General features: G+C 42.2%; 1 pseudogene; it reads right to left on the bottom strand.

The window, feature by feature from the left end:
• Window positions 1-46,160: 46,160 nt before the first annotated feature.
• LOC739156 (ankyrin repeat domain-containing protein 18B-like) lies at window positions 46,161-64,259 on the bottom strand (annotated as a pseudogene).
• Window positions 64,260-72,089: the final 7,830 nt, after the last annotated feature.

The raw sequence follows: 72,089 nt of genomic DNA, 5'->3' as shown, positions 1-72,089 counted from the left end.
AATGTTTGCTGCATGAGGTCTAGCTACTGGCCTGTCTTGCTTACAACATGCCTTCCTCACTAAGGTTAATTATTTCTTCCTTTTGGTTTAAAGTGACAGACATGCAACTCTTCTTTCACTTGAACATATAGAGGCTATTGTAGGGTTATTAATTGGCCACATTTTAATATTAATAAAAAGAAGCCTGAGAAAAAGAGAGAGAAAGAGAAATGGCCCGTTGGTGGGGCAGTCAGAACAAACGCATTTGTCAATTGTTTGCTGTCTTATCCTGGTGTGATTTGTGGTTCCCAAAACAATGACAACAGTAGCATTAAAGATCACTGATTACAGATCACCATAACGATTCAATAATAAAATGCTTAAAATACTGTGAAAATGACCGAAATGTGACACAGAGACGTGAAGTGAGCACGTGCTGTAGGAACAATGGTGCCAGTGAGACCTGCTTATTGCAGCGTTGCGACAAACCTTCAATATGTAAAATACATGGTCACAAAATACAATAAAGCAAAGTGCAGTGAAACAAGATGTGTCTGTCTTTTGATAGACTCTGACAATCTCTATCTTTGAATTGGTACATTCATAGCATTAACATTCAAAGTGATTATTGATATCATTGGATTAATATCTACTACATTTGTTACTGTTTTCTATTCATTCTCCTCAGTCTTCATTCTTTTGTCTACCACTCTTTTTCTGCCTTTTGCAGTTTTCATTGATGATTTTAGATGACTACATTTTCCCTGTCTTTCTTAGCATGTACTTCTATTTTTAAAACTTTTTTTAACTAGTTGCCACAGAATTTGCAATATACATTTACAACCAATTCAAGTCCACTTTCAAATAACACTATCCCACTATCCCACAAATAAGACTACCTGCTTAACAAACAGAACAACTAATTCCTCAGTAACATTTACAACCAATTCAACTCCACTTTCAAATAACACTATCCCACTATCCCACGAATAAGACTACCTGCTTAACAAACAAAACACCTAATTCCTCAGTAACATTTACAACCAATCCAAGTCCACTTTCAAATAACACTATCCCGCTATCCCACAAATGAGGCTACCTGCTTAACAAAGAACTCATCTAATTCCTCAATATACATTTACAACCAATTCAAGTCCACTTTCAGATAACACTATCCCACTTCAAGGGTGACTACCTGCTTAACAAAGAAAACACCTGATTCCTCCCTCCCATCCTTCCATTCCATTCCTTGTATTATTGTTCCTTATTTCACTTGTGTAAAAGCATACACAATCTATCTGTGTGTATTTATTATTATCTACAAACTTATTGGTCAGATCAATTATGAATAAATACATGTTTTTATTGTACCACAATTCCTCCCTCCCATCCTTCTATTCCATTCCTTGTATTAGTGTTACTCATTTCACTTGTGTATAAGCATACATAATCTATCTGTGTGTATTTGTTATTGTCTATGAACTTCTTGGTCAGATCAATTAAGAATAAATACATAGGTTTTTATTGTACCACAATTCTTTCTTTAATGCTCTTTTTTAAAAAATGTTGATCCAGGTTTCAGTTATATATCTTTCGTTTCCCTCTAAAGAATTTCATTTAACATTTCTTGCAAGACAGGTCTCCTGGCAACAAGTTTCTTGAATTTTTATTTTTCTAAGGAAGGCCTTAATTCTCCTTCACTTTTGAAGGGTGTTTTCAGTGGGTACAGAAACTTAGGTTGGTGGGTTTTTTTCTGTCAATATTTGGAATTTTTCATTTCACTGTCTTCTTGCTTTCACAGTTTCTGCAATGTTGAATGCATTTCTTATCTTTGTGTCTCTGTAGGTAAGGTGTTTTCTGCCCCACCTCTGGTTTCTTTCAGAGTTTTCCATTATCTTTTATTTCATATAGTTTGAAAATTATATGTCCAAGTGTAGGTTGCTGGCATTTATTCTGCCTGGTGTTCTCGGAGCTTCCTGGATCTTTGGTTTGGTGTCTGACATTAATACTGGAAGTTCTCAGACATGGTTGTTGCAGAACTTTCTTCTATTTCTTCTCCTCCTGGTATTCTCATTACTCTCTTTCACCTTTTGTAGTTGTCCCACAGTCTTGGATATCATCTTCTGTTATTTTCAGTGTTTCTTTAGTTTTCAAAGTATCTGATGATAAATCCTCAAGGTCAGAGATTCTTTACTCAGCTGAGTCCAGTCTACTAATAAGCCATCAGAGGTATTCTTCAGTTATTTACCACATTTTTTATCACTACATTATGTTGAAGGTTCTTACGATGTCCGTCTTTCTGATTACATTACCCATCTACACTTGAATGCTGTCTACTTCATTCATTAGGCCCTTAGCATATTCTCCAGAGGTTTAAAAAAAATTCCAAAATCATATCTTTGTCTGCTTCTGAAGCTTGCTCTGTTGACACAAATTGTATTTTTTTCTTTTTTTGTATTTTAGTATGCCTTGCAATTTTTTCCGTTTATTCTCATGCATGAAGCACCCACTAAAAGTGACTGTTGTTAGTATAGCTTCAGTAATGCGGTGATGAGGTGACAGGGCACATGATGCTCTCTTAGTCTCTTTAGGCTAGTATAACAAAATACTTTAGACTGAGTAATTCATAAACAACAGAGATTATTGCTCACAGATCTGGAGGCTGGAAAGTCCAAGACTAAAGGGCCAGGATATTTGGTGTTTGGTGAAGGTCAAACATTCAGACACTCGCAACGACTATAGCGACAGCAGCAGTCTTCAGGAATCCTATGTGAGGGACAAACACTCAGAAGCCAGCTGGAGTGTTCTAGAATCCTATGTGAGGGACAAACATTCAGACCCCAGTAGTAGTGTTGTGGAATCCTATGTGAGGGACAAACTTTCAAACCCTTGTAGCAGTGTTCTGGAATCCTATGTGAGGGACAAAAATTCAGAACCTCGTAGCAGTGTTCTGGAATCCTATGTGAGGAACAATCAGACCACAGCAGGAATGTTCTGGAATCCTATGTTAGGGACAAACATTCAGAGCCCAGCAGCAGTGTTCTGGAATCCTATTTGAGGGACAAACATTCAGACCACAGCAGGAGTGCTCTGTAATCCTATGTGAGAGAAAAACATTTCAAAACCTCGTAGCAGTGTGCTGGAATGTTAGGTCAGGGACAGACATTTAGACCCTCGCAACAGTGTTCTGGAATCCCATCTGCGGGACAAACATTCAGACACTCGCAGCAGTGTTCTGGGATTCTATGTGAGGGACAGACATTCAAACCCCAACAGCAGTGTTCTGGAATCTGATGTGAGGGACAGACTTCAGACCCCAGCAGCAGTGTTCTGGAATCCTATGTGAGGGACAAACTTTCAGACCCTCGTAGCAGTGTTCTGAAATCCTATGTGAGGGATAAACATTCAGACCCCAGCAGCAGTGTTCTGGAATCCTATGTGACAGACAAACATTCCGATCACAGCAGGAGAGTTCTGGAATCCTATGTGCGGTACAAACTTTCAGACCACAGCAGGAGAGTTCTGGAATCCTATGTGAGGGACACACATTCAGACCCCAGGAGCAGTGTTCTGAAATCCTATGTTAAGGGCAAGCATTCACATCCCAGCGTGAATGTTCTGGAATCCTAGGTGAGGGACAAACATTCAGACCACAGCAGGAGTGTTCTCAAATCCTATATGAGGAACAAACATTTAGACCAAAGCAGGAGTGTTCTGGAATACTATGTGAGGGACAAACATTCAGACCCTCTTACCAGTGTTCTGGAGTCCTATGTGATGAACAAACTTTCAGACCACAACAGGAGTGTTCTCGAATCCTATGTGAGGAACAAACATTCAGACCACAGCAGGAGTGTTCTGGAATACTATGTGAGGGACAAATATTCAGACCCTCTTAGCAGTGTTCTGGAGTCCTATGTGATGAACAAAATTTCAGACCACAGCAGGAGTGATCTGGAATCCTATGTCAGGGTCAAACATTCAGACCCCAGCAGTAGTGTTCTGGAATCCTGTGTGAGGGCAAACATTCAGACCCACGTGGCAGTGTTCTGGAATCCTATGTGAGGGACAAATATTCAGACCACAGCAGGAGCGCTCTGGAATCCTATGTGAGGGACAAACATTCAGAACCTCATAGCAGTGTCTTGGAATCTTATGTGAGGGAGAGACATTTAGACCCTCGCAGCAGTGTTCTGGTATCCCATGTGAGGGACAAACATTCAGACCCTCCCAGCCATACATTCAGACCACGGCAGCAGTGTTCTGGAATGGTATGTGGAGGACAAACATTCAGACCCTTGTAGCAGTATTCCGGAATTCTATGGGACAAACATTCAGACCACAGCAGCAGTGTTCTGGAATCCTATATGACGGACCAACGTGCAGACCCTTGCAACAGTGTTCTGGAATACTAGGTGAGGGAGAAATATTCACACCCTCGTAGCAGTGTTCTGGAATTCTATGTGACTGACAAACATTCAGACTCCAGCAGCAGTGTTCTGTAATCCTATGTGAGCGACAAACATTCAGACCCCAAGAGCAGTGTTCTGAAATCCTATGTTAAGGGAAACATTGAGACCCCAGCATGAATGTTCTGGAATCCTATGTGAGAAACAAACATTCAGACCGCAGCAGGAGTGTTCTGGAATCCTATATGAGGGATAAGCATTCAGACCCTCGTAGCAGTGTTCTGGAATCCTATGTGAGGGAGAAGCATTCAGAGCACAGCAGGAGTGCTCTGGAATCCTATGTTAGGGACAAACATTCAGAACCTCGTAACATTGTGCTGGAAACCTATGTGAGGGACAGACATTTAGACCCTCTCAGCAGTGTTCTGGAATCCCATGTGAGGGTCAAACATTCAGATCCTCGCAGCAGTGTTCTGGAATTCTATGTGAGTGACAAACATTCAGACTCCAGCAGCAGTGTTCTGTATTCCTATGTAAAGGACAAACATTCAGAATCCAGGAGCAGTGTTTTGAAATCATATGTTAAGGGCAAACATACAGACCCTAACATCAATGTTCTAGAATCATATGTGAGGGACATACATTCAGACCCTCGCAGCAGTGTTCTGGAATCCTAGATGGGGGACAAACATTCAGACCCCAGCAGCAGGCTTCTGGAATCCTATGTGGGGGACAAACGTTCAGACAATGGCAGCAGTGTTCTGGAATCCTATGTGAGGGACAAACACTCAGAGCCTTGTAGCAGTGTTCTGGAATCCTATGTGAGTGAGAGTGCCTGGAGTCTACCCAACCTGACACCCCCAAAGCCCTCAAAGGATCTGACCTCCCAGCATGCACCTGCCTCTCCCTGAACCCCAGCTGCCCACCCTGCCTGTTCCCTGGCCTCCTCCATCCTGTGCAGCCCATAGACTGTGACCATATCTCCAGCCACTCTGGCCCTTCCTTTACCTTTGTCCTGTCAGAATCTCTGAGCAGGATCTCCCAGGTCCATCCAAACACGGGCTTTGTCCACTTTTGCCTAGGCCCTTGGGCATCACTGCCCTATCCCAGCTGTCCACAGGGCCTTCAATAATGCACATTGCACCTGGCTTATCCAAGCAGTGCTCAGCAGCCCACATTGACCAGGTCCCTGCTGACCAGACCCTGCACATCAGGTCCTCCCTGACGACACCCTCACTGATTAGACCCTCATGACCAGGCCCCACTAACAAGGCCCCCACTGCCAGGCACACAATGACAAGGACACCACTGACCAGGACCTTACTGACAAGGCCTCACGGACCAAGTCCTTACTGACAAGTCCTCACGGACTAGGTCATTATTGACAAGGCCTCACTGATCAGGTTCCACTGATCATGACCTCATTCCCTGGCCCCAAAGATGAGGCCCCACTGACCAGGCCTCCAGGGAACAGGTTGCCACTGATCAGACCCCTAATAACCAGGCCTAAGGTCACCAGATGCCCCTGACTGGGACCCTAGTGAGTAGACCCCACTGAACCGGCACCAAATGCTGAGATCCCCGCTGACCAGGTCACCCTGTAGACCAGTGCTACAAAAGTCACCACTGACCAAGTCCTCTCTGACCAGGACGCTATAGATTAGGTCCCACTGACAAGGCTGCCCTGACCAGTTCCCCACTGACAAGGGCCTCACTGATGAGGACACGCCCACCAGGGTCTGCTGACTAGGTCCCATGTGCCCAGTCCTCCACTGAATAGCACCCCTTGACCTGGTCACCAGTGCCGCAGCCCATGCTGACCAGGCCAGCACTAAGCCCCAGCTGACCAGGTCTCCACTGATCAAGCCCCACAACCCAGGTTTGCACTGACCAGACACGAAACAACTGGCAGCCAATAGGTCCCCACTCACCAAAACCCCCACTACTAGACCCCACTAATGAGACCCTCTCTAAACAGACCCCTGCTGACCACGATCCCACTAAATAGTCCTCACTGACCTAGGTCCACTGACCAGGCCCACATTGATCAGGCCCCTCCTAACCACACCGGAAATCCAAGCGGCAATGACATATTTCATATGGCAGAAGTTGGAACAAGACAGAGAGAGGAAAGAGGTTCCACAGCCTTTTAAACTACTAGATCTCATGAGAACTCACTCACTATCAGGAGGATGGCATTAAGGGCTTGGTGCTTTGCCATTTGTGAAGGATCTACTCCCACCCCTTTATGATTAAAGCTTTTTCCACCTAGGCCCCGACTCTAACATTAGGGAGTGTACTTTCACATGAGTTTTGGAAGGGGCAAAGAGAAAAAAACGTATTATTCTGTCCCTGACCCCACAAATCTCATATCCTTCTCACATTGCAAAATACAGTCATGCCTTGCCAGCAGTCTCCCAAAGTCTTAACTCATTTCAGCATTAACTCAAAGTTACAAAGTCCAAAGTCTCATCTGGGTCAAGGCTACATTCTTTTTTGCCTACGAGTCTCTGAAATAAAAAGCAAGTTCACTGCGTCTAAGGTACAATGATGGTACAGGCATTGTGTAAGCTTTCCATATCCAAAAGGGAGACATTTTCCAGAAAGCTTCTTATTTTTATCTGAGGCCCCCTCAGCCTGGCCTTCTCTGTCCATGTTTTTGTCAGCATTCTTGTCACAGCCATTTAACCAGTCTCTAAGATGGTCCAAAAATGTTCTCATCTGTCTGTCTTCTTTGGAGCCCTCCAAACTCTTCCAACCTCTACCCATTACCCAGTTCCGAAGTTGCTTCCACATTTTCAGGTATCTTTATAGCAATGCTCCAGTCCTCATTTGCCATTTTTGGTAAGATTTATTTTGAAAAAGAGGTTTAATTGGCTCATGGTTCTGCAGAGTGGACAGGAAGCTTAGTGCTTCTGCTTCTGGGGGGCCTCAGAAATCTTTCAATCATTGTGCAAGGTAATGAAAGAGTGAATTGTCTCACATGGCAAGAGGAAATCACGGAGAGTAGGGAGTGATATAGAGTTTTCAGTGGCCAGATCTCACGAGAATTCACTCATGATTGTGAGGACAGTACCAAGGGGATGGTGCTGAACCACTCATGAGAAATTTGCCTTCATGATCCAATCACCTTATACCAGGGTCCACCTCCAACATTAGGAAGCATAACTCAACATGAGATTTGGTGGGGTCACATATTCGAATTGCCTCATCAGTCTGAGTATAAAGACATCCATAGTAGGCTTTATCCAGCCAGCTTCTTTGGGATTCTTTATAGGGTTTCAGGTCTATAGCATATCCACTAAAATATTCCTACTTCAAAAGGCAATAAAGTAAGTGGTATTATCATTCTTCAAAAAGTTATAATGGTAGTTTAGGCATTCATAGTATATTTTAGTTCATTTCCTACTGTTTCTATTCTATCACCATATTAACACTTTCCTACACAATTCTATATTCGGCTGGGTTTCAGTTGAGCACAAAGTCATCCTTGTACTAACACCGATAGCTGGCACTAGCTCTTTGATACTGTTATCATTCTGCTGTAGAAAGTACCCGTGAATTGGAAAAAGTCCACAATCAAATAGCTAGTCATTCAACACTATCAAATTTTAGGTGACTTTTAGAAAAAATAGTATCTCTTGTTGCAAGAAATGCTCCACCTGTGATTTCAAGTCTCTCACTTGAGTGAATTGGATGGAAGTGGTGAATTTCAGCCAAAGTGGCCAAAGAAATCCTGTTCCTGTGATAGTGACGCCATCAGCCTCTGCACCTCTGTCTTCCCTTCTGCCACATGTTGCCTGTTCTCCGTGACTTTGGTAAGAACTTCCTTGTGTATGAGGATGATGTCCAGGATGTTGGTCTGGTGTCCCTGAGACAGCACTAACAGGTCCATGGCTGGGTCCAGATCCTTCCTGGACTGATTGGCAAGGAGGTCACTGATGTTCTTGAAGGCATCTCTGGTGAAGTGGATGGCCTAGTCAAGCTCCAAGGCCTGGCTTAGGCTGAAGAAAAACTGGCCACCTTTTGATGCTCTTTCTAAAAGCCTGTCACTGTCATCTACTTGCTTGTCAACTCATTGGCTGTGAGGTTGAGCTGAGTGGCCTGTGTCCATCTTCTTGGGGAAGCATTTGAAGCCATCAGTCTTGCTCTCCTACCCCTAAAGGTTGATGGTCACCACCTGGGGGTGTGCTGAGGGTCAGAAAGAAGCCGGCACTCACTATCTCATCCTTCTCAGCCTTCCTCTTGCACTCTCTCCAGGCTGTCTCTTCAGTGCTGGTGGGATACATCAGAAAGTGATGGAAGATGTGGCACTGTGCCCACACCCAGAAACTGGCCATGTGGTTGGCTCATCCACCAGAATGGATGCTCTGGGTGCTCTTTGAGCCAGCTTGGCCTTGCCTGGCATGCACAGGCCCCAGGTTCCGACATGTTGCTCCGAGTGAGCTTGTCCTGCCTTGGGCCAAATTCTGTCAGGCCAGGGCCACAAAAGGCTGAGTCCCATGGGTGGTAATCCTGGCTGCTTTCTGCACTTCCACATAAAGACCTCCTGAAGATGGCCTGTGGTCTACCTCTTTGCAACCAAGAAGCCCGCAGTGCCATATGAACCCTCAGGCATGGACTGGAGCCCCCGAGGAAGCACACACCCTGCTCCTGAGCCTGCTGCTCATTTTCTCTGTGTGGCTCCATTAGTGTCACAGTTGTTGCACAGACTTGCGCATGCCAGGCAAGGCCATGCTAGCTCAAAAAGCAACCGGCCATCTCTGCAAGGTTGTGCCAGGAGCCGGTGGACCGGCCACCAACCTGACTCGCTGCCAGTCAGGTTACATCAGTTCTTCTACCCTAGAGGTAGGGCCCCAGTGCCATATGCTTTTCCTCAGGCCTCTGCTCTATCAGTCATCAGGCGGCAACCACTCAGGCTGTGGGAACCTGGCCATCCCTCCTTCCTTGAGTAGCTGAGGTTGCTGGCTTGTCCGCTTGCTACAGGCACAGCCTTGCAGATGTGGCTGGTTGCTCTGAGCCAGCTTGGCCTTGCCTGACATGCATAGGCCCCAGGTACTGACACTCTGCTCCGAGTCAGCTTGTCCTGTCTTGGGTCAAATTCTAAGTCTGGCCAGGGCCACAGAAGGCCCAGTCCCCTGGGTGCTAATCTGGGCTGCTTTCTGCACTTGAACATAAAGTCCTCCTCAAGACAGCCTGTGGCCTGCCTCTTGGCGACCAAGAAGCCTACAGTGCCATACGAGCCCTGAGGCATGGACTGGAGCCACAAAGGCAGTGCACGCCCCGTTCCTGAGTCTGCTGATCATTTCCTCTATATGGCTCCATTTGTAGCACACTTGTTGCAGTGAGGCTTGTGCATGCCAGGCAAGGCCAAGCTGGCTCAAAGAGCAAGCAGCCACCTCTGCAAGGGTGTGCCAGGAGCAGATGGACCAGCCGCCAACCTCACTTACTGCCAGACGTAGTACATCAGTTCTTCTACCCTAAAGGTGGGGCCAAGAGGCAGACCACAGGCCATCTTGAGGAGGACTTTATGTTCAAGTGCAGAAAGCAGGCAGGATTACCACACTGGGGACTCGCCCTTCTGTGGCCCACAGTGCCATATGAGCCCTGAGGCATGGACTGGTGCCATCTCTTTAAACAAAAATTAACTTAAGATGGATTAAAGAGTTAAATATGCCACCTGCTTTTCCTCAGGCCTCTGCTCCATCAGCCATCAGGAGGCAGCCACTCAGGCTGTGGAAACCTGGCCATCCTGGCTTCCTTCAGTGGGTGAGGTTGGTGGCTGGTCCACCTGCTCCAGGCACACCCTTGCAGAGGTGGCTGCTTGCTCTTTGAGCCAGCTTGGCCTTGCCTCGCATGCACAGGCCCCACCTACTGACACAGTGCTCTGAGTGAGCTTGTCCTGCCTTGGGCCAAATTCTGTCATGCCAGGGCCACAGAAGTCCGAGTCCCCTGGGTGGTAATCCTGGCTGCTTTCTGCACTTGAACATAAAGTCTTCCTCAAGACGGCCTGTGGTCTGCCTCTTGGCAACGAAGAAGCCTGCAGTGCCATAGGAGCTCTGAGGCATGGACTGGAGCCCCAAAGGCAGTGCACACCCTGCTCCTGAGCCTCCTGCTCCTTTCCTATATATGGCTCCATTTGTAGCACGGTTGTTGCACCGAGGCTTGTGCATGCCAGGCAAGGCCAAGCTGGCTCAAAGAGCAACCAGCCACCTCTGCAAGGGTGTGCCAGGAACAGGTGGGCCAATCACCAACCTCACATGCTGCCAGTAATGGTACTTCAGTTCTTCTGCCCTAGAGTTAGGGCCCCAGTGCCATCTGCTTTTCCTCAGGACTCTGCTCCATCAGCCATCAGGTGGCAGCTACTCATGCTGTTGGAACCTGGCCATCTGGGCTTCCTTGAGTGGGTGAGGTTGCTGGCTTGTCCGCCTGCTACAGGCACAGCCTTGCAGAGGTGGCTGGTTGCTCTGAGCCAGCTTGGCCTTGCCTGACATGCATAGGCCTCAGGTACTGACACTCTGCTCCGAGTCAGCTTGTCCTGCCTTGGGCCAAATTCTAAGTCTGGAGAGGACCACAGAAGACAGAGTCCCCTGGATGGTAATCCTGACTACTTTCTGCACTTGAACATAAAGTCCTCCTCAAGACAGCCTGTGGTCTGCAGCTAGGTAACCAAGAAACCCGCAGTGCCATAGGAGCCCTGAGGCATCGACTGGAGCCCCAAAGGCAGGGCACACCCTGCTTCTGAGCCTGCTGCTCGTTTCGTCTATGTGGCTCCATTTGTTGCACAGTTATTACATTGAGGCTTGTGCATGCTGGGCAACTTCTAAGCCACTTAGAATTTGGTCCAAGGCAGAACAAGCTCACTGGGAGCAGCGTGTCTGTACCTGGGGCCTGTGCATGCCAGGCAAGGCCAAGCTGGCTTAAAAAGCAAACAGCCTCCTCTGCAAGGGTGTGCCAGGAGCCGATGGACCCATCACCAACCTCACTCGCTACCGGTCAGGGTACATCAGTTATTCTATCCTAGAGGTAGGGCCCAAGTGTCATCTGCTTTTCCTCAGGCCTCTGCTTGATCAGCCATCAGGCGGCGGCCACTCATGCTGTGGGAACCTGGCCATCCCTGCTTCCTTGTGTAGCTGAGGTTGCTGGCTGCTCCACCTCCTCCAGGAGCACCCTTGCAGTGGTGGCTGGTTGCTCTTTGAGCCAGCTTAGCCTTGCCTAGCATGTACAGGCCCCAGCTACTGACACACTACTCCAAGTGAGCTGGTCCTGCCTTGAGCCAAATTCTAAGTCTGGCCGGGGCCACAGAAGGCTGAGTCCCCTGGGTGGTAATCCTGGCTGCTTTCTGCCCTTGAACATAAAGTCCTCCTGAGCTGGTCTATGGTCTACCTCTTGGCAACCAAGAATCCTGCAGTCCCATACAAGCCCTGAGGCATGGACTGGAGCCCCAAAGGCAGTGCACACCCTGCTTCTGAGCTTGCTGCTCATTTCCTCTGTGTGGCTCCATTTTTAGCACAGTTGTTGCATTGAGGCTTGTGTATGCCGGGCAAGGCCAAGCTGGCTCAAAAAGCAACCAGCCACATTTGCAAGGGTGTGCTTGAAGTGGTTGGACTAGCAATCAACGTCGCCCACTCAAGGAAGCAGGAAATGCGTGTTTGTACCATGCATTTCACTACAGGTACATTTCCCCTGAGATTGGTGGCTTAGGTTTTCTTCTAGATTTTTTATGGTTTTAGGTCTTACTTCTAACTCTTTCATCCATCTTACTTAATTTTTGTTTAAGGTGTATGGGTGTGGCCAGTTTCAGTTTTCTGCATTCGGCTAGCCAGTTTTCCCAACACCATTTATTAAATAGGGTATCCTTTACCCATTGCTTGTTTTTGTCAGGTTTGTCAAAGATCAGATGCTTTTAGATGTGTGGTGTCATTTCTGAGGCCTCTGTTCTGTTCCATTGGTCTATAGATCTGATTTGGTACCAGCCCCATGCTGTTTTGGTTACTGTAGCCTTGTAGAATAATTTGAAGTCAGGTACTGTAATGCCTCTAGCTTTGTTGTTTTTGCTTAGGATTGTCTTGGCTATGTGGGCTCTTTTTTGGTTCCATATGAAATTTAAAGTAGTTTTTCTAATTCGGTGAAGAAAGTAACCATAGCTTGATGGGGATAGCAATGAGTCTATAAATTACTTTGGGTGGTATAGCACTCAGGCACAGAAATGTCCTTGTGTTAGGCAATACCATTCAGGACATAGCCATAGGCAGAGCCTTCATCACTAGAACACCAAAAGCAATGGTTACAAAAACCAAAATTTACAAATGGGATCTAACTAAACTTAAGAGTATCTGCAGCGCAAAAGACTATTATCAGAGTGAACAGGCAACCCACAGAATGGGAGAACATTGTTGCAATCTATCCATCTGACACAGGGCTAATATGCAGAATCTACAAAGAACAAATTTACAAGAAAAAAAAAACCCATCAAAAAGTGAGCAAAGGATATGAACAGACACTTACCAAAGAAGACATTTATACAGCCAACGAACATGTGAAGCAAAGCATATCATCAATGGTCATTAGAGAAATGGAAATCAAAACCACAATGAGATACAATCTCACACCACTTAGAATGGTCATCGTTAAAAAATCAGGAAAGAACAGATGCTAGAGAGGATGTGGAGAAACAGGAAAGCTTTTACACAGTTGGTGGGAATATAAATTATTTCAACCATTGTGGAAGACAGTGTGACAATTCCTCAAGGATCTACAACCAGAAATATCATTTGACCCAGCAATCCCATTACTGGGTATATACCCCCCAAATTATAAATCATTCTAATATAAAGACACATGCACCTGTCTGTTTATTGTGGCACTGTTCACAACAGCAAAGACTTGGAACCAACCCAAATGCCCACCAATGATAGACTGGATAAAGAAAATGTGGCATATATACACCATGGAATACTATGCAGCCATAAAAAAGGGATGAATTCACGTCATTTGCTGGGACATGAATGAAGCTGGAAACCATCATTTTCAGCAAACTAACAGAAGAACAGAAAACCAAACACCACATGTTCTCACTCATAACTGGGAGTTGAACAATGGGAACACATGGACACAGGAAGGGGAACATCACACACCAGGGCCTGTGAGGGTGGGGGGCTAGGAGAGGGATGGCATTAGGAGAAATAACTAATGTAGATCATGGGTTGATGGATGCAGCAAGCCACCATGGCATGTGTATACCTATGTAACAAACCTGCATGTTCTGCACATGTACCCCAGAACTTAAAGTATAATTAAAAAAAAAAGAAATGTGCTTTTAATTAAGCTTTTAATCATAGAACTTGTGAAGAAAATCCTTTTGAATCTTTTATTACCACATCATAGCTGGGACAAACTGCTGACACTTTAAAAGTAACACAAATATCAAACAGAAAGAACTAGACTTAGGAACCAAACTCAGGTTTCTGTAGTGAACAGGGCAGAATCTTCACGTTGGGACACCACCACTACTCCTTCAGTTTGGCCTTGGCTAGCAAAAGGATGACCTTTTTATGTAGATGAGACCACTTATGTAAAAAAAAAGGTTTAAAAAATAATTTCTGCTAACTGGAATGCTTTTTGTTGTTGTTTATTTGTTTGTTTTTTTGCAGCCATAGGAGTTTTAGCCAATTCAGAGGCCTTGCTCCCCACAATTTGGAACATTCCTTTGGATTTGACGAAGTCAGGAAGAGATGGGAGAAAAGTGAAACAACAACAATAAAGCCCCAAGCATAAACAAACAAAAAGAGTTAAGCAAAACAACAAATGCACAATTCATATGATTACTGAGTGTTCTAATGGTAAGGAGAAATTAAAAGCAGAAATTAAAAGCAGCTGGTGAGTAATCTTAAATTTTAGTCATTAAGGAAAAATTTTAAGACAAAACTCTAATTCAGCTACTTACCTGGAAATAAGGCTCAGGCTGGTGATCGTTCTCTGCCATCTTAGAAGCTGGAAAAAACTTACACTCACCTTCCCTGTCAGAAGCAAGCTGAAACTCAGGAAAGGAGGTGCCTGCTCTCCATCATCATGGAAACAGGAAAACTTGCCTTCTTTGTTGGAAATGAGTAAAACTTCAGAAAAGGAGTTGTACAGCAAAATCAACCTTAGATCTCAACCAGATTTTGGGAGATCAGGGAACCTCTGCAGGGGAGAAGCTCCACAACCTCAGCAAATTATCCTGTTGATTTGGGCAATAAAGATAGCCCAGGTTGGTATCAAGCAATAATGAGATTTATCAAAGGTCAGGACCACCTTTGTATGTCTTTCTCTGTCTTTTTTTATCTTTATTGGTATATACGTTTTGTCAAAACTAGGAGTGCAACACGTGCTTTTTTCTGTTTTCCGTTTGCTTGAAAGATTTTTCTCCATTCCTTTATTTTGAGCCTATGAATGGCACCGTATGTGAGATGGGTTTCTTGGAGATGGCATACTCAAATGGGTCTTGGTTCTTTATCCAGCTTGCCCCCCTGTGTCTTTCAATCAGAGCATTTAGCCCATTTCCATTTAAGGTTAGTAATGGTATGTGTGGATTGGATCCTGTCGTCATGCTGTCAGCTGGTTATTATTATTATTATTATTATTTTTTTTTTTTTTTTGAGACGGAGTCTCGCTCAGTCGCCCAGGCTGGAGTGCAGTGGCGCGATCTCGGCTCACTGCAAGCTCCGCCTCCCGGGTTCACGCCATTCTCCTGCCTCAGCCTCCCGAGTAGCTGGGACTACAGGCGCCCGCTACCACGCCCGGCTAATTTTTTGTATTTTTAGTAGAGACGGGGTTTCACCGTGTTAGCCAGGATGGTCTCGATCTCCTGACCGTCAGCTGGTTATTTTGCAGACTTGTGTATGTGGTCGGTTTTTAGCATCACTGGTCTGTGTACTTCGGTGCATTTTTGTAGTGGCTGGTGATGGTCTTTTCTTTCCATATTTAGTGCTTCATTCAGGAGCTCTTGTAAGGTAGATCTGGTGATAATGAATTCTCCCAGCATTTGCTTGTCTGAAAAGGATCTTGTTTCTCCTTCACTTATGATGCTTAATTTTGCTGGACATGAAATTCTGGGTTGAAATTTCTTTTCTTTTTTTTTAACCATTTAACTCTCTAGCTCTCATTTTAACCATTTTAACTCTCTAGCGGCCTTTAACACTGTTTCTTTCATTTTGACCTTGGAGAATCTGATGATTATATGTCTTGGGGATGATCTTCTCGTGGCATATCTTACTGAAGTCCTCTGGATTTCCTGAATTTGAATGTTGGCCTGTCTGGCTAGGTTTCGGACATTCTCATGAAGGATATTCTGAAGTATGTTTTCCAAGCTGGTTCCATTCTCCTCATCTCTTTCAGGTACATTAATCAGTCATAGATTTGGTCGTTTATATAATCCCATATTTCTCGGATGTTTTGTTCATTCCTTTTCCTCCATTTTTGTCTGCCTGTTGTATTTCAGAAAGCCAGTTTTCAACCTCTGGGATTCTTTCCTCTGTTTGGTCTATTCTGCTGGGTGGTCTTGCACACGAGATGGAGCTGGTCTGACCTCAGCCCTCCTTAGACTGCTTGCCTCTCCAAGGACCCCAGCCTGGCCACACCTGCCTACAGGACAATCTCTGGTGCCCATACACACTACAATAATTTTCATAATGCAATCACACATAATCACCATGTGACTCCATTATGAAAATTCTTGTAGTGTGCTTTTCAGCTCTGTTAGGTCGATTATGTCTTCTTTATACTTGCTATTTTGTCTGTTAGCTCCTGCAATGTTTTACAATGATTTTTAGCTCACTTGTATTGCATGACAACATACTTCTTTCACTCAGTGAACTTTGTTCCTACGCATATCCTGAACCCTGCTTGTATCATTCCAGACATCTCAGCCTCAGCCCAGTTTTGAACACTTGCTGGAGAGTTGATGCAGTCATTTGGAGGAAAGAAGGCATGCTGACTTTTTGAGTTTTCAGTGTTCTCACACAGATTCTTTCTCATCTTTATGGGCTTATCCACCTTCCATCTTTGAGGTTGCTGACCTTCGGACAGGGTATTTTTGTTTTATTGTATTTGATGATCTTGAGGGTTTCATTGTGGTATAAGGTGGAATCAACCAACTGGCTTTGTTTTTGGAGGATTTTGGGGGGGCCAATGTGCAGCTCCCAATTCCTGGACTGTGTGCTTTAACCCTAGGGAACTTGTCTTAGGCCCCAACTTTGTTCTCTGGCTCCTCGAGGTTTGGAGTCCACTGCACTGAGGGGACCGAAGTGTGGCAACTGTGGCGGAATGCTAGTGGATGCAAAATTCCCTGCCTCCCTGCGGGCGTTCACCCAGTGGTGGAGGCAAGACAGCTGGGGTGTGGGCCAGGGCTCCCCTGCTGTGTGTGTGTTGCACTGGAGGTAGTGTTGGTTCAGGGTGAGCTGCTGGCCAGTGCAGACCATGGTGCCTTCTCTGTGCCCCTCAAAGAAACAGTGGTCGCTCAGGGTATAAGAAGGTCCCTTTTTCTCTGCACAGGATTAGCTCAAGGGTGAGGTGCTGGCAGGGGTGGGGTTCTTGGTTCTGTGCCCACCAAGGCTCTGTCTTCAATAGCAGTTGGTGTGGGTTGGTGTGTGTGCTGCACTCCTGTGTGCTGTCAGGGCAAGTACAGCAAAACCCACCTGTGTAAACACACACAGCAAAGTGATGTAGGAAGTTTCCATATAAAGGGCTGCAGTATGGAGAGGTAATGTGCAGACTGGTGCGTGGCTGTTGGGGCCACCTTGCGGCAGCTCTCCACTGATCAGCTATGGTCCATTAGCACGGAAGCTATGCTGTGGGCATCCGAGAGTGCCCTGTAAGCAGGTGTGGCCAGGCTGGGGTCCTGGGAGAGGCAAGCAGACTAAGGAGTGCTGAGATCAGACCAGCCCCATCTCATGGGCAAGACTGCTCAGCAGAGATCAAGTCTCAGAGGAGAACTCTCTCAAAAGTGAACCCCCAGCACAGCATAGCTGCTTTACACAAACATGGCCAGGCTTCTTTTCTAAGCAAGTCCCCCTTTTTAAGAGCGGAACTCTCGGACCTGATCTCTGCTGGGCAATCTTGAACATGAGATGGGGCTGATCTGAGCTTAGCATTCCTAAAGTGCTGGGATAAAGTGTCTCACAAGGGCAAGTGGAGCCTAGAGAGATAGCTGTCCCTGCCCTCTGGGCTCCACATCACCTGACTTGCTGCTCCACCACTCTGCTTGTCTCCTGGGTGCTCCATCCCAGAGAGATGTGAGTTAGCAATCACTTAGCGTAATCAGCCCAGGATGGAGGGTCTGTGTTGTAAGCCCAAGCCAGGGTTCCCTCTCTGGTGATGAGCAGTGTGGGGTGTGTGGTACCCGTGGGAGATGGACTGGCTTGTTCGTTGGGTCAACTGCAGCTTATTGGAGGTGTCGATATGGCACTTAGGGTCTTTGCTCCCTTGATATTCTGAGGGTAGCAAGGGCAGTTCCACTGCAGAGACAGTGGCAGAGGGAATTTCATTTGCTCCTGGAAGCTCTGTCCAGGGAATTGCTGAGTTGCTACTGGCTTGATAGCTCCAATGGTGGACTGCCTGGAGACCCAGACCAGGAGGACTTGTCCATCAAGTAGACTGTCCGGCCACTTTTCTGTCAGGCTGCTGTGGTATGCTGGGGGTCCCTCCAGTCCCTATTTGCCTTGTATTTTCCAGGGAAGATGATAGCCTGCCCCTTCCTCTGGGAGCTCTGGGCCACTGAGGTACGAACTTGTTGCCGATATGAACACACCTATAAGATGTGACTGGAGGCAAGTTGAGAAGTCTTATCTAGTCAGGAGGAACAAGAACAGGGACTTGCTTAAAATAAAGTCTGGCCACGTTTTTCTAGAGCAGCTGTGCTATGCCGGGGTTCACTTCCACTCCTTGTCGCCTCAAACACTCTGAAGCCCTAAGGCTGAAATGGCTGAGTTGCCCCAACAGCAAAGATGACAGTCTGGTCCTCCCCCTGGGAGCTCTGACTCAGGGAGGCCTGAAACCTCTGTCGGCCAGAGAACAGCAGTGAAGGTAGCTGGAGACCCTGGTTGAAAGGCTTCACTCACTGATTAGAAATGTGTTCGGGGACTGACTTAAACAAGAGTCTGGCCACGTTTTTGTAGTGTGGCTGTGCTGTGCTGAGGTTCCTCTTCCACCCCTTGTCACCTTGGGCTTTCCAAAGCCCGCAGTCCAGAATGGCTAGTCACCCAAACAGCAAATGTGGTGGCCTGCCCCTCTCTCTGGGAGCTCTGTACCGGGAACACTTCAAATTTCCATTGGCCAAGGAATGCTGGTGGCCGTAGCTGGAGACCCCAGTTGGGAGGTCCTTTCCAGTGACATGCAACAGGGTCAGGGGCCTGCTTACAGAAGCAGTCTGGCCATGATTTGGTAAAGCAGCCATGCTGTGCTGTGGGATCTCTTCTGCCCCTGGTCGGTTTGTACTCTCCAAAGCCCTCAGGCTGGAATGACTTAGTTGCCTGAACAGGAAAGATGGCGGCCTGCCCCATCTATTCTCTCAGAGTTCATCTTGTTTGATGGAGTTTAATTTTTAGCCTGTTAATTTTACTGTCTACATTAGACTTGTTCTGAAAGAATCTGTTATCTTTTAGGTTAGATATATGAGAATTCATTGTTTTCTGTAAATAAATCTGTTCATGTCTTGTTCTCTGGAAAGAAATCTCTTTCAGCTCTCTGACTTTGGTCACAATCATGTAGAGCAGTAGCCAGTCTACAGTGACATAATTGAATTTCCATTTCCTGTGTTTCGTTTTTGTGTCTTACATTGTACAGTTCAGAACTGTGCACTTTATTCCCAATTGTCAAAATGCTAAGCTGTCCACTGTACTGAAATTCTGTTTTTGTTAATTCTTCGTCATTCAGTTTTTTTTAAGATGTGCACTTTTATCCAACTTTTCTCAAGGCAGAGTACAGGTAAGCCCTGGCTGCCTCGAGCCACTCTCAGGGAGACCAAAACCCTTCATACATTCCAAGTTTGGGTACAAAAAAGTGGGGCCATGAAGGCTAGTCATTCAAAATAAAACAAAATTTAAAAGTATTAAGGCAAAGATTTAAAAAATTTTACATTACATAATTTACACAAAAGCAATGCTATCGCCTACCATGTGTGAACTCGGGAGAGGACTGGGCCATTCTCCTTAGAGAGAAGTAGGGAGGCTTTTAGGAGGGAAAGGGGCTTCCTGAAACAATGCATCTCACAATATTTGGAATGACTATTGAAAAGAAAAACATTGTACAATCGAAGTCCTTGGCGACATTGTAGAACTAGCAGGTGCTGACCCCTGAGCCACAACCACAGTTCTGGGTTTGGGGTTTGGTAAAACCACCCCAAGGACAGAGTTCTGGGGCCGGGCTTTGGAGGAACCAAGGCGCCTCCCAGGGATGGTGTGTCACTCCTGCTTGCCATGAAATGTGCACACAGGCTGTCCCCCTGCCCATCCCATCCTGCTGGACAGGATGGAGGAAGTGAGGGAACAGGCAGGGTGGACAGCTGGAATTCAGGGAGAGGCAGGTGCATGCTGGGAGGTCAGGACCTGTGAGGGCTGTGGGGGCATCAGGTGGAGTGGGCTCCAGGTGCACCCTCAGTGCACAGGGCAGGTCTCAGGCCAGGCTCCCTGGACCCCGGCTGGGTGATGTGGTCACTCCGTGGTGACTGCTGTCAGACCCTTGCCACCCTCCCTTGGCAGCACCGTCCCATCCCAGAACTGGACTTTCTGAGTCCTAAAACAGGACAGTGCTGCCCAGGCCTGACAGACTGGGAGGACCTGTGAAGTCCTCCATCCCTAGACCAGCCTCCCAACAGCAGGGACAGTCTCCTACCTTTACCTTCAGGGCACTGACTGATACATCTCATTCTAAGGCAACCAAGGCAGAGCTGAGGACCTGTGCCAGGCTGGGAGCCAGTCCTCTCCCTAAATGGGCCTTAGGGAAGCCTCATCCCTGTCCCAGTGCACTGCAAGTTTCAGCCCAGGAGACACATAGGGAAGGGAGGACGGGGCCTCCCTACTGGCTGACCCTGGAAAAGCGGGACCTGGGAGAAGAGGGAGTGCAGGGCTGGCAGGGGATGCTCCAGGCCCATGGAGAGCTCAGGCTGCACCAAGGGGCTGCCCCTCCTGGGCTGGAGGCTGTGCCCTCTACAGTATCTGAGGAAGTCCAGTCCTGAGATGGGACAGTGCTACCCAGGGTGGGTGGCCAGCACCTGACAACAGTCTCCCAGCAAGTGACCACATCACCCGGCCAAGGTCCAGGGAGCCTGGGCCAAGACCTGCCCAGTGCGCTGAGGGTGCACCTGGAGCCCACACCACCTGACGCCCCCACAACCCTCATAGGGTCTGACCTCCCAGCATGCACCTGCCTCTCCCTGAAACCAAGCTGCCCACCCTGCCTGTTCCCTGGCCTCCTCCATCCTGTGCAGACCATAGACTGTGACTATCTCTCCGGCCACTCTGGCCCTTCCTTTACCTTTCTCCTGTCAGAATCTCTGAGCAAGATCTCCCAGGTCCATCCAAACACCTGCTTTGTCCACTTTTGACGGGCCATTGAACACCACTGGGCCACCCCAGCTGTCCACAGGCTCCTCGATAACATGCATTTCCCCTGACATCTCCCAGCAGTACTCAGCAGCCCCCACTGACCAGGTCCCTGGTGACCAGATCCAGCATATCACTTCCTCCCTGACCACACCCTCACTGATTAGAGCCCCATCACCAGGCCTCACTAACTAGATTCCCGCTGCCAGGCCCACAATGACCAGGACTCCACTGACGAGGACCTTACTGACAAGGCCTCACTGGCAAGGCCTCACTGACGAGGTCCTTACTGACAAGGCCTCACTGATCAGGTTCCACCGATCATGACCCCATTGTCTGGTCCCACAGACGAAGCCCCACTGACCAGGCCTGCAGGGAATAGGCAGCCAGTGACCAGGCCCCTGCTAACCAGGACTGAGGTGACAAGATGCCCCTGACTGGGACCCTAATGACTACGCCCCACTGAACAGGCACGCACTGCTCAGATCCCCGCTGACCAGGTCACCCTGTAGACCAGTGCTACAAAAGCCACCAATGATCAAGTCCTCTCTGACCAGGCCCCCGCTGATTAAGTTCCACGGACCAGCCTGCCCTGACCAGGGCCCCACTGACAAGCGTCTCTGCTGACTAGGTCCCAAGGTCTCCACTGACCAAGTCCCACAGCCCAGGTTGGCACTGACCAGACACCAAACATTTGTCTACCACTATCAACCCACTCACCAAGACATGCACTACTAGATCCCTCTAATGAGACCTGCTCTAAGCAGACCCCTGCTGACCACCCCCCACTAAATAGGCCTCACTGACAAGTCCCAACTGACTAGGTCCACTGAGCAGGCCCACACTGATCAGGCCGCTCCTAACCATATCAGAAGACCAAGAGGCAATGAGATGTTTCATATGGCAGGAGTAGGAGCAAGACAGAGAGGAGAAAGAGGTGTGACATCCTGTTAGACAACCAGATCACATGAGAACTCACTGTCAGGAGATCAGCATCAAGAAGACTAACCAATGGTGAAGGATTCTCCAACCACACCACTGCCCACTTCTTCCAGGCAGAAGCCTCCTGCAGAGGCAGAACCTCTTATGAAACTTCCACTATGGCAGTGCAGAAGGAAAATATAGGCTTTGAGCCCCCACACAGGAGGCCACCATCCTCCAGACTCCAGATTAATAAGCCCACCAACAGCTCACACTCTCAGTATGGAAAAGCTACAGGCACTCAACACCAACTCAGCCCATGAGAGCAGCCATGGGGGCTACACCCTGCAAAGCCACAGGTGCACTCTCCTAGTAGAGGTTTCCCATGAGCCTCTGCCTCTGGAGCAGGTTACTCCCACCCTGCCACCACTCTACTGACAACCTACTCCTCCCCACACTATCCCTCCTTTTCCTTCCACCCCAACCCCCTCCCATCCAAGATTAAGTCACCTCCCACCTGGCCCACCTCCAACATTAAGGATGACACGTGAGTTTTATACGGACACACAGCCAACCCATATTATTCTGACCCTGATTCCCCAGAACCTCATGTCCTTCTCACAGAGCAAAACACAATCATGCCTTTTCAAAAGTTTCCAAAAGTCTTAACTCATTCCGAATGTAAAAATTTCAAAATCTCATCTGTGACAAGGTTACAGTCCCTTCTGCCAATGAGTCCCTGAATTTAAAAGGGATTTCTTTTCCTTCAAGGTAGAACAGGCATTGGGTAAGGTTTCTCAATCCAAAGGGAAGAAGTTGCCCAGAAAAATACCACAAATGCAAGTCCAAAACCCAGCAGGACAGTATTCACTCAATCTCACAGCTCCAAAATCATCAAGAGAACTCACTGTCATGTGGACAGCATTAAGGAGATAATGTTTACTCATTTGTGAAGAATCTGACCCCACCCTCACCTTTCACTCCCACCCACAAAATAATCTCTCCCATTCTCCCCACAACCCTACCTCCAACACCCACTCTTCTCCATGATTAAATCACCTCCCACCAGGTCCCACCTTTAACATTCCCCACTACAATTCCACATGAGCATTGGTAGGGACACAGAATCAAATCATATTATTCTGGCTCTTGCTCCCCAAATCTTGTATCCTTGTCACACTGCAAAGTACACTGATGACTTCTCTACTGTCCCCCAATGACTTAACTCATTCCAGCATTTACTGAAATGTACAAGGACTTACAGACCCCATGCAAGTCAAAAACCCAGCAGGCCAGTCATTGAATCCTACAGCTCCAAATCATCTTTTCTGAATCTACATCTCACATCTAGAGCACAGGTGTGTGATGCCTGGGCTTCCAAGGCCTTGGGCAGCTCTGCACCTGTGGCTGTGCAGGGTCTGTACCCCACAGCTGCCCTCATGGGCTGGGCTGATGTTGAGTGCCTGTAGCATTTCCATACTAATGGTGCCAGCTGTTGGTGAGTCTATGAATCTGGAGTCTGGAGAATGGTGCCTCCATATTTAGGGACTCCAGCCCTAAATTCTCCTTCTGTACTGCCCTAGTAAAAGTTTCCCATGAGGCTCTGCCTCTTGGAAAAGATTCTGTGTGAACACCCAGGTTTTTCCGTACATACTCTGGAGTCTAGACAAAGGCTTGCAAGCGTCTAGTTTTGTGCTGTGTGCAGCTGCTGGCTTAACACTATGTGGAAGCCACCAAGCCTTGAAGCTTGCACCCCTGAAGCAGTGATGCAAGCTGTACCTGTGCATCTTTCAGCCAAGGCTGGAGCTGGAGCTTCAGGAATGCAGCCAACAGTGTCCTGAGGTTGGACATAGCAGCGGGGCCATGGGGCTGGAGAAGGAAACCATTCTTTTCTCTCAGGCCTCAGGGCCTGTGATAGCAAGGGCTGCTGCAAAAGTCTCTGAAATGCCTTCAAGTCCTTTTTAATATTGTATTGGCTATTAGCACTGAACTCCTTTTTATGCACATTTCTGAAGACTTTTTGAACTTTCCCACTGATAATCAGCTTTCCTTTTTGGCCACTTGGCCAGGCTTCAAATTATCCAAACTTTTAAGCTCTCCTTCTCATTTAAATACAAGTTTCACTTTGAGGTCATTTCTTTGGTCACATATAGGACCATAGGCTGTTCGACACAGACAGGAAACCTCTTAAGCTTTGCTGCCTAAAATTTCATTCCACCAAATACACTCTAAATTATCACCCTGATGTTCAAAATTTCACAGGTCTCCAGGTTAGGGGCATCGTGCAGCAACATTCTTTGCTAAGGAAAAAACAAAGGTGACCTTGACTCCTGTTCCCAGCAAGCTCCTCATTTTCATGTGAGACCTTCTAAGCCTGGTGATCACTGTCCATCCTTCTGTCACCTTTTTAATTATAACTATTTAACAAGTCTCTACACTGATCCAAACTTTTCCTCATCTTCCTGTCTTCTTCCAAGACCTCCAAACTCTCCAACCTCTGGCCATTACACACGTCTCAACCTGCTCCTACATTTTCAGCTACGTTTGTCACAGCCTGGCAATGTGGTAAAGGAAGAAAAGTCCATTTCAGGAGAAAAATTAATGCAGGCTTCAGACATTTGCCTGAAAAGAAGCTGAGTGCTGATTGCCAAGAGAATAGGAAAAAGGCCTTGAAGGCATTTCATAGTTCCACTTTATAGCATTATTTTTCTGCATAATCAGAAAGAAAAGAGGTTGAACTGGCTCATGGTTCTGCAAGCTTTAAATAAATCATAGAGGCTTCTGCTTCTGGGAGGACTCAGGAAGCCTCCCAATCATACCAGAAGACCAAGCAGCAATGGGATGTTTTATATGGCAGAAGTAGAAACAAAACAGAGAGAGGAAAAAGGTGCCACACGTTGTATAACCCTGTTATACAACCAGATTTCCTGAGAACTCACTATCACAAGGTCAGTATCAAGAAGATGTTGCTTAACCATTGGTGAAAGTTCTGCCCCCTACCACCCACACCCCTCGCTGTTTCCAGGCAGAAGCCTGAGGAAAAGGCAGACCCACTAGGAAAACCTCTAATAGGGCAGAGCAGAAAAAGTATATGGGCTTGGAGGCCCCACACAGGAGGTTACCATCCTCAGACCCCAGAATCATAGACTCACCAACAGCTTGCACTCTCAGTATGGAAAAGCTACAGGCACTCAACAACAACCCAGCCTGTGAGGGCAGCCATGGGGGCTACACCCTGCAAAGCCATAGGTGCACTGCCCTGGTGGAGGTTTTCCATGAGGCTTTGCCTCTGCAGCAGGCTACTCGCCCTTACTACTGCCCACGAACCTCTCACCACCCTACTGCCAGCCTACTCCTCCCCATCCTACCCATTTGTTTTTCCTTCCACCCCTACCAACCTCCCGTTTGTGATTAAATCACCTCCCACCAGGCCCAACCTACAACTGTCAGGAATACAATTCCCCATGAGTTTTTGTAGGGAAACACAGCCAAACCATATTATCCTGACCCTGACACCCCCACGTCTCATGTACTTCTCACACAGAAAAATACAAACATGCCTTTTCAAAAGTTTCAAATAGTCTTAACTCATTCCAGCAGTAACTAAAATGTAGCAAGTTCAAGTCTCATCCAAGACAAGGCTGCAACCCCTTCTGCCTATGAATCCCTGAATGTAAAAGACAATTCTTTTCTTTCAAGTTACAATGATGGCACAGGCACTGGGTAGGCTTTCTTAAACCAAAGGGAAGGTTTTCCCAGAAAAATAACACAAATGGGACACAGGCCCAATCCGACTCCAAAACCCAGCAGGACAGCATTCATTTATCACGAGAACTCACTATCACACAGACTGCATTAAGGAGATAGTATTTAACCATTTGTGAAGGATCTGCCACCCATCCCCATGTTTCACCCTCACCCACACCATGAACCTCCATTCTCCCACATCCCCCTTCCAACCCCCATTCTCTACCATGATTAAATCACCTTCTACCAAGCCCCACAGTTAACATTCCCCATTATAATTCCACATGAGTGTTGGTAGGGACACAGAGCCAAATCGTATTATTCTCCCTTTGGCCCCCCAATCTCACATCCTTCTCATACTGCAGAATACAATGATGCATTCTCTACAGTCCCCCAATGTCTGAACTCATTCCAGCATTTACTCAAATGTCCATTTGTGAAGGATCTACCCCCTACCCCTGCCTTTCACCCCCAACCCCACCACAATCGCCCCCAACCCTCCCCACCCCTTAATCCCCCCAACCCTCCCCACCCCCCAACCATCTAACCTCCACTCTTCACCATGATTAACTAACCTTCCACAAGCCCCCACCTTTAACATTTCCCATTAAAATTCTACATGAGTTTTGGTAGAGACACAGAGCCAAAACATATTATTCTGTCCCTGGTCCCCCAAAGTTCATGTCTTTCTTACATAGCAAAATGCAATGAGGCCTTCCCTAGAGTCCCCCAAATCTTAACTCATCCCAGCATTTACTCAAATGTCCAAAGGCCAAAGTCTCCTCTGAGACAAGGCTGCCATATCTTCTGCCCTGAGACTCTGAAATACAAAGCAATTTAACCACTTCCAAGTTACAATGGTTGTACAGGCATTGGGTAAGCATTCCAAGCCAAAAAGAAGAAATTTCCCAGAAAGAAGCACAAAACACAGATGGGACTTACAAACCCCCTGGAAGTCAAAAACCCAGCAGGCCAGGCATTCCATCATACAGCTCCAAATCATCTTTTTGGAATCTATGTCCACATCCAGAGCACAGGGTTTTGTGATGGCTGGGATCCCAAGGCCTTGGGCAGCTCTGCACATGTGGCATTGCAGAATCTTCCCCCTACAGCTGCCCTCATTGGCTAGGCTGGTGTTGAGTGCCTATAGCTTTTCAACACTAAGGGTGCAAGCAGCTGGTGGGTCTATGATACTGGGGTCTGGAAAATGGTGCCTCCCTGTATGGGGACTCCAACCCTATACTTTCCTTGTGTATTGCCCGAGTAGAGGTTTACCATGAGGCTCTGCCTCTTGGAAAAGCTTCTGGCTAGACACTCAGGATTTCTGATATATCCTCTGGAGTCCAGACCAAGGCTCTGAAGCTTCTAGTCCTGTGCTTTATGCACCTGCTGGCTTAACACTATGTGGAAGCCACCAAAGCATGGAGCTTGCTTCCTCTGAAGCAGTGACACAAGCTGTACCTGTGCATCTTTCATCCATGGCTGGAGCTGGAAAAGGAGCTGCAGGGATGCAGGCAGCAGTGTCCTGAGGCTGCACACAGCAGTGGAGCCATGGGGCTGGGCCAGGAAACTATTCTTTTCTCTTAAATCCCAGGGCCAGTGACAGCAAGGGCTGCTACAAAGGTCTCTGAAATGCCTTCAAGGCCTTTTTCCCATTGTCTTGAATTATTAGCACTGGGCTCCTTTTTATGCAAATATCCGAAGGCTTCTTGATTTTCCCCCTGAAAATCAGCTTTTCTTTTTGGCCATTTGTCCAGATTACAAATTTTCCAAATGTTGAAGCTCTGCTTCTCATTTAAATATAAGTTCCAACTTATGGTAATTTCTTTCATCACACATAGGAGCACAGGCTGTTCGACGTAGGCCGGACAACTCTTCAGCTTTGCTGCTTAGAATTTCATTCCACCAGATACACCCTAAATCATCACCCTAAAGTTCAGTTTCACAGATCTTCAGGGAATGGTCACTGTGTAGCCAATTACTTTGCTAAGGCAAAAGTAAAAAACCTTGGTTCCTTTTCCCAGTAAGTTCCTCATTTTCATCTGAGACCTTACAAGCCTGGCCTTCAGTGTCCATCCTTCTGTCTGCCTTTTAATCATAACTATTTAACAAGTCTCTGCAATGGTCCAAACTTTCCCTCATCTTGCTATCTTCTTCCAAGCTCTCCAAACTCTCTAACCTCTGGCCATTACCCGATTTGGAACCTGCTTCTACACTGTCAGCTATCTTTGTTGCAGCCTGGCAATATGGTAAAAGAAGAAAAGTCCATTATCAGGGGAAACATCAAGATGGCCTCCAATATTTGCATTGTAAAAAGCTCAGCGCTAATAGCCAAGAGAATGGGGGAAACGCCTAGAAGTCATTTCATAACTTCACTTCACAGCATTAATTTTCTGTATCTACATAAAGAAAAGAGGTCTAATTGACTCACAGTTCTTCAGGCTGTAAAGAAAGCATAGTGGTTTCTGCTTGTAGGAGGACTCAGAAAGCCTCCCAATTATACCAGAAGGCCAAGCGGCAATGAAATACTTCATATGGCAGGAGTAGAAGCAAGACAGAGAGAGGAAAGAGGTGAGACATCCTGTTATACAACTATATCTCATGAGAGCTCACTATCAGGAGATCAGCATCAAGAAGATTGTGGTTAACTGTTGGTGAAGGATCTGCCCACCTCCCCATATCCACCACCCACTGTTTCCAAGCAGAAGCCTGAGGCAGAGACAGAACCCCTTGGAAAACCTCTACTAGGGCAGTACAGAAGGAAAATATGGGCTTGGAGCCCCCACGCCACCATCCTCCAGACCCAAGAGTCATGCACCCACCAACAGCTCACACCCCCAGTGTGGAAAAGCTTCAGGTACTCAACACCAGCCCAGCCCATGAGAGCAGCAGCAGGTGCTAAACCCTGCAAAGCCACAGGTGCAAAACCACAGGTGCACTGCCTTAGTAGAGGTTTTCCATGAGCCTCTGCCTCTGTGGCAGGCTACTCCCTTCCTGCTACACACCACCCTACAGCCAGCCTACTCCTCCCCACATAACCCACCTGTTTTTACTTCCAACCCCACCCCTCTCCCATCCATGAATAAATCACCTCTCACCAGGCCCCACCTGCAACATTCGGGATTACAATTACATGTGAGTTTAGGTAGGGACACACAGCTAAACCATATTATTCTGACCCTGATCCCCCAAATATCATATCCTTCTCACAGAGTAAAATACAATCATGCCTTTTCAAAAGTTGCCAAAAGTCTTAAGTCATTTCAGCATTAACTGGAATGTAAAAAGTTCCACGTCTCACCTGAGAAAAGGCTACAGGCCCTTTTGCCTATAAGTCCCTGAATTTAAAAGGGAGTTCTTTTCTTTCAAGGTACAATGATGGTACAGGCATTGGGTAAGTTTTCTCAATCCAAAGGGTAGAGGTTTGCCAGGAAAATAACACAAATGGGATCACAGGGCCAATGCAAGTCCAAAACCCAGGAGACCAATATCCATTACATCTCACAGCTCCAAAACCATCACGAGAACTCACCATCATGAGGAAATGATTAAGGAGATGGTGTTTAACTATTTGTGAGGGATCATCCCCCCACCTCCACTTTTCACCCCTCACCCCCAGCATAATCCACCCATCCTCCCCAATCTCCACCTTCCAACACCCAGTGCCCTCCATGATTAAATCACCTTCCACCTGGCCCCAATTTTAACATTTCTGATTACAATTCCACATGAGTTTCCATAGCGACACACAGCCGAATCTTATTATTCTGTCCCTGCCTCCCTAAATCTCATGTCCTTCTCACTTTGCAAAATACAGTGATGCCTTACTTACAATTCCCCAAGCCACTATGCTTTTTTTTTTACAGCCTGCAGAACCATCAGCCGATTAAACCCCTTTTTGTTATGATCATACAGAAAATTAGTACTGTGAAGTGAAGCTATGAAACGCCTTCAATGACTTTTCCCCATCGTCTTGGCTAAGACCTCAAAGGTCTTAACTCATTCCAGCATTTACTTCAATGTCTGAAGCCCAAAGTCTCATCTGAGAGAAAGATGCAGTCCCTTCTGTTCCTGAGCCTCTGAAATACAAAGCAAGTTACCTATTTCCAAGGTATGATTGTCCAGGCATTGAGTAAGAATTCCCACCCTAAAGGAAGATTTTTGCCAGAGAGAACAACGAAACACAAACGGGACTTACAGGTCCCAGGAAAATCCAAAACCCAGCAGGCCAGTTACTCAAACTTACAGCTCCAAAGTCATCCTTTTTTAATCCTTGTCCCACATCCAGGGCACAAGGGCATGAGGGCTGGACTCCCAAGGCCTTGGGCAGGTCTGCACCTGTGGCTTTGCAGTTTTCAGTCCCCACAGCTGCCCTCATGGGCTGTGCTGGTGTTGAGTGCCTGTAGTTTTTACCCACAGAGTGTACAAAGCTCTTGGTGGGTCTATGAGTCTGGGGTCTGCATATGGTGGCCTCCAGTGTGGGGGCTCCAACCCCATATTTTCCTTCTGCACTGCCCTAGTAGAGGTTTCCCAGGAGGCTCTGCTTTTTTGGCAGCCTTCTGTCTGGACATCTAGGCATTTTCATACATCTTCCAAAATCTATATGAAGGCTCTGAAGCCTCTGGGCTAGTGCTCTATGGACTTGCTGGCTTAAGACTATGTGGAAGCCGTGAAGCCTTATAGCTTGTACCCTCTGAAGCAGTGATGCAATCTGTACCTGTGCATCTTTCAGCCAAGGTCGGAGCAGGAGCTGCGGCTGCTGGGATGCAGGCAGCAGTGTCCTGAGGCTGCACACAGCAGCAGGGCCATGGGGCTGGCCCCAGAAACCATTTTTCTCTCCTAGGCCCCAGGGTCTGTGACACCAAGGGCTGCTGCAACCATCTCTGAAATGCTTCCAAGGCTTTTTCCCCCATTGTCTTGGCTATTAGCACTGGCCTCCATTTTATGCAAATTTCTGGAGCCTTCATGAATTTTCCCCCTGAAAATCAGCTTTTCTTTTTGACCACTTGGCCAGGCTGCAAATGGTTCTAAACTTTTGAGCTCTGCTTGTCATTTAAATATAAGTTCCAACTTGAGGTCATTTCCTCAGTCACACATAACCTCGGTCACACAAGAACACGGGCTGTTTGATGCAGACAGGATCCCCCTTGTGCTATGCTGCCTAGAAGTTCATTCCACCAGATTTGCACTAAATCATCACCCTCAAGTTTAAAGTTTCACAGCTCTCGAGGGCAAGGTCGCCCTGCAGCCATGTTCTTTGCTACAGCAAAACAAAAGTAACCTCGGCTCCTGTTCCCAGTAATTTCCTCATTTTCATCTGAGACCTTGTAAGCCTGGCCTTCACTGTCCATCCTTCTGCCAGCCTTTTAATCACAACTATTCAACAAGTGCCTACGATGGTCCAAAATTTCTTTCATCTTCCTGTCTTCTTTCAAGCTCTCCAAACTCTCCAACCTCTGGCTGTTACCCACTTCTGAACCTGCTTTACATTTTCAGCTATCTTTGTTGCAGCCTGACAATGTAGAAGAAAATGAAGTCCATTTTCAGGGGGAAACTTCAAGAAGGCTTCAGATATATGCATTAAAAAGAAGTCCAGTGCTAACAGCCAAGACGATGGGGAAATGTCATTGAAGATATTTCATAGCTCCACTTCGCAGTACTTTATTTTCTGTATGATCATAATGAAAAGGGGTTTCATTGGCTCATGGTTCTGCAGGCTGTAAAGAAAGCACAGTGGCTTCTGCTTCTGGGAGGACTCAGGAAGACTCCCAATCATACCAATAGGAAAACAACAATGAAATATTTCATACGGCAGGAGTAGGAGCAAGGCTGAGAGAGGAAAGAGGTGCCACACCGTTAAATAACCAGATCTCATGATAACTCACTACCACTAGGTCAGCATCAAGAAGATGGTGCTTAACCATTGGTGAAGGAGCCGCCCCCCAACACAGCTCCACCTCCTAGTGTTCCAGACAGAAGCCTGCTGCAGAGGCAGAGGCTCTTGGGAATCCTGTACTATGGCAGTACAGAAGGAAAATAAGGGCTTTGACAGCCTATGCAGGAGGCCACCATCCTCGAGACCCCAGATTCATAGACCTACCAACAGTTCACACACTCAGTATGGAAAAGTGATAGGCACTCAACACCAGCCCAGCCCATGAGAGCAGCCATGGGGGCTAAAGCCTGCAAAGCCACAGGTGCACTGCCCTGGTAGAAGTTTTCCATGAGCCTCGGCCTCTGCAGCAGGCTACTCCCCCTTCCTACTATCCATCACCCTCCCACCGCCCTACAGCCAGCCTATTCTTCCCCACCCTACCCACCCCTTTTTTCTTCCACCCCTACCCCTCCCATCCATGATTAAATAATCTCCCACCAGGCCCCATCTCCAAAATTTGGGATTACAATTCCACATGAGTTTTTCCAGGGGCACACAGCCAAATCATATTATGCTGACCTTGACCCCCCAAATATCATATCCTTTTCACAGAATAAAATACAATCATGCCTTTTCAAAGGTTTCCAAAAGGCTTAACTCCTTCCTGCATTAACTCAAATGTAAAAAGTTCTAAGTCTCATCTGAGACAAGGCTACAGTCTCTTCTGCCTATGAGTCCCTGAAGTTAAAAGGGTGTTTGTTTCTTTCAAGGTACAATGATGGTACATGTACTGGGTAAACTTTCTCAATCCAAAGGGAAGAAATTTCCAAGAAAAATAACACAAATGGGACCACAGGCCCAATGGACATCCAAAATCCAGTACGTCAGTGTTCATTCAATCTCACAGCTCCAAAATCATGAAGAGAACTCACTATCAGAAGGACAGCATTAAGGAGATAGTGTTTAACCATTTGTGAAGGATCCACCCCCACCCCTGCCTTTCACCCCCAACCCCACCACAATCTCCTCCAACCCTCCCCACCCCCGAATCCCTCCAACCCTCTCCACCCCAGAATCCCCCCCACCCTCCCGGTGCCCCCAACCATCCAACCTCCACTCTCCACCATGATTAAATCACCTTCTACCAGCCCCCACCTTTAACATTTCGCATTAACATTCCACATGAGCTTTGGTAGAGACAGAGAGCCAAAACCTATTATTCTGTCTCTGGTCCCCCAAATTTCATGTCTTTCTCACATTGCAAAATGTAATGATGCCTTCCCTAGAGTCTCTCAAATCTTAACTCATTCCAGCATTTACTCAAATTCACAAAGCCCAGAGTCTTATCTGAGACAAGTCTACAGTCCCTCCTGCCCATGAGCCAGTGAATTTTAAAGCAAGTTTACTACTTCCAAGGTACAATGATTGTACAGGCAGTGGGTGACTCATAGAGATACATAAGTGTCCAAAACCCAGCAGGCCAGTCACTTAATGCTACAGCTCCAAAATCACCATTTTTGAATCCTTGTCCCATATCCATGGCACAGGGCTGTGAGGGCTGAGCTCCCAAGGCCTTTGGCAGATCTGCACTTGTGGCTTGGAAGCGTTCAGCCTCCGTGGCTGTCTCTCATGGACAGGGCTGTTGTTGAGTGCCCATAGCTTTTCCACACTGAGGGTGCAAGCTGTTTGTGGGTCTATGAATCTGGGGTTTAGAGAATTATGCCTCCCTGTGTGGGGGCTTCAACCCTCTAGGTCCCTTCTTTGCTCCTCTAGTACAGGTTCCCCATGAAGCTCTGCCTCTTGGAAAAGCTCCTTCCTGAACATCCAGGATTTTCTGTACATCTTCTGGAGTCTAGATGGGAGTTCCCAAGCCTCTAATCTCTTTCTCTGTGCACCTACTGGCTTAACACTATATGGAAACCATCAAGACTTTGAGCCACCTCTGAAGCAATGACCCAAGCTGTACCTGTGCATCTTTCAGCCATGGCTGGTGCTGGAGCTGCACGGATGCCGGCAGCAGTGTCCTGCGGTTAAGCACAGCAGCAGGGCCATGGGACTGGCCTAGGAAACCATTCTTTTCTCCTAGGCCCCAGGGCCTGTGACAGCAAGGGCTGCTGCAGACATCTCTAAAATGCTTTCAAGGCCGGTTTCCCACTGTCTTGGCTTTTTGCACTGGGTTCCTTTTTATACAAATACCCTAAGCCTTCTTGAATTTTCCCCCTCAAAATTGGCTTTTCTTTTTGACCACTTAGCAAGGCTCCAAATTTTCCAAACTTTAGATCTCCACTTGAAGTTCCAACTTGAAGTCACTTCTTAGGTCACCCATAAGAACACAGGCTGTTCAATGCAGGCAGGACACCTCCTGTGCTATGCTGCCTAGATGTTCATTTCACCAGATACATCCTAAATCATCACCCCCAAGTTCATAGTTTCACAGATCTCCAGGGCAGGGTCCCCATGCAGCCAGCTTCTTTGCTAAGGCCAATCAAATGTAATCTTGGCTCCTGTTCATAGGAAATTCCTCATTTTCTTCCGAGAACTTTTAGGTCTGGACTTCAGTGTTTACACTTTTGTCAGCCTTCCTATCACAAGTATTTAACAATTCTCTATAGTGGTCCAATATTTTCCTCATCTTGCTGTCTTCTAAGCTTTCCCAACTCTTCTGACCTCTGTCTTTTACCCACTTCTGAACCTGGTTCTACATTGTCAGCTATCTTTATCACAGCCTGGCAATGTGGTAAAACAGAAAAGTCCATTTTCAGGGGGAAAGTTCATGAAGGATTCAGATATTTGCATGAAAAGGAGCTGAGTGCTGGTTGCCAAGACAAAGGGGAAAGGGCCTTGAAGGCATTTCATGGCTCCACTTCATAGTATTAATTTTCTGTATGATCATAAAGAAAAGAGGTTTAATTGGCTCACGGTCCAGCAGGCTGTAAAGGAAGCACAGTGGCTTCTGCTTCTGGGAGGATCAGATCAGGAAGCCTTCCAATCATACCAGAAGGCCAAGGGGCAATGAGATGTTTCAAATGGCAGGAGTAGAAGAAAGACTGAGAGAGGAAAGAGGTGCCACCCCCTGTTATATAACCAGATCTCATGAGAACACACTATCATGAAGACAGCATCAAGAAGATGTTGCCTAACCATTGGTGAAGGATCTGCCTCCCACCCCCACCTCCCACTGTTTCCAGGCAGAAGCCTGCTGCAGATGAAGCGTTCTTGGGAAACCTCTACTAGGGCAGTGCAGAAGGAAAATATGGACTTGGAGCCCCCATGCAGGGGGCCACCACCCTCCAGACCCCAGATACATAGACCCACCAACAGCTTGCACCCTCCGTGTGGAAAAGCTACAGGCACTCAACACTAGTCCAGTCCATGAGAGCAGCCACTGGGGCTCAAATCTGCAAAGCCACAGGTGTGCCTCCCTAGTAGGGATTTTCCATGAGACTGCCTCTGCAGCAGGCTACTACCCCTTCCTACTACCCACCACCCTCCCACCACCGTACAGCCAGTCTACTCCCTCCCACCCTACCCACCCCTTTCTCCCTTCCACATCCACCCCCACCCATCCATGATTTAATAATCACTCCCTCCCACTCCCTGTCATAATCTAATCCCTCCAAACCCTTCCAATCTTTGTTTGCTACCCACTACTGAGCCTGCTTCTACTTTTTCAGAAATCTGTATAGCAGGTTGGCTATGTAGCAATAACAAAAATCCCATTTAAGGGGAAACATTCAAGAAGATTTCAGAAATTGGCATATAAAGAAGCCCTGTGCTAATAGCCAAAACAAAGGGAAAAAGGCCTTGAAGGCATTTCACAGCTCCTCTCTGCAGTTCTACTTTTCTGTATTATTGTAAATAAAAGAGGTGTAATTGACTCATGGTTCTGCAAGCTGTGAAGGAAGTATAGTGTCTTCTGTTTCTGGGAGGAATCAGGAAGCCTCCTCATTATATCAGAAAGCCAAGGGACAATGAGATGTCTCCTAAAGCAGGAACAGGAGGATGAGATCTGTTAAACAACCAGATCTCATGGGAACTCACTCATTATCAGGAGGATAGCATCAAGGTGATGGTTCTTTATCATTCGTGAAGTATCTACCTGCACCATTTTATGACTAAATCTTTTTCCACCTAGACCTTGCCTGTAACATTACAAAATATAATTCCACATGAGTTTTGGTAGGGACATAGACAAAAACCGTATTATTCTGTCCTTGACCCGATGAATCTCATGTCCTTCTCACATTGCAAAATACAAACATGCCTTGCCAGCAGTCTCCCAAAGTCTTAACTCATTTCAGGATTAACTCAAAGTTACAAAGTCCAAAGTCTCATCTGGGTCAAGGCTACAGTCTCTTTTGCCTATGAGTTTCTGAAATAAAAAGCAGACATTGTGTAAGCTTTCCATATCCAAAAGGAAGACATTTTCCAGAAAGCTTCTTATTTCTCTCTGAGACCTCCTCAGCCTGGCCTTCACTGTCCATGTTTCTGTCAGGATTTTTGTCACAACCATTGAACCAGACTCTAAGATGGTCCAAAAGTTTTCTCATCTGTCTTCTTTTGAGCCCCCCAAACTCTTCCAACCTCCGTCCATTACCTGGTTCCAAAGATGCTTCCACATTTCCAGGTATCTTTATAGCAACGCTCCAGTCCTCATTTGCCATTTTCTGTATGATTTATTTTGAAAAAGAGGTTTAATTGGCTCATGGTTCTAAGCACAGTGCTTCTGCTTCTAGGCCTCAGAAATCTTTCAATAATCATGGAAGGCAAAGAAAGAATCAGTTGTCTCACATGGCAAGGGGAAAACACGGAGAGTGGGGAGGTGATATAGAGATTTCAGTGACTACATCTCATGAGAAGTCACTCATTATTGTGAGGATGGTACAAGGGGATGGTGCTGAACCATTCATGAGAAATTTGCCTTCATAATTCAATCACCTTATACCAGGATCCACCTTCCACATTAGGAAATATAATTCAACATGAGATTCGGTGGGGACACATATTCAAATTGCATCATCAATCTTTGAATATAAAGACAACCACAGCAGGCTTTATCCAGCCAACTTCTTTGAGACTCTTTATAGAGTTTGAAGTCTAGAGCATATACACTAAAATATTCGTACTTTGAAAAGCAATAAAGTGGTATTATCATTTTTCCAAAAGTTACAGCAGTAGTTTAGGCATTCATAGTATGATTTAGTTCACGATTGCTACTGTTTCTATTCTATCACCATATTAACTGTTTCCTATACAATTCTGTATTCAGCTGGATTTCAGTTGAGCACAAAACCATCCTTGTACTAGCTCTTTGCTAGTGTTATTATTCTGCTGTAGAAAGTATCCTTGAACTGGAAACCGTCCACGATCGAGTATGGAGTCATTCAACACTATCAATTCCTGGGTGACTTTTTGAAAAAGTAGTATCTCTTGTTGCAAGAAATGCTGCATCTGTGAGTCCATGTCTCTCACTGGAATTGGATGGAAGTGGTGAATTTCAGCCAAAGTGGCCAAAGAAATCCTGTTCCTGTGATTCTGACGTCATCAGCCTCTGCACCTCTGTCTTCCCTTCTGCCACATGTTGCCTGCTCTCCATGACTTTGGTAAGAGCTTCCTTGTGTATGTGGATGATGTCCAGGATGTTGGTCTGGTGTCCCTGAGACAGCACTAACAGGTCCATGGCTGGGTCCAGGTCCTTCCTGGACTGACTGGCAAAGAGCTCACTGACAGAGTGGAAGGCATCTATACTGAAGTGGATGGCCTGGTCCAGCTCCAAGGCCTGGCTGAGGCTGAAGAAGAACTGTCAGGCTTCTGATGCTCTTTCTCAAAGCCTGCCACCACTCATTGGCTGTGAAGTTGAGCTGAGTGCCCTGTTGTCCATCTTCTTGGTGAAGCACTTGAAGCCGTCAATCTTGCTCTCCCACTCCTAAAAGTTGAGTGTCATACTGGGGGTGGGCTCAGGGCCAGGAAGAATCTGGCACTCACCATCTCATTCTTCTCAGCCTTCCTCTTGCCCTGTCTCCAGGCTGTCTCTTCAGTGCTGGTGGGGCACATCAGGAAGTCACAAAAAATGTGGCACTGCACCTGCATCCAGAAGCTGGCTGTGTGGTTCATCTACAAGATTGGGCCCTTTCTGCACTTGAACATAGATCCACTTCACCATAGATGCCTTTCACACTGTCAGTGAGCTCTTTGCCCATCAGCCCAGGCAGGACCTGGACCCAGTCATGGACCTGTTAGTGCTGTCTCAGGGACACCAGGCCAACATTCTGGACATCATCCACATACACAAGGAAGCTCTTACCAGAGTCCTCCTCAAGATGGCCTGTGGTCTGCCTCTTGGCACCCGAGAAGCCCACAGTGCTGTAGAAGCCCCAATGCTTGGACTGGAGCCCCAAAGGCGGCACACACCCCAGTTCTGAGCCTGCTGCTCATTTCCTCTATGTGGCTCCATTTGCAGCACATTTGTTGCACTGAGGCCTGTGCATGCCAGGCAAAGCCATGCTGGCTCAAAGAGCACCCACCCACCTCTGCAAGGGTTTGCCAGGAGCCAGTGGACCAGCCACCAACGTCACTCCCTGCCAGTCAGGGTAAATCAGTTATTCTGCCCTGGAGGTGGATCCCCAGTGCCATCTGCTTTTCCTCAGGCCTCCACTCCATCAGCTGTCACGTGGTGGTCACTCAGACTGTGGGAAACTGGCCATCCCTGTTTCCTTGAGTGGGTGAGGTTGGTGACTGCTCCACCTGCTCCTGGCACACCCTTGCAGAGGTGGCTGGTTGCTCTTTGAGCCAGCTTGGCCTTGCCTGGCATGCACAGGCCCCAGGTACTGAGAAGGTGCTCCGAGTAAGTTTGTCTTGGGCCAAATTCTAAGTCTGGCCAGGGCCACAGAAGGCCGAGTCCCCTGGGTGGTAATCCTGGCTGCTGCAGGGGGGCCCATGGTGCCCCTCCCCTCCCAGGGCTCAGGATGAGGTCCGACTGGGACAGGATGCTTTAGGTATGGGACTTGTGCCCCAGGAGGGGACCTCTGTCACACATGTTGGGTGAGAATATGTATGGCATGCTGCTGGCTGCCAGGGCTGTTGGGATGCACGTTCACCCTTCCCTTCAGGGACCTCAAAGTGACCAGCTTCCCCTTTATGAATGACTTCCCAAGGCCCAGGAGCCATTTGGGGCTGCAGAGCAGCTGGCTGCATGCTGCCCTGGCTTCTTCCATGTTGTGCTGGTAACTACCTACCAAGGGGGGTCAGATGCAGGCACAATGTAGGACGATTGTCTCTGGACCTGTGTCTTGGTTATCATGGAGCTAGACTGGGCCTGGTGACAGGGCCCTGATGGGGTTGTCCTGTGTGGTCACGGAGGTGATCAGAAAAGATGCAGAATGGAATTGCTGCGAGGATGAATGAGATGACTGTCAGCACATAACAGGCAGCTGGTGAGTGTTCAGGGATTACCCTCAGTAGCTGCCCAGAGGCCAAAACCACCCACCTGATAGTGACTTTTCCCAAGCCAGGAGGAAGAGAAAAGAGCAGGTCCCACTCACTTGAATCTGATCAGTGAGCTGTGTTGAGATGTGCCTCTCATCTAGAAAATAGTCCTTCACGCAGAGCTACTCACAGACACTGATGTGTGTCTCTAACTGCTCCACAACACAGAGGCGATGGGGACTCAGTAACAGTGACCTTGTGGGGTCACACAACCCACCACCATGGGAGTCTGCTTGGGTCAACAGGGCCCAGAGTCAGTGTCCTCTATCCCCTGAACTGACATGTGTGTATGCAATGTATTTGTGTATGCATGTGTGCCTGTGTGTGTGTGTGTGTGTGTGTGTGTGTGTGTGTGTGTTTGTCTTGCTTCTCTGGACAGGCCTAGCTTCTCCACTCATGGGTGCACCCAGGTCCTCATCACTGTCACCTTAGAGCATTAGAGCCTCTATAGGTGCTCCCCAATCTCTGCCCTCCCCACCCATGATGGTCCTGGGGATGCAGACAGAGGAGGGGCACTGCATAATGCTGAGAGGGCTGGCACCCTCTCTAGGTGGAACACAGGTCATTTGTAAAGTTGTAGGTCTGCCAAGCAGTATTGGATTCAACACATCTTCTCACCTTCTCTTTCCAGCCACCCTCCAGGGTGCCCTGACTCACTTTCCCTGCAGATGGAGGCAAGGAGGCTCCACAGACAACCCCCCTGCCTGAGGTCACATAGTGGCCAGCAGGCCGGGTACTGACCAACTGCCCCTGACCAGGTTCCCAGTGATGAGTGATGAGGCCCCTAATGACCACTTCTCCATTGACCAGGTCCCACTGACCATGTCTTCCTAACCAGGCCCACACTTAATAGACCTCATGGGCCAGACCCCACTGACCAATTTTCCACTGACCTGGTCCCCATTGACAAGACCGGGTTCCCACTGACAAGACCACAATTTACCAGGTTGCTGCCCACCCGACCCCCCACTGAACAATTCTCCATGAACGAGTACCCAGCTGACCGAGTCCCCTCTGACCAGGCCCTCACTGACCAGGCTCCAAGCCACTAAGGCCCCACACTGACCAGGCCCGTGATATATTGTGTATGCCCCGCCAACCAGTTTTTCATTGTTTATGTTCCAACAGATCAGGCCCCACTAATAAAGCCACCACTGACTAGGTCCCCCCACTGATCAGGCTTCCAATGACTAGGTCACCATGTCCCCACTGATGAGGCCTTTACTGAGGAGGCCTCCACTAACCAGGCCCCTGCTGATCAGGTCCCAAATGACTAGGTCCTGATGACCAGGTCATCTCTGACCATGGTCCACTGACCAAGCCCCGGAGCAACGGGGTTCAAAGTCTCATTACAGTGTCCCCTTCAGCTCATAGACCCTCCCTCCCTGCATGTGTGCCCAGAGGTCAGGCCCTGGGGGTTTTTTGGGGACATGGCCTTTCCTCCAAGACGCAGGGAGAGACAATTGGCCTCAGGCTCCAGGTTCCCAGCTCCACACTCACCCCAAAGGCCCTCTGGGCCCATCTCAAAGGAGAAAGTGAGGTGGCCTGACACTGCCTGGACACACCATCTACCCTCTTCCTAAGTGACAGAGTGTGAGGAAGGGAGGGACATTTGGCAGATAAGGCACGCTGTGCTGTTGGGTCTCTCAGGGCCCTTCCCACAGAGCCCCGATCTAAAGACACAACACAGAGGCTACAGGAAGACTAATCCAGAATCTCTGAGACAGCCAGGGACCACATGAGGACTCTCCCCAGACAGCCAGAAGGCCCTTTGCTAGTTTCTTGGTACCTCAGTGGATGTGGCAGTGGTTCTTCTGTTGGGGACCAGTGAGTACACACTGGGGAGGGCTCACCTGTGCTTCCTCAGTGGCTCCACCTCTGCTTCTAAAAAAAATTACTCATTCCAGAGCTGGCGCAGAGAAAATACAAGCTGAGCTTAGAACATCTTCTGCCAGAAAGTAAAAAAAGTGCTGACAGAGTAATGGAGACAAATCAAAGAGATATAAAGTCAGCTTGGAATGTCTACTACTGGCCTAATCTTGGGGAATTGGAGCATCAGAATCATGAGCTTTCCTACTCCCTTATTTATTGGTTTTATTTCTCCATGTAGAACAAAGAAGAGAATAAGAAAATAATCATCTGGTAACCATCATAGTAATAATTGTTCAAACACAAGTCATCCATGAAATGCTAAATCTAGTGGGTTCTCAGGAGTAACCAGATATTTACAGAGCCTCAAAGTATCTCCATACAAAATACGGTTGAACTACAAAAAGAAAATTGTAACATTAGCATGGACAAACCTGGCAGGTACTCCTTAACTCTACTAAGTAATAAAAACTGTAAAATGCAAATAAGCCTTCGATGACCTTTACTAACCTTTACTAAAGTATCAATGATGACTCGGTTGTTTAAACAGCTGACATTTGGGCAATTTGAGTATGTCAAACTCTATAATAGTGGTTTTCATTTGCAAGATCCACTTAAAACTTAAGGAGGCCAAAAAACATCATTTAAAATACCCTATAAATTATAATCATACATTTGATACAAAAATATCCTACTTCAGTAAATATTGGAATGTTATATATTTTATGAGAAACAATTAAAATGTGTAAATAGCCCAGTAATAAAGTTTTATAATCTTTTAAATCATCATACAATTTTTCCTTAAGACTTTATGGTTAAATATTCTCTTCATTAGATGTGGCTTACCCGTGGATTCTAGAGAAGAAAGTAGATGGGAGCAAGTGTACAATACAGCAACAGCTGGAAAGAAAAATAAAGAATTTTGTTCTTTACCTAAAACACTTCAGTTAACTAAGTGTGAGTTTAAAAACTAAAGACTTGAGAACTTTATCAGAGTTAATAAGAATGAGAAATATGTATGTACATTTACAATACAAAATTACTATTTAATAATTTACACATGGCATTAATTCTAATTGTGTTTAAATATAAGAGCTTTTTCAGTCTTCATTCATGTAATCAACAGCCACATGCTAAGGTACTAGAACCAGCACTGGAATTACAAGATGAAGATGGCATGGTCCACCTCTCAACAGTCATAAGCTATAACCTAAAAAACAGACAGGCAGGCAATGTCCATATAGAGTCATAGATACCATGACAGGTATACAGCAGGGCACTACTGGAACACAGAGAAGGGACATCTACCCACTTTTATGTCAATATCATGGGCTTTCTGGTGGAGGAGATAACATAGGTTGATACCTGAAGGACAAGGAAAAGCTTCCCAGATAGAGGAAAGAGGCAAAGGCAAAGAGCCAGAGGTGAGGAAGAGCCCTGCAGAGTTCCACTCCATCCAGTTTGGTGCTAGAGCAAAGGGCAGAGTGCAGTAAGTGGTGAGAAACAAGGCTGAGTAACTTGACAAGAATTACATTGACATGGGTGTTTTTATTTCATGGTGAAAAATTTGGAACTTTTCCTGAGAACAAGTGTAAGCCAATGACACAGTAAATTAGAGGAGATTTAAAATGTCACCTGTCAAGTGACTGCTTATGAAGGGTTATTGCTCAGCTAAGTATTTCTGAATGAGTCTTAGGTCTGTTGGCCTTCAATCTCTACCAAAACCCTGAGAACTTGATGATGCCTTTGTTTTCTGAGAATCGTTTCAGTGTGCTGGCTGACAGTTCCATGAGGATGGCAAAACTTAAGAAAGTGTAGAGCCAGTGAAAAAGAGATGCACAGACTTCTTGGGAACTATTTAAGCTTTGGAACATGATGAATTTATGGTGCATAAGTACAGTCTTCTCTGTGAAAGTTTCTGTTTTCACATCTTTCATTAGATGTGTGTAAGAAAAAAAATATTGATGTAGTATCTACTAACCCAAGAATGAAAAGGAATGCCATTTGCTATTTACACTTTATTTCTAAAATAAACCTAAATTTAATTAATAAATTTTGTCAACGTACTTCTCTTTGTTTCTCTAATTATTTATTCTACACAGTCCGGCCCCATCTAAAATAAGTAAAAATAATAATAATGTCTAAATTAAACAAGAAACATTATCATGAAAATCATGTATCACTTACAAAATGTGGCCTTTAGTATTTTTAGTGACTAGACATAATTTGCAGTTTGCTTAAATAGAAAAATAATCACATAAATAAAATAAAATTTCTACTTATTTTAAGTTTAGATAACAGAGGATGTATATATGTAATGCTGTTTAGAGTAATCTGACAAAAATGCAGTTAATATTGATTTATTGCATATACATGATTTTAGAAAGGTAGTATTTTATTAGTACAAAGGTTAAACAATGGCCAGGCATGGTGGCTCATACCTGTAATCCCAGCACTTGGGGAGGCCAAAGCAAGCAGATCACAAGGTCAGGAGATCGTGACCATCCTGGCCAACATGGGGAAACCCCGTCTCTACTAAAAATACAAAAATTAGCTGGGCGTGGTGATGCGCACCTGTAGTCCCAGCTACTTGGGATACTAAGGCAGGAGAATTGCTTGAAGCCAGGAGGTGGAGGTTGCAGTGAGCCAAGACTGCACCACTGCACTCCAGCCTGGTGACAGAGTGAGACACTGTCTCACACACACAAAAAAAGATTAAGTAATTAAAGCCATCTTTTGCAATGAATGCATTGCTTTGAAATTCTTAGAAAACTCTGCCCTTTATAAAAGTTTAATCCATTTTTTACTTCAATAAATTTTATCTTAAAAAGAAATTTCTGTTCTCTACTTATAGTAAACTTTTCTTTTTTTTTTTTTCTAGTTTGTATTCTAAATTAACGTGGTACCTCTGTAAGTTTCTTCCAAAGGCATATTGAGGGATACCGAGGTTTGCAGTACAATTGAACTCATCACACAGGTTGTGAGCATAGGACCCATGAAGTAGTTTTTCAACCCTGGCCCACTCTGTCCCTCCCCGTTCTTATTTCCCATTGTCTATTATTCCCATCTTTATGACAATGTGCACCCAATATGTAGCTCCCACATGAGTGAAAACATGAGATATTTGGTTTCTGTTTCTGCGTTGGTTTGCTTAGGAGAGTGGATTCCAGCTGTATTCATGTTGCTGCAAATGACATGATTTTGTTCTTTTCATGGCTGCATAGTATTCCATGGTATATATGGAATTTTCCAATCTACCTTGGATTTTCAATCTACCTTGGATGTACCTGGATTGACTCCACGTCTTTGCTATTGTAAATAGTGCTGCAATGAACATACATGTGTATACATCTTTTTGTTACAATGATTTATTGTCCTTTTGGTATACCCCTAGTATAGTAATGGGGTTGCTGCATCCAACAGTTATTCTTAATTCTTAATTTCCAAACTGCTGTCCATAGTAGCTGAATTAATTTACATTGCCACAAACGGTTTGTGTTCCCTTTTCTCCACAGCCTCCCCAACATCCTTTTTTAAGTTTCTATTTATTATTTGTTTTTAACAAAAGTCATTGTGACTGGTGTGAAATGGTATCTTATTGATGTTTTGTTTGGCATTTTTCTGATGATTAGCAATGGTAAGCATTTGTTAATGTTTGTTGGCCACTTACGTGTGTTATTTTGAGAACTGTCTGTTCATGTCCTTTGCCCATTTTTAATGGTCTTATTTATTTTTTGCTTGTTGATTTGTTTAGGTCTCTATGGATTCTGGATAATAGGCGTTTGCTATATCCATACTTTGTGAATATTTTCTTCCATTCTTTTAGGCTGTCTGTTTAATCCCGTGATAGTTTCTCATGCTGTGCAGAAGCTATTTAGCTAAATTAGATCACACTTGTCAATTTTTGTTATTCTTGCAATTGCTTTTGAGGACTTAGCCATAAATTAATTGACAAATATGATATCCAGAAGAGTGTTTCCTAGGTTTTCTTCCAGGATTTTTATAGTCAGATGATGTACTCTTATGTAAGGAAATCACAAACCTTTTTTTTTTGTTTTGTTTTCAGACAGAGTCTCCATCACCAGGGCTATAGTGCAGTGGTATGATCTTGGCTTACTGCAACCTCTGTCTCCTGGGTTCAAGTGATTCTCCTGCCTCAGCCTCCTTAGTATCTGAGATTACACATGCCTGCCAACATGCCTTGCTAATTTTTGTATTTTTACTAGAGACAAGTTTCATCATGTTGGCCAGGCTGGTCTCAAACTCCTGACCTCAGGTGATGCACCTGCCTCGGCCTCCCCAAATTTTGGGGTTACAAGTGTGAGCCACCATGCCTGGCCAAGCACAAAGCTTTTAACATAAAAATGGAAATGAACATTTTAGTGTTTTGTTTAATTCATAAAATGCAATTATTTTGGATTCTACTAAATAATAAACATCCACATGTGGCAAAGTGTTTGGATGCCAATCATTCAGTTGTGATTATGGGTGGGAAGAATTGAGATGGTGCAAATAAACTTTTTTAAATTTTTTTTTATTTTCAAGATGGAGTCTTGCCCTGTCACCCAGGCTGGAGTGCAGTGGTGCAATCTCAGCTCCTGCAACCTCCGTCTCCCAGGTTCAAGCAATTCTCTGCCTCAGCCTTCCTAGTAGCTGGGATTACAGGTGCCCACCAAAACACCAGGCTAATTTTTTTTTCGTACTTTTAGTAGAGATGGGGTTTCACCATCTTGGCCGGGCTGGTCTTGAACTCCTGACCTCGTGATACACCTGCCTCGGCCTCCCAAAGTGCTGGGATTACAGGCATGAGCCACCACACCTGGCTGGTGCAAAGAAACTTTAAAAGTGGCATAGGCTGGGTGCGGTGGCTCATGCCTGTAATCCCAGCACTTTGAGAGGCTCAGGCAGGCAGATCACAAGGTCAGGAGTTCAAGAAGAGCCTGGCCAATATGGTGAAACCCTGTCTCTACTAAAAATGCAAACATTAGCTGGGTGTAATGGTGGGTGCTTGTAGTCTCAGCTACTCAGGAGGCTGAGGCAGGAGAATCACTTGAACCCGGGAGGTGGAGGTTGCAGTGAGTGGAGATTGCACCAAGACACTCCAGCCTGTGTGACAGAGTGAGACACTGCCTCAAAAAATAGAAAAAAAATGTGGTATGAACCACAGCTAAACTACAATCAATTAGAGAGTAAGCCAAAGCATCTCAAAGTATATCATCAGTTATCAGACAATAACATGCAATTTCTAAAACCTAACTTAAATGCAGCTTTTAAAGACATTTCAAATGTGTCAGTTTAGTCACATTTATTGAATAAAGTTAGCAAATGGATATCTCTTGAAAATGAGAGCTCCAGGGAATTAAAAAATGTAAAGTTCCCATTTCCTTTCTGTGTTAACACAGCTAATTATGATCTTTACTTCACATGCAAAAGTCAACAGAACAACTCAGTATTTCACCAAATTATAAACAAGAATTACGCTAGAGAAATTAAACCCTAAAGAGAAACGGTCATATAACTAACCTCAGTCAAGTAGTTCTGGCAGTTATTTGAAGTCTGAGGTTTGAAGTAGGAATTCTTATGGACATTTGGGGAATATATTTTCTGTTGAGTCCTATACTAGTAAGATTTTCAACAAAAGGTGACTCTCGACCTCGCCTTGTGGGAAGAGTGCTGAGAAAATATTTCACCTGCTCTTTCTCCATAAAGAGCTGATACTGATCATTGCTATTTTCTTATTCGATCTGTAAAGATAGCAAAGACAAATGCTTAATATTTCATTTTTCCTTAAATGATTCTTAATGACTTGCAGTTTTTAAAACCTTACCCTGAGAGTAAACCAAATTACCCACTAAATAGTGTTTTCACACAGAAGATGTGTAAGAGCATACCTGTTGTAAGGAATTATAATTTTAAAATCGTTCTAAAGAAGCACCATTGTTTCTAAGGTGATTTCTACTGAACAAGCAGTTCAAACAAAGTAGACAGGGAAGAGAAATGGCTATCAGTGATGTATGGCTCAACAGGTAAAACTTCCTGCCTTCTAAAATGGCTCTACTTGTAAGATTCTGAAGATTCCATTAGAAATACTTGTATTTAAAGGGTAATAATGTGGGAAAATGAATATGTTGATTTGCTTGATTATAAGAACCACTTCACTAGAAATAATTATATCAAAACATCATGTTGTACTCCTTAATGTAGGTTAAGAAAACTAAAATGAACGAAAAAAAATCTAGGAATACTTGTGTTTAGTAAACCAGTTTTAGATTTCACTCTTGTACATTTCACCCATTATCTAGGACCAATTAAACATTTGGCACTGAGGAATAATTCAGAGCAACAACTCCTAGGGGAGAACTAGATTGTCTGGTTGGTGATCAAAAAGAACTAAAGCATCTCTGAAGGCAATTAGCCCCCAACACTGTGACCAAGGCCCTGGAGGTGGGGCATGTTCTTTCTGCCTTCCACACACCGCTTCAGGCTGAACAAGGTGTTATTTTTTAACCGCTTTATGAATTACACTTCTTTAAATTCCTGTGATAATTATTCCCTATTTCACAAGGGTGCCTTTCTGTAACATCTTGAATATGTTACACAAATAGTCTTTCTTGAGGCACCCTTTGGTGATAATACTAAAGATCACAATCAAAAACAATTGTGCCCAGAGTAGCAGTACCACTTTGCATTTAGGTTGTGATCCACTGAAAAGTAAATTAAACACATTAATATTTCTATTTAGGGAAATTCTGACAAGTAATTTTATAACAAGATCACTTCATTAATTATAAAGCTTCAAAAATACTTAGTGAAAAAAACTAACAGATCAGGTTAATTACATGAGACTTTTCAGGAAAAAAAGCCATACAAAAGCAAAAAAAAAAAATGAGAGGAGAGACAAAAACTATCTTTGACTAACATTTTAAAGGTAAAATTATTTACTAACATTATTTTTCAAAATTACATTGTCAAATTAGCATTCACTTCCTTCTAATATCCTGAAGCCATCTCACTAAAAATTATGCTTTTGAAACAAATTAATGAGCTTAATTCATTTTCTATGAGTGTATGTTTTGACTTACTTAGTTAATTTTTTTGACATGGAACTGTTAGCTTTCAATGCTGCTGCAAAGGCTTCCTTATATTCTTCTAACTCAGTTGTAACCTCTTCATAAGCAGTTTTCATTTTGTAGAATTTACATTCCACATCTTTAAGTGTGAGTTCCTTCTTATTTAGTAAAGCTGTATTATATCCTTGTTTAACTGCTCTAATTGTTTTTTATATTGTGCTTGTTCCTAAAACAGAGGAAAAGAATACACTTTTAAAACAATTATAACCTAATTATTATGTTTGTTGGCTTTCATTTTGAGTCAGTGATTCAAAGAGTATTTTTGAATATGTTAAAAAAGAGGATGAAGTTTAAAATATTTCAGCAGTATCAAAACTAATAACTGAATTCAGAATTAAGTCTGATTTGTAAAAATTTGAAATCATAATTATGCTAGTATTAATGTAATCTGGTCATATAAAAAGTAATAGAATCTATTCATAATTTTAAAAAGGAATCAATGAACACTGTAGCTTAAGACCAATTCATAATAATCACATAATTTCTAAATCACAATTTTTTCCTATGCCAACTGGTCTTAATCATCAAATGACTCCATAATGAGAATCATTACTCTGAAAGATTGATTTTGTTATAATAATAATGGAAATTTAAATATTTAAAAGAAAAAACAGATACCATTTTTTTCTAGAACTCTACAAAGCAGATTGCTACAAGAGAGGCAGAGGAAACATATATATATATATATATATATATATATATATATATATAATCTCCAAAATATAATTTGCAGTGAAATAAATGAAAGCACATTAAAAGTAAACTTACCTGATTTAAACAACTCACCTGTAAATGGATTTCTTCTAATTTTTCTACTGCCTGCATTGCCCTTTCATCTAGCTCTGATTTATATTCTTGTAGTTTACTAAGTTCTACCATACTGTTTTCCATATGTGTCTTAGGATTTAATATTTCTTCTTCTAACATCTTTTGATCCTCCTCAAGTTTTTCACATTCCTGTTGTACTTTTTTCATAGATAATAACTCCTGTTGAAAAACTTGATTCTCTTTAGCCAAATTGACACATTTTGAAGATACAGCTTCCTTCTCCGCCATAAGATCATCAAGCTGCATGAATAAAATAGTATAGCTTGATAATGAAGTAGGCTGAGAATAATCTAATACAAAACCAATAGCAAATTTTGAAATGCATTTACTTGCAATAAAATGTTATCTGTAATGCAGCAGATTCTTCAAATGTGAACCCTTAAATTACTCAGAATTTTAAGAACAAAGTTAAAGCTACCATGAGTCATAAAAATATATTCTTTACTATCATCATCTTTGCCACAGAATTTTTGTACTTCATTTTACTTTTATTTTTCTGATAATTCATTTTTGTTCCCCCTTAAATGGCACAAAGTTATCTCCTAGTAAAAAGTGTCTAACCCCCTTCCTTCATTATCATTCCCCACAATATGTCAAAAAAAGTTTCAGAGATATCATATTGAGTTATTTAGGCCAAAGTCAATAAATAGGTCTAGGAATAAGACTTTGAAAATGATATTACACTCTATATTAGGCATGGTGGCTCATGCCTGTAATCCTAGCACTTTAAAAAGCTGTGGCAGAAAGATCACTTGAGGCCAGGAATTTGAGATCAGCCAGAGCAACATAGTGAGACCCCCATCTCTACAAAAAAAAATTTTTCTAAATTACCCGGGCATGGTGGCTCATGCCTGTAGACCCAGCTAGTTGGGATACTGAGGCAAAAGGATGGCTTGTATCCAGAGTTCAGGGCTGCAGTGAATTATTATCACTGCACTTCTGCCTGGATGACAGACAAAGACCCTATCTCAAAAAAAAAAACAAAATAATGAAATCTATGATTAAGGATTCTGATGCTATAAGCCTTTCCTTAAACTGCAAATGTTTCATGCTAATTTGAATTGCATTTTAAGAAGTAATGATTCTTGGGGTAAAGACCATAGAATACAGCACCTAGAAATAAATCCACATATTTCCAGCCAACTGATTTTGGACGAACATGCCAAGAACATACGCTGGGGAAAGGACAGCCTCTTCAAATGAATGACACTGGGAAAACTAAATATCCATATGGAGAAGAATGATATTAGCTTCCTATGTAACACCATATAACAACATAAACTCAGAATCAATTGAAGACTGAAATATAAGGCCCAAAATTATCAAACTACTCTAAGTAAATATAGGGAAAATGCTTGAGGACATTAGTCTGCACAAAGATTTTTATGGGTAAGACATCAGAAGCATAGGCAAACAACAAATCGTAGACAAAAGACACTACATTAAGCTAAAGAGCTTCTGTCCAGCAAACAACTGAGCGAAGAGAAAACCTGTAGAATAGGAGAAAATATTGTCAAGCTATTCACCTAATAAGGGACTAATATACAAAATATACAAAAAAACTCAAACAACTTCACAGTAAAAAAAAATCTGAGTTTAAAATTGGGTAAAATATCTAACTATACTTTTTTTTAGAAAAAGAAATACAAATATCCAATAAATAAATTTTAAAATGCTCAGTATCACTAATCCTCAGGGAAATACAAATCAAATCTACAATGTGATGTAATCTTGCTTCAATTTGAATAAATTGCTGTCATTGAAAAGACAAAAAAAAAAAAAAAAACAAATGCTGTTGAGGCTCCAGAGAACAGTAAACTCTTACATGCTGTTGGTGGGAAGGTAAATTAGTGCAGCCACAATAGAGAAAAACAGGAGGTTTTCTCAAAAAAACTAATAATGGGACTGCCGAGGGATCCAGCAACCCCACTACCGGATATTCAGGCAATAGAAAAGAAAAAAATAGATCAAAAGGATATCTGTCCTCATATGTTTACTGTAGCTCTATCCACAACAGCTTGTGTATGGAATCAACCAACATGTCCATCACCAAATGAATGGACGAAAAACTGTGGCACACAAACACAGTGGAATACTATTCACCGTATAAAGGAATTAAATCCTGTTATTCGTGGCCACATGGATCAGTCTGACGGATGTTATGTTAAGTGCAGACACAGAAAGATAAATACTGCACATTCTTACTCATGTAAGGGAGCTAAAGGAAAATTGAAGGCTGGGCAATATGGCTGATGCCTGTAATTTCCTAGCTCTTTGTAAGACCAAGGCAAGAGAATCATTTGAGGCCAAAAGTTCCAGAGCTCCCTGGGCAACATAGGGAGATATCTCTACAAAGTCAAAAATCAGACATGTGCAATGGTGCATGCCCATAATGCCAGCTGCTTAGGAGGCTGAGGTGTGAGGATCAGATGGGCCCAAGAGTTTGAAGCTGCAGTGAACTATGATCAAACCACTGTCTCCAGTCTGGGTGACTACAGTTGCCCAGAGCCCAGACTACACTAGCAAGACCCTGTCTCTTAACAAAAAAAAAGCTCACAGAAGTAGGGGAGGGGAGGCTGGTTAATGGATACAGAATTACAGTTAGATAAGAGGAGTGAGTTCTGGTGTTCTGTGGCATTTTAGGGTGAATATGGTTAACTATGACTTATTGTATATTTTTAAAAAGCCAGAAAATTTTGAATGTTCACAATTCAAAGAAATGAAAAATGGTTGAAGTAGTAAATGTGCTAGTTAGCTTGATCATTGCACACTATAAACGTGTATAAAAATATCACTCTATAGCCCATAATTATGTATATATGTGTCAATTAAAACAAAAGAGAAGCTACATTCATCCCATTTAAAAAACAGAATATGGGCCAGCCTTACTGACTTCCTTCTAATGAGTAGAATGTAGTGAAAGGGATACCATGTGTCTTCCCTATCTCAGACTGTTTTCCCTTGGAACCCAGCCCCAATTGTGAGAGCCATCAGGCCACAAAGAGAGCCTGAAAGTGCCTGTGTCAGTGTTCATGCTGCCTGTCCCAACCAAGTTTACAGCCGATGGCCAGCGTCAACCATCAAACAAGTGGGTGACCAAAGCTTCAGAGGATTCCATTTCCCCAACTGATCAGCTGTTCCTAGGGAAGCTGAAGGGAGCAGAGACAAGCTGTCCTGGCCAAGTTTTTCCCAAACCACAGGTTCATGAGCAAAATAAATGTTTTTCTTTCAAGCCACAAGACTCTGGGTAATTGTTAGGAAAATAAGTTTTAAAAAGAGACAACAGGAAACATAACTTATGCAGCAGAAAAGAGTCTCCTTTAAAGCAGGATCTAATAAATGTTGATATTTATTTATTGATGTCAAACATTATTGAGAAGCAGTAGATAACCAGGAGAGAGACATAAGCTGCTGAGGAGGAATTTTCCTAAAACTCCTTCAATTATGAACTCTGATAACAAGGCAAGGGTGTCTTCTTACAATTTCCCCTCAAGTTAGGAAGTAAGACTAGGAAGCAAGAAGATGTATGATTTGAAAAACACCTAGAAATACTGGGTGACATAGGCAAAATCAGACATTTACCTGATTTCAATTAACTAAAATTCTAAAAGAAGAAGTTTTGAGTATTTATTAATCTACCTAGTATTCAATTTTCATTTTCTTTTCTAAATGAGGAAATAAGGAGAATATTATGGAATGATTTTTATTCTTCACAGAAGTAAAATAAGCATAGTGTGTTTTTGAGTGTTAAGACACAAATGCAATTTCTCCTTTACCTTACTCCAAGCTTGTTTGTATGGAGAAGTTAAGACCATCCCATCTCTATGCTATGCCACAATGCTTCTCTATAGCACACAATTTGGCTCTGAAATTTTGAAAGTCAAAATACTAATCTACTATGTGTCTCTGATAAATTGCCTGAACGTTATCTGATTTTGAAGTGCTGCACTCCTAAGACTTTTTCTTGGAATGAGTTAAACGTTTTATTCCAAGAATCCTCTACTGAGCTAGAAAGCAGAGCTGTGCATCTCTGTTTCAGTAAAGGGAGGTCAATACAGGGAACTGTGGTTTCTGAGAATGCAAGATCTGCACTAAGAAAAGGATTAGCCACAGTGCTACCCAAGAGAACCAGCTACCAGGAGGAAAGAGGGTCTGTAAACTGCAAGATGATGACTTCACTTGATTTCCACTGAGAAAAGCTGGTGGCTCAGACTTAAACTTCTCCTTCCTAGATGGTAAACATCTATGGAAGGTTCTATGAATTATAATGAGTTAGTAAAACATAATGCACTGAATATTAGACTATGTCAGCAGATCCTATAACCAAAACTTACTGAAAATATAACTATACTGGGAGGCAATGGAAAAGAGACTAAAGGCTTGAATGGAGAAAAAAAGAAATTAAGTGTGTCTTGTAAGCCTGGCGTCTGATCATGTCTTAGAGGAAGTAAGGTATAAGCTGGCCAGAGACTCCTTTGTGACACAAAAGGTGAAGTTACAGACATTCCACTAAATTTAATTTTTATTATGACATAAGACAACTGGTAATATGCAACATGATTGAAAAAAACTTCTCATTCAATTCGATTGGGCCTTGACATAAGAATAGACATAAACAAGCTAAGAATTGACAATCTAAAAATAAGCCTGCACTTTTACAGTCAATTGATTTTATACAAGCTTAACAAAAGAACAAAATGGGAAAAGAATAGTCTTTTCAACAAATGGTGCTGGGACAACTGGGTATCCATAAGCAAAAAATAAATAAAGTTCGACCAAATATCTTATTTAATAATTAACTCAAAATAAAATATTTAACTGTAAAAGCTAAAACTATAAAACCCTCAGAAGAAAACACTGGCATAAATCTTCGTGACTGCATTTGCCAGTGTTTTCTTAGCTATGACTCCAAAGGAAAAATGGATTCAATGGACTTCAAAATTGAAAACTGCTGTGCCTCAGAAGACAGTATGAAGGAGTGAAAAGGTACGACGCCAAGTAGAAGAAAGTATTTGAAAAGCGTGTATCTGATAAGGGACTTACATATATAGGAAATATAAATAACTCTTGCAATTAATAAATAACAAGATAAGCCAATTTTAAAAAATGCGAAAAGATTTTGAATAGATATATCTGCAAAGAAGATATAAAGATGGATAAGCACATTAATAGATGCTTAATGTAATTAGTCATTAGGAAAATGTAAATCAAAACCACATGTGGTATCACTTCACACCACAGGATAAAATCTTTGTTCAAGAGAAAAGAGTGTTAGGAAAAATGTAAAGAAATTAAAACCCTTATCTAATGCTGCTGGGAATGTAAAGTGATGCAGCCACTTTGGAAAACAAACTGGCAGCTCCTTAAAGGGTTAAACATGAAGTTACCATATGACACAGAAATTCCAGTCATAAGTATATGTTCCAGAAAAGTAAAAACATACGCATGCACAAAAACTCATACATAAACGTTTACAGCAGCATTATTAATAGGAGTCAAAAAGTGGAAAGAACCAGAACGTCTGTCACCTTTGGGTGGGAGAGAACCCAAAGGTCCATCACCTGGTGAATGGATAAATGAAATGTTTGATGTATACATACAGTGGAATATTACTCAGCAATAAGAAGAAATTAAGTACAGATACCGTATTAGGAGGAGACAGCAAAATGCCTAGGCAGATACGGAAGGGTCCCCGGAGAATCTCCAACCAGCCCCACAAGTGTTTACACCAGATATTATGTGCAGATAAGGGAACCTGGACTTGTCTTGCCTGGACATGCCCACAGCAGACCGGAGGCCCACATGCAGTGGGGGGATGGGGTGGAGTCACCAGGAATTCACGCCTTATGCAGAGGAGGAGCCTGGCCGCTTCAGCTCATGTGATCCTGGTATTCAATTGTGAGGTGGAAACCTCTTTGCAGGACCCCTCTCTTTGCTGAGAGCTGTCCTTTCACATAATAAATTCTGCCCTCCTCAATGTGTCTGCATGCTTAATTTTTCCTGGTCACGAGAGAAGAACCCAGATGTAGCTGAACTAAGGAGCAAAAACCCGGCATGAATACCTGCTACAGCACAGATGCAGCATGAAAAATTATGCTAAGTGAAATAAGCCAGTCCCAGCAGACCACTTGCTTTTTATTTCAGAGACTTATAGGCAAATGTATACAAAGAAGGTGGGTGGTTCCCTAGGGCTGACGGAGGATGAGAAAACTGGTGAAGATGGCTAAATGATGTGGGGTTTGTTTTTCGGGTGATGAAAATGTTCTAAAATTAATTGTAATGATGACGGCATAACTCTCTGAAAATACTAAAGTTAATGAATTCTATACTTTAAATGAGTGAATTGCATAGCGTGTTCATTATTTCTCAACAAAACTGTTACCCCCCACCCCAAATTAATTTGGTACTAGAGATCTGGAGATAGGTACTGTTTGGTTTCAAATCACTGGCCAGGGTTCAAGGTCTAAGAGAATCAACAACATGTCCTTTTTATAGAAAAAGAGATTTATATTTTACAAGCTATCCTTTTCATTAGTATCAAGTCTGTAAAATTAAATGAAAAATCTTTCTTTCACTGCTTAAAGCACTGACAGATTTATATAGAGGAATAAGACCTTGTTTTCTTTGGCCCCAATTTCTATCTAAAGGGTCTGGGAAACACACCCTTCAAACTATCAAATCTCATCAGATGGGTTTTATTAACACTTATAATGTGGCTTCCTTTCTAATCTGATTCTGGTGCAGCATCACAGAGAGAAGAAGCTGAAGGAAATCAAAATATTTTACCCCCAAATATATTTTTTGACGTATTTTGAAATGGCTGCTGCAGGGCCAAGAGATTGAAATGGCCCTCATTAAGGTAGCCCAATCTCTCCCCTTCTAGGTCTTCCCAGATCTGGGGAAGATTAACTAAGAGCCTGAGGCATTTAAAGTTTGAAAAGATATATTTACCCTCTATTTTCTCAACATATTTTGGCAGAATTTGGATTTTTTCCATTATCAATATTTTCCAAAATGCATGATTTTTAATACCAAAACTGATTTAAAATTACCATACGTTGGAATATAAATTATTCTATTATAAAGATACATGCATTTGCATGTTCACTGCAGCACTATTCACAATAGTAAAGACATGGAATCAACACAGATAGACATTATCAGTGATAATGGGATAAAGCAAATGTGGTATATATACACCATGGAATACTATGGAGCCATAAAAATGAATGAGATCATGCTCTTTGCAGGGATATGGATGAACCCGAAGCTGATATCTTCAGCAAACTAATGCAGGAAGAAAAAACCAAACACTGCATCTTCTCACTTATAAGTGGGAGCTGAACGATAAGAACACATGGACTCGGGGAGGGGAACAACAAACACTGGGGCCTGTTGGGGTCAGGAGGGAGAGCATCAAGATCAATAACTAATGTGCACAGGGCTTAATATCTAGGTGATGGATTGATAGATGCAGCAAACCATCATGGAACACATTTACCTATATAAGAAACTTGTTGGCCAGACTGGTCTTGAACTCCTGACCTCATGATCTTCCTGCCTTGGCCTCCCAAAGTGCTGGGATTACAGGTGTGGCCACCATGCCTGGTGGCTATTTCTCTTTTTAAATTCTCTCAGGACTCCTAAAATCTCAAAACTTTGACCTAGATTCCCTAATCTACATTTCCAGCTCTGACCATTTTCTTGAGGTCTCTTCCTTCTAGTACACATGTTATAGAAAATATTCTCAACCACATGCTCATACATTGCTAATTGGTGCAGATTACTTTTGTAGATAGTGAATGTTGTCTATTTTATGTTGGTTCTCATTAATGTTACTTTGAGTATACTGTTATTTTCTAATCTCAAAGGGGGACTATCTCACTGTTATGATACTAACCAGTATACTTTGTCCTTTTTTTCTTGCTTTCTTCTTTTTTGGACCAGTATACTTTGTCCCTTTTTTGCTTTTTTTTTTTCTTTTTTTTTGAGATGGAGTCACACTGTGTCATCCAGGCTGGAGTGCAGTGGCACCATCTCGGCTTACTGCAACTTCCACCTCCTGGGTTCAAGTGATTCTCCCGCCTCGGCCTCCCAAGTAGCTGGGACTACAGATGCACACCACCACACCTGGCTAATTTTTGTATTTTCAGTAGAGACAGGGTTTCACCATGTTGGCCAGGCTGTTTTTGAACTGCTGACCTCAGGTAATCCACGCACCTCAGCCTCCCAAAGTGTTGGGATTACAGACGTGAGCCACGGCACCCAGCCCTCTTTTTCTTTTATGATGAAAACTTTCCCATGAGAATCATATTATCAATTGTTTGCCTTTGTTTTCTTTTAAAGAAATTCCTTTTCCATAAAGATATGGCATGATGAAAGTCTTGTTCTAAAGTTTCTTTTGGGGGACACTTAACTATGTCATTGGGAAGCTTCAGTAAGTAGAGATCTCCCTTCTTCTCACTCAAGATTCTTCATCTCAAAATGGTGTCCACCAAATGTCTTAATCCAGGTAGTCGCTTGTTTAGAAATTCATGAAATAAGAACCTTCTCGAGAAGTTGGAGGCTATTGATTGAGATGGTTTAACGCTGCCCCTTATATGTTTTACTCCCAAGGTAGACATCAAAGTGGCTAATAATTCTATGACTGATGTCTAACTCACTTCTATGGGAATCTATACAAAACGTTTTATTTATGAGACAGAGTCTCCCTCTGTTACCCAGCCTGGAGTGCAGTGGCTTGATCACTGTTCACTACAGCCTCAATATTCCAAGCTCAAACGACCCTCCTACCATGGCCTCCCAATGTAGCTGGGACTGCAGGCGTGCACCACCATGCCTCAGATAAGTGTTTAATTTTTTTTTTTTTTTTGAGACAGGGTCTCACTATATTGCTCTGGCTGGTCTCAAACTCATGGGCTCAAACGATCCTCCTGCTTCAGCCTTCCAAAACCAGGTGTTTAACTGGGGACTAACATGAAACACTTAGAAGACTACGTGGAACATAGTGAGCTACATAAAATATTTGCTATTAGCATAATAATTTTATTGTATATCTTAACAAAATTGTGTATTTTAGGCAGGTGGCATGCCAATGGAAGTACTCTCCTATAGCTGCACTGAATCATTCTTACCACTGAGAGTTGCAGCAAATGGGGGACAAAATTTATAACTTACTTTTCTCTCTGTATGACTCATTAGGCAATGACTATGTATGTACTACAATGTAAACAGCACCTCCTGGATTGAATAGTACATAACTGACATGACCAGCAGAGACAGGCTAAAGACACTGAGCTGAAAACCCTGGACTCTATTGCTAAATCAAGGCTCCTGAATCCATTCCCTCTGAGCAACTGTTGCTGTGGTGCTGCCTTCACAAGCACTCTGCTGAGCACTCAGATTGAGGTGCTCTGCTATCTGTCATCGGACAAGCTGCACCCAGAACTGTTCAGCTGACAAACTGGTAGCAGTCCAGAAATACAGTTCTGCTGCATAGTGAAAAAAGGCCAATTTAGATTCTTTTTCATAGAGAGAAAAACATAAATATGTGATTTAACAAGTCTCCTGTATTAAACTAATTGGTTTAGATTTGATATATAATTGCTAAAAACACACTTAGAATATAAACCTTACTGTGTCAAGGTCTCAAAGAAGAAATAATTGGTATGGTATAAAGTATTGAATTGTATGCTACAAACTTCTAAGCTAAAATATTTTCAATGTATGCAAGGATAGGTGGCATACATATTATATATTATTCCCCCATTAAGCAAATTTATAATGAGAGAAAATTATCTTCCATAAAAAAAAGCCATGTAAAATTAAGAACTAAGTTTTTCTGCACAGACTAGACAATGATTGCTAACACATAAGGTCAATGAGAGAACAGTCAGAGAAAGCTTCATGAAAACAATAAATTGTCTGCCACGTCTGAGTGAATGAGGCTAGATGAACAGAAACTGAGAAGGTAGAAAGAATAGCATGAGCAAGACAAGTGCTGAAATCTGCCCAATTAACTCTGAGGATAAAGTCCAATGGCAGAGAAATAAAAACCCATGTCCACATAATAACCTGTAAGTGAATGTTCACAGCAGCATTTTTCATAAGAGCTAAAAAGTGGAAACTAACCTAAAGGTCCATCAACTGATGAATGAATGGAAAACCAGTATAGCCATGGAATAGAATATCATTTAACTATAAGAAGAAATAAACTACGAATGTGTGCTAAAACAGTATGCTAAGTGAATTCTGAAAACATTATGCTAAGTGAAAAATCCAGTCACAATGGACTACGTATTGTATAACTCTATGTATATGAAATAAGCAGAACAGGCAAACATATGGAGACAAAAGGAGATAGATGGTGGTTGCCTACAACAGAGGTAGGTGGAGGGACATGGAGGAAGGCTGCAGTCATACCCAGGAGATGTGGGGTTGCTTTTCAGGGTGATGAAAATGCTGTGAATATACTAATAGATACTGAGTTGTACATTTTAAATGGTCAAACTCTCTGAAATGTGAATGATATCTCAGTGAAACTGTTTTTAAAATCCAAAGGCAGGATCAAGATAATTTTCTCAACTCTCAATTTTTGATGTACATGTTATCTCAAATTTAAATATTTCCACAGTTTTATAGTATATTTTAAATAAAAGATAAATAAAGAAAATGCCTAACTTTTCAAATAGTTTGTAAATTAACCTAAAACATGCACTTTTAAAAGAATAGTATAATGGCCTTTCTGTACAAGTTAACCTAGAATCTGTGAAATAAATAGACACAGATTCTGTGTCCACTCACAAAAGTGAAGAAATAAGACAATTTTCTGGAACATTCCATGAAACATTCTTCTCTGATTTAATCTGGCCTACCTCATCAGAGCAATACAAAAATTACTTTAAAATACTGTTTTAACAGGACAAAAGTCAGTTTTCTATGAGGAATGATGTATAATTCTCAACTTTTCCAAGGGTACATATTGTAAGAGAAAAGGTATGCAATGGTTTTTCAAAATGGTAGAAAGTCATTATATAAAAAATAAGTACATTATAGAGATAGTAAAATGGAAATAATTCATTGTAATGAAAATAAAAAATCAAGCTTCTGCCATAATTAGTATCCTAAAACATGTTATGTAATTCAACTAGCTACAGAATAACAGTTGACATGCTAAGTTCCATACATACTTGACTTTCCACTTGAAATAATTTCTTCTTTGGGACCTGTGTCTCATCCAAATTAATGTGATAATGTGATATACCTTCCAGTGGAGACTCTAACATAGTTAATTTTTTTAGGCTGTCAGCCGCTTCTTGTTGAAGTTGTCTCACAACCACCTGAGAAAATATTTTTGTTACTGATTTTATAAATTGCCTTATTATTAAATTATGTTAATAATATTTAACTCTAGCATACCTACTTTGAAAATTATCACCACACATATCAATTCACCTTCTTTTAATCACATGTACACATTTGTATTTATTACTGAATTCAGTGAGGGATGCACAATATGTTCTCTTCCTGCCAAGTTGGTATTCTCTTACTTACATAACAGATTCATCCCACCATTCAATCATCTTAGAAGCTCAACTCAACCTCAAAGTTCCTGACATATTCAATCACCTGTTCAAATCCTTCCAACAGATTCCTATCTCAGAATAAAAGTAAAATTCCAATGGCCTTTGAGGTCCTAGGTAAACAGGTCTCTACCTCCCTCTCTGACTTCAAAGCTCCTACAAATCCCTCCTGTAATTACTCCATTCCCACTGTACGTGAAGCCTGCCACCCCTCAGTCTGAAAATAGGGATCTAATGCCTTACTCATAAATCACAGGCAGCTACAAGTATCTTTGTACTGAACAAAATTATATTCCAATGATAGTCATTCAGTCTTGAAATAAAAATTAGGAGCTAATTATTAATATAAATATTCAAAGTAAACTATAAATACCAGTGGGAAGACTAAACCAAATATAGTTTTGCTAAATATTACCACATGTATCCTAAATTATGATTTTATAACAAGTAGGTGCCTTTAAAACATTACATAGTCAAAAAATATGTAATTTGACATATTTTCAGATTTGTTAAATTAATATGATTAATAACAAAGATATACCAACTAAAATACATAAAAAGCTACTTAAAGCAAGGTATTACAAGACACAGCAATACACTTCAGTTCATCTGGGAAATCTAGAATTAAGTGTCAAAGAAAATCAATTAAATTTTAATTTGAAAATACTCATTTCAGGTGTAAACATTTCCATTTATACTTACATTATGGTCTTAACATGTGGCAACATAAAGTCATTAAAATTATTATTTCAGCAGTACAGAACTATCTACCTTAAAATATGACTCTGTGCCTAATAAAATTTCATAGGTGACACAATGTCTTTTCTCAAAGTAAATCATCTCTCACCTCTACCTTTTATTTCCTAGAAATGAGGCACGTTTCTAAGCTGGTATAGTAAACACGGTTTTCCTTTTTTTTTTATGAAAACGGCTTTGTTGAAATATAATTTACATACTATAGAATGTATCTGTTTTAACTTAAAGTTAAAAGATTTTTTAGTCCATTTACTGAGTTGTGCAGCCATCTCTACAATCCAACTTTACAGCATTTCCATCACTGCAAGATCCCTCACTCCCATTAGCAGTCACTACCAGCTTTCAGCCCCAGCCCTTTGCAAACATTAGTCTACTTTTTGTCCCTATACGTTTATCTTTTCTGGATGCTTCATGTAAATGGAATTATACAGTATGGTAAACACACTTTTTATCCATTGATTTTTATATTCAACTAAGTTCAACATGTATCCAGAACCAAATGTTTAAATTTTCTTTCTAAAAGTTTGAAAATATTTATCTTCCTTGATACTTACTACTCTTTCTGCTTTCTTTCTCTCATATTGAAAGAGACTTTCTTTTAAATGATCACATTCATTCATTACCTTCTTATTTTTCTCTTCTAGCATGAGGTCTTTCTTTCCACTCTCAATAAAGCCTCTTTGGATATTAGTTACTATCTCTTTATGATCCTCTTTCTGATGAACATCATCTAGTTGCTGTTCAATGCACGGATTTTCATGTTGGAGTTGACATATCCTCTCTTCTACACAGCTCCACTTTCCAGTGGAATTATTCACTTTAGCTTCTGCATTTTCATACATCTCTTTCATTTCCTTTATTTGCTGCTGTGTTTGGCTTAGGTCGTTTGGAGAGTTTCTAAAGCCAATGACTTTTTTCTGAGAGTATCTCTTTTCTTACGGAACTTACCTTTTAAGGTATTGAATTTAATTTGCGTTTTAGAAAGTTGTTCAGTAAGAAACTCATTCTTATCTTCTACTTCGGAAATATCAGAACTCATTTTTACTTGTACGGAAACATCTTGTGTTCACTCTAATGCAAGTTTTAGGTTTCTTTCTGTTTTCACATTTTCACTGTGTTTACTTATAGCAGCAGTCAGTCTAGACTGATGATTCAATTTCAGCTTCCAGTCTTTTGTTGCTTTCTTCTTCCTTCAACAGTTCGGAATTGAGCCTTGTATTCTCAGCTTTGAGATCATTAAGCTCTTGTTGATACCGGAATTCTGTTTTTGTTATCAATTCCTCATTGAGTTTTATATACTTTTCAAGGGCAGCATTTATTTTTTTCACAATTTTAACGTCCTTAAGATATTTATTTTCTTTTTCCAGGTTGTCATTTTTCATTGTGCATATTTCCTGTCTGAGTATAGCAATATCTGTCTTCAAAATGCAATTTTCATCCATCAGATCTTTCATTTCTTCGTGATTATGAAAATCCTAAATAAAACAAAAGAAAGTTTTAGCTAGTACTCAATAAAATAACATATCATGATTACCTCTGAAGTTAAAGAATAACCTAAAAAGGTTACTGTAAGTGGATATCCAACTGGAGAAAAAGTTGAAACAAAACTTTGAACCTTATAGAGCATAAGTTCCAAAAAGTTCAGAAATTTATTTAAAGTCAATGAATTTATAAAAGTAAACACACACACACACACACACGCACACCAGAGAATTTTTAAGAATTTCAGAATTGGAAAAGCCTTTCCCTGAATTACGACAAACTCAAAAGCATAAATTAAAGCATTAACAAATTTGACTAAATTAAAATATATCAAAAAATTGCATTTACACTTTGATATCTAACCCATACACCACCCTATAGTAAGAACCTTACTTCACACGTACTTGGACAGATAAAATTTCCCAGAGTTACTACAGTTCTGTTTCACTGATAACATTCTATTTCAATTTGACTCTTTTAACACTTTTATAGTCAGTTGTAAGAATTACATTTACTAAATCATAAATCTAGACATTATACGAGTCACTCCTATATACATTCATTGATGAACTCATCTAGTTACCACAATTTTGAAAAAGAAATGTTAAAAATATAAGCAAGCTACAGGATTTTCCCCAGGACTTCTGACTCTACTTCTAGTTCTCTGACAGATCACAGTTACTTCTGTGGTGTAAATGTATCAATACGAAAGAAAACTTTTATTTCAAAACACCAATGGTAAATAAGATAAAATTTATAGAGCTCTTCTTAGAATATCATGAGATTATTTGTGATTGCAATAATTTGTTTCCTCTTTATAGTATTAGGTACAGTAATCAATATGAAATAGCGGGAAGTACAAGGAACAATTTTACTGGGAAAAAATCTTTATCAATAGGTTATCACTAAGTATATATTATGGCATATTATTGTTTTCAAAAGCTCTTTGTAATAAAATAATATCCTATGTGGATGCCAAGATTTATAATAAATATTAATAATTGTACCTGTAAGTGTCATCATTCATTTTTTGAAAATGAGATAACCTTTCTGGTTTGTTTTATACCAAAATATTATATATTAAATCAAGAGGATATTATAAGTAACATTGATAAATTAAAGTTTAAAATATAGAATTTTTACCAAAGATTGATTTATCTGATTTGGAGTATTTCTTGTAGTCTTCAGTTTCATCTCTAGTGATTGAACAGTTGGTTCAAGTTGTTTTGCTTCAACTTCTTTCTTATATTGTTTCTCTTTCCTTTCTAATTCTTCTCTATTTTTTTGTACAGCATATTAACATTTGTTTTTTCTTCACTTTCTTGTCTTAAGATGCATCTGCAGATAAAGACATTTATCTTAAAATTCATTTTGTTAAAAAACAAAGAGATCATCCTGTGATCTACCTCTGCAGATGCTCTTTATCATCCTAATAAAATTTCTATGTTCTGGATTATTTATCCTTTGTAGTTCTCAGATATTTAATTTCTCACTTCAACATCTTCAAACTAATGCATATACTTGAAAAGTAGTAAGGAAAGAATATTCTGCTAAAGTTTTTGTTACTAGTCACTCTAGTATGTATTATAAAAAAGGATACTGGAAATAATTCAGTATAGTTAGAAGTTCAAAATTACCTTTTCAAATCACACAATCATAATTACTCCCCGATTAGAAAAGATCATTTACAATCAACTAAATTTTTAAAGTTACTATTTATTGACAAGCGTATAAGTTCACTAGAAATAAATTTTCATCTCTATGAAATATTGTAGGTGTCTCTCCAAATGATTTACAGAGTAAGATGTCTCTCACACAAACTATATCTGCAGATGATTGTCATCTAAAACTAGGCTAAAGAGTCTAACATCTGTTACCCCACACTTTTTATAATTCTTTCTTAATACTTCCAATTCCCCTTCTTATTACATATATTTTATATATTTATTAAGCTGTTGTTCATTATGTGTAATATATAATTAATGCCCTTAATAAGTATGTGTATGTTTACACAAGTTATGTTTTCCTGTGAAATCTAGTCCCAGAAGTGGAGTTGTTGAGTTAAAGGGATGTCAGGTTATTTGAAATTTTGATACACAGCACTAAGTTACCCTTCAGAAATAATTTACCAATTTCATATACCAACAGTGTATGAGAATGCCTTTTTCCTCACATTTTCAATGGTAGTAATTACTTTTTCAATATCAGCATGACTTTACAAAATATATCTTATTTTATGTTAATTTGCATTTTTCTGATTACCAGGCAGGGCTAAATATCCCTGGTAAAACTATAAAACTTGTTAATCATAAGGAACATTAGTCCAATTTTGAATTAGTTTATAGCACAATGACAATTATCTGCTGAGAAATGCTGCTATAGGTGGCCAGGCACGGTGGCTCACTCCTGTAAACCCAGCACTTTGGGAGGCCGAGGTGGGCAGAACACCTGAGGTCAGCAGTTCGAGACAAGCCTGGATAACATGGTGAAACCTCATTTCTACTAAAAATACAAAAAATTAGTTGGGCAGGGTGGCACATGTCTGTAATCTCAGCTACTAGGGAGGCTGAGTCAGGAGAATCACTTGAACCCAGTATGCATAGGTTGCAGTGAGGTGAGAACACACCATTGCACTCCAGCTTGGGCAACAAGAGAGAAACTCCATCTCAGAAAAACAAACAAACAAATAAAAAAACAAACAAAAACACACTGCTATAGGCTTACTTACTTATCATGCTCTTCCTTCAGTTTCTTGGGAAATTGCTGAGGATACGTTTTCCCAACCTTTCTTTTTTTGGTTAATCTGTCAGCAGCAGCAGAAGACGTAATATGACATACATTTTCTGATAGTTGTATTTTTTCACTTTTGTTTGTATTATTTCCTTCTTTGACCTTTAATAAAAGTAATATGAATAATAATTATTATTTTATTCAATAAAAAAACTTTTCCCCTGATTTTTTCACTTGATTCAGGTTAACTATCACCATTTTAATGATAAAAGTATTTTGTGCTTACTTTAATTTTATCATTATACATAATAATTATAAGATACTTATCATTTTATCATTGAAATTTTTGTCAAGTCTGCTCATTTCTGTTTGAGTGAATGGAATAATTTTCCAAAATTTCAAAAAGGACTCTTCTCCATTTTGTGCTTTTATTCGTATCCACTCTTTGCTATCTGATATAAATGTTTATGCTATCTGACTGGCAGAAACAGAGAAATAAAAAGACACAGGCATAACATATATCTTCTGTCATTGCCACCTGGATTTTACATGAAATAGCCAGATTAAGAGGATGTGACCTTGTAGGCCTTCAGGAAGAGTAAAGAAGTTTTCCCTTTTCTGCACTGAGCTATTCTTTTCCCCACTGCCTTTTATCTCTTTTTTTTTTGGATCCTGGGATATCAAAAAAGTGAAAGTTCTCCCTGAACTATGGGAACCAATGTTTGCCACAACACAAGAAGCAGAGTGAAACTGCTGAGTTTCTAGTGCAGAATTCTGGAAAACGAGATGCTTCCCAGATTTCACATTCAATTACCACAAACATTTATAGGTGGAAAACATACGGTACAGTTATCTACTTTAGCCCCATTATCTACCGAAAATGGGAGTCAAACCAACCAAGACATATGAAATGTTTCATCCAGAGCTCTTGAGGTGGCATTCCCTAGCATTTCACGGCACCAAATAGCGTGATACAATTCCATATTGCTGAATTACATAAATTACCAGATAAATTTATCAAATTAGTCAGATATATTAAAAGTCTAACTTGAGCAAAGCAATTTAACACCTCAGAGGGTGGGAAAAGGCCTCATCTGCTTTTACTTTGAAAGAAGAAAATCTCTAGATTTTTGTCTATCTTTAGAACACAATGTACAGAACTCAACTTTCTACTAAAGAGTCAAAGGCTAAATTTTTAGCCAAGAAATTATGCTTCTTTCTTACATGATAAAAATCATACATGCCAAAACTTACCATACTTTATTAAACAACATAATGTAAGGTCTGATTCAACAGAAATATTGGAGTGGTGATTTTTTAAAATATGTGGAAGTATATATTTGTTTTCAAAATATTGGAAATAACCATGATGGAACTATAAATTCAAACAGTTGGAGCTAAGCAGATAAACTGGCGTGCATGAAAACACATTAAACAGACTCATTTGCCTGGGAATATTCATTGCAACTCTCAAGGCTAGACGTGTTTTTGTGGCTCATCTCAGTCATTGCTTCCCTCCCATTGTATTCCCATTCTATCATTAAATAAATGTAATTCATCCCTAAATGAATACAGAAAAAAGAATCTAGAATCTAAAGCTTATTTCTTTAGCAATTTCTTTATGTTGATCTGGTTCAGAAGGTCACATGGTATATGGCTGAATTAGTTTCCCAGCTCATATGCACTTGGAAGACTGAGAGTGAGACTTAGGTTGATTAATGAAGAAACATTATGAGAACATTCTCCAGAGCCGTTGTTTAGATAGCAGGACTAATCTACTTTGACACATAATTACACATTTAGAAAACCCCGCTGTAACTGTACACATGAGATTTTCTTGAATAGAAAATTTGACTAAATCAAATAATTGATAAAGAGAAAAAAGAAGCAGCAAGTGAACCTCTGTCTTTTTGAAGTTGGACTTTCTCTTTCTCCAAAGCCAGGAACTCTACTTCTAACATGCCTACCTCATTCTTTTTACTATTATTATACTTTAAGTTCTGGTACATGTGCACAATGTGCAGGTTTGTTACAAATGTATACATGTGCTATGTTAGTGACCTTGGAATATCTTGCTGTAAGTCTTCTAGCTATATTTTTGATGTTCTCTCACTATGTGGCAAAGAATAACCCGCATTTTATAATTCAAGATTCATGCTTTTGTAGTTATTAACACTGGGATTGTCATACAGCGGCTTCTGGAATAAGCACTGTGTTGGTTTTCTGTTTTTATAAGTATCTGTAGGAGCAGAAATACTGTGACTTTCTATCTGAATCATGTGCTTCATTTCTTTGGGGTGGGTAAACCACAAATCAAAAAGACTTTCTGGATCTCTAGACTGAGACCAATGCCTAATGTCTAATTTCCAATTAGTGGTATTTGGGTTTATATATTTTTCCTTTTGCATGTCAAACTCTTAATCATCTTTCATTTCAATCATAATTACTGGGTTCCTTGCTTTTTCAGTTTCTATATCATAACAAAAATTTTCATCATCTGTGTTAGAAACAAGCTGTGTGTCTGGTTTGTTATCATTTTTATAGTCTGATTTAATTTAAATGAAGCTTAGAAGATGACTGGTAAGTGTATTTCAGGGACCTGGAGTGTGAATGGAATAAAAAGACATTTGACATGGGCTTCCTCTGTTCAGGCGCTGCCTGGACTGCCACAGAGCTAGACCTTCCAGATACATTTTTCTCCTCACAATCAGGGACATGATTCATCAGACTAGAGGGCACTCCTTTTTTGTTCATCCCTCTTTAGAGTTACCATGTAGGAGCTCTTCCTCGGGGCAAGCAGTAATTTTGGAGTTTTCAGAACTTTTACCAATATTCAGCTTGAACTTGTTTGTAATGAATTTTAAAGAAAGTCATGAATATATAGATTGAGTCCCTTTATCACTGTTCTTACCCAGTTCTGGTTCTTGAGACTTTTTTTGGGGGGGGGGCAGGTGCAAAATGGAAAACAAATTTGCTTATTTTGTTTCTCAGATGTCTTTTCTGTCAGAGTGTATGTTTTAAAATTAGCTTTAATCAAGTATAAACAAAGAAATATTAGAAAATAGTTAAAATTTAACTGTGAAACTTAATCTATGTGTTGCTACTCTTAAATTATGGGATTGTAACTAAAAAGTGAAAAATAATTTGCCTTGGCTTAACATAGGACAGAAACATGAACCAGCAAGCTGAACTCTCAGTGTCTGTTTGGACTAAACTTAATGCATTTGTGTAAAATCTACCAGAAATGAATTCAAAGATGATAGGTAGTATTATAAAAGCTTCCTCTCTTACAAAGACTTTACCTCAGCATACCAGAAAGAGTGAGCCCCTACAGTGCATGTTTATTTCTGAAGATTAACTAGAGCACTAGGCAAACACTAAATTATTAAGAGCTAAACTGAACACCAATAAGAAAGAGAAGCAAAATTTTAAATTCTAATTCAAATGATATACTATGATAGTGTTATGTATCTAGATAGAATTTCTGCTTATATCCACTTCTAATATATTTTAAGTTCCGGTAGTGATAGGGTTTGGATTTTTTAAATTTTAGTAATGTTTACTATGTATTTATGTTGAAATAAAGTTATTGTTCACACCCTGACACCAAAGGTCCCATTCTGCAAGGTAGGATTCTCTTAATAGGCAACTGCATTGACTTTTATGACCCCATTCACTCCCTGAACACAGACACAGAAGTCAACTGGTGACCACAAAACAGAATAAATCTTTAACCTCGGCACTGGTGACCAGAAATATAAGACTGCAACATTTGAAGCACTGGCAATGATGACTCCTTTAACACTACTTTAACTCGGTGGCCATTGTTGTTAAACTGTTCATAATTTCTATTCCTCAGTAATATGACCCAATACTTCATGTTACCTTGTGTATTATGAGTAAGGTTATATAAATAAAACAGCAAGATAATTCTGAAAATTTCTTGCCTCAATTCCAAGGGTAAAGACAGCTATGAGTTACTAGAGATACTAAGAATTACTAGAGTAACTAATAGTTACTAGAGATAGTAAGAATATCTTAAGTTTCACAACTGGTTAAGATGTTTTAAAAATTAAATATAAAATTATGATCTATTGGATTCTAAAGGTATACTCTGAAAGGTCATGTCATTTGGACTATGCTTTGTTAGTAAAGCAAAAAAAAACCCCTAATATTAAACAAGAACTTAAATTTTCATATACCTGTGATTGCTTCTTTTCACTTCTTTCACACTTTTCTTGCTCTTCCTCTAAAGCCACTGGTAAGGTTTGTTCTGTTGACAAATTCATTGATTTAGTTCAAATGAACTAAGAAGAGTTAGATAAAGACTATAATCTTTATAAAAATAAATCGAGAATAACATTTCTTTGTATTTTATATTTTGAGAGTTTGAATGAAACAATGTTTACTGAAATATTTACTTCTGTAAGAAATACTTCTAATTATCCAAAACTTCAACAAACCACTTGGGGAGACACCAGATATCACCAGATTCAAGCCATGCAAAATCTCAGGGTCACTCACAAATTGTTCCACCCAACATAAGTCAACAAAACTGTTAGAAACAAAACAGAAATTTGAAATACAGTCAAAATATACAATGTAATGCTTTACTATACTTTGTAACAGTATCTTTTTAACAAGACACTAATTGAGTTGGCAGTTACTAATAATTTGCAAAATTATTGTTCTTTATACCTCAGTTAGTGTGCACCCCATTTTTTACATCACAAATGTTTTCCCCTGCTATTCTGAAAAATTTATTTTCATCTTTTAAGACTCAGAAAGTAGGCTGGGCATAATAGCTCACATCTGTAATCCCAGCACTTTGGAAGGCCAAAATGGGAGAATTGCTCAAGGCCAAGAGTTTAAGACCAGCCTGGGAGCCATAGGTAACCTTGACTCTACAAAAAATTAGACAGGTATGGTGATATGTTCCTGTTGTCCCCGCTGCTCAAGAAGCTTAGATGAGAAGATCCCTCAAGCCCAGGAGTCTGAGGTTTCAGTGAGTCTCAATCATGCCATTGAACTCCAATCCTGGGTGATAGAGTAAGAACTTGCCTCCAAAAAGAGGGAAAAAAAAGGCTCAGAATGCTATGTGAAATCTTCCTTGATTCTAGCTATCTTTCTCCACACACACAGGTGTCTGCTTTGTTGGGGTCCCTTAGTACCTTGTCAATTTTTCTAGTGTCACTTTACCACCTGACCTGCACATCATGTCTTTACATGTTGACCCCCTTTGCTGCTAGACGGTAGAGGACAATCTTTTGAATCATCTTTGTATAAACAGTCTTAATTTTGCTAAATAATTACTTATTGAGTTCCTGCTAAGTGTTAGGCACTGGGGAATAAGGAAGGAAAATAGAAGCTGTCAGGGATGGCTTTCCTAAAGATCATCCATGAGCTGAGACTTAGAGAGTGAGGTTAGACAGATTAAGCGAGGCAGAGGGCAGGAAAGGGTGAGCACACACCAGGCAGCAACAAGAGAGGAAGAGAAGCCTCCAAGAGAGTATGCATTTCTCTGCAGAAGAGGAATGGTGAGGGGGCCATTACCAGCAGCTCAGTAATTCCAGAGAAAAAGGCAGATGGGGAAAGGGATACAGATGGAGATTTGGGCAGAAATCAGTTTCCTTTTCTTTTCTTTTTTGGGACAAGGTTATACTCTGTCTCCCAAACTGGAGGGCAGTGGCATGATCTCAGCTCACTGCAACCCGGCCTCCCAGGTTCAAGTAATTCTCCTGCCTCAGCCTCCTGAGTAGCTGAGATTACAGGCGCGTGCCACTACCACCTGCTAATTTTTGTATTTTATTAGAGATGGGGTTTCACCTTGTTGGCCAGGCTGGTCTTGAACTCCTGACCTCAAATGATCCACTTGCCTCAGCCTCCCAAAGTGCTGGGATCACAGACATGAGCCACCGTGCCCAACCCAGAAGTCAGTTTCTGAAATCCTTATATAAACCTTTAAGATGCTTGGACATTAGGTATTCAGGAGTGGTTCACGGATCTATTTGCATTAGGGATAATTCACTCTAAATACTGCGAGGAGCATAAAATTCTGAGGCATATAAATCAATGAACAAAGATAAAATATAAGGCAATGTTGCAAAGATGATGCAGGCCTGAGGAGATGTTTTCAGAAATATTTAGGATATAGGTATCAGTGGCCATTATAAGAATGAATTTCTATTGAATAAATGTATATATCTGGGTCCCTGGAGAAATATACTCTGCTCATTACTTTGCAAATTTTATCAAATGAGAAGTAAAATAATATACATAAACTCTTTCAGTTACTTGTATTTACTTTACACTTTTTCTGTTTCCGTTTTACTGTGCCAAGGAAATGCATTTGGGTTTTGTGGTGGTTGTTGTGGTTGTGGTTGTTTTCGTTTTTTGAGATGGAATTTCACTCTTCCTGCCCAGTCTGAAGTGCAGTGGTGTGATCTCAGCTCATGGCAACCTCTGCCTCCTGGGTTCAAGAGATTCTCCTGCCTCAGCCTCCCAAGTAGCTGGAATTACAGGCATGTGCCACCATGAACAGCTAATTTTGTGTTTTTAGTAGAGATGGGTTTCTCCATGTTGGTCAGGCTGGTCTCAAACTCCCAACCTCAGGTTATCTGCCCGCCTCAGCCTCCCAAAGTGCTGGGATTACAGGCACTAGCCACCGCACCCAGCAACATATGGGGATTTTGTTTTAAAAGTTCTGTTTCCTGGAT

This window comes from Pan troglodytes, chromosome 14, assembly GCF_028858775.2.
Source record: "Pan troglodytes isolate AG18354 chromosome 14, NHGRI_mPanTro3-v2.0_pri, whole genome shotgun sequence".
Lineage (NCBI taxonomy): Eukaryota > Metazoa > Chordata > Mammalia > Primates > Hominidae > Pan > Pan troglodytes.
The sequence above is the reverse complement of the archived record's forward strand: the minus strand, read 5'-3'. Positions and strand labels throughout refer to the sequence as shown.